The sequence below is a fragment of the Peromyscus leucopus genome, chromosome 8a (assembly GCF_004664715.2).
Source record: "Peromyscus leucopus breed LL Stock chromosome 8a, UCI_PerLeu_2.1, whole genome shotgun sequence".
NCBI lineage: Eukaryota > Metazoa > Chordata > Mammalia > Rodentia > Cricetidae > Peromyscus > Peromyscus leucopus.
The window spans coordinates 43800546-43872634 of record NC_051085.1 but is presented as its reverse complement, the minus strand read 5'-3'; the positions used below and the strand labels follow the sequence as shown (position 1 = coordinate 43872634).

The 72089-nt window shown below is 40.8% G+C and overlaps 1 protein-coding gene across 1 annotated transcript; it reads right to left on the bottom strand.

Annotated features, from left to right (window-relative positions):
• Window positions 1-30191: 30191 nt before the first annotated feature.
• Window positions 30192-40703, bottom strand: Myct1 (MYC target 1). The gene is made up of 2 exons (XM_028890220.2): window positions 40524-40703; window positions 30192-30758 (listed from the first exon to the last, which is right to left on the bottom strand). The coding sequence occupies exons 1-2, from the start codon at window positions 40678-40680 to the stop codon at window positions 30247-30249; spliced, it is 669 nt and encodes a 222-aa protein (XP_028746053.1). The 5' UTR covers window positions 40681-40703; the 3' UTR covers window positions 30192-30246.
• Window positions 40704-72089: the final 31386 nt, after the last annotated feature.

The following is a 72089-nucleotide window of genomic DNA, read 5'->3' as shown; positions in this document are numbered from 1 at the left end:
GCACTCAAGGCCGACTGATGCAGTGAGAGTTGTCTTGCTCGGCTTAATCACATTTTCTAATCCAGTTACAAGAAAAATTAAATGAATTAAATTTCAAAATGTCTGGAATTTTGTTTTCCAGTTGACAGTTCTGACTTAAGCCAGAGTTCCTGTGGCTTAATTCCAGGAAATCTTTTTTTTTTTTTTTTTTAACCAATTGTTACAAACTAGAGGTTAAAATGGTTCTCATATGGAATTTTTTATTCTGAGCTCATTGTCACCAAATCCTCAGCCAAACAATTTCATTTCAAAGCTGCACCAGCAAAATAAATAGATTAGGGATCACGGAGGAATCGATCCTGAGCGATAAGCAGAAAGATGACCTCAAGATTGCTCACCACTTGGTCTAAGAAGTATTCAGGAAGAGTAACTGTGATATATTTCTGCAATAATAAAGACAGTTTCTCCCATCATCACAATGAAACAAGATAATAAAGAGAATTTAATTTTCTTACCTATGGAGGAAAATAGACTAAATAGCCAGCAAGAAGTAGTTTTGGCTGTGAATTTAGACAGGGCATAAAAATCATTTCAAATAGAATCACAGCACCACCTGCAGTTCAAAGTCTTAACTCAATAGATTTTACAAAAATGTGTTTCTTTCCATTTTGTTTTCTTTTGTTTAAAGAAATGTGTGTGTGTGTGTGTGTGTGTGTGTGTGTGTGTGTAACCAGAGCTCCATTGAACAGCTAATGTAGAGACATTTTTTTTTATTTAACCAAAAGGAAAAAAATCACTATATTGAATTTGTCATGAATAGCCTATTATTATAAAACCTAAGGAAAGGGGGGAATAAATCGATTATTTAACTCTGTCTCTACTTTTAAATACCTCCTTTTCCCCATGGCCTTGTCAAAAGCTTTCCCTACTTAAGAATTCTCAGCAAAGCTGTATTTGTTCATAGAAAATCCTCATTCATCTGTACAGTGAAGGCAATATATTCCTTTTACCAACAAGCTGATGCCTACAGTAGGTTTTTTGCATCATTCCTGTGTTTAGCAATGACTATGGGATTGGAATCCAGGCCTTGCACCCTTGAGGGCACATCTTTCCAGTAAGAGCTGGCCCGATTCTGTAACGATTGTCACCAGCACTCTTGATGCTAGCATGTCAGGTAAACAAGTAGCTTGTGGAGATTCAGCATCTCCTCTCCTCCTTCTTACCAAAGGAACCAAAAGCAATGTTAAAGCACTCTATAAGCTAAAGGGAGGTCATGTGGAAGGGAATCTAAGGCTAAGGTAGAAATCCAAATTCACCCTCATTTTCTTTCTGCAAACCTGAGCACCGCTGTCACCAGGGGCAATGAGATCCTTCCTGTGGTCTAATGCCTGTGTCTGGGATACCTGTGGCTGTGAGGTTACCTGCACTCAACCCCAGTTCTAAGACCTTATCACCTTGTCACCAAAGGAAGCCAGAGGGGAGAAGCCTACATCTGGAGTCAAATAGACTCACCTCTTTGCCTTTTACGTCTCTCAAGTTGAGAGGGGCATTTCCATCCCTAAAAGATCAAAAACATAAAAGTACTCTGGACACATAAAAATTATACACAATTTAAATGTCCATGTTCCCATATTGTTGACTAGAACAGGGAAATGCTGGTCATGTGCATACATGCTGTGGCTTCTTCTGAACGACAACACCTGGAACCCTCAAATCCTAATGTCTCCTCTGAGCTTTCATTAAATAAAGCTTCTCGGGGCTGGATAGATCACTCCGTGGTAATAAAAAGCACTGGCTGCTCTTCCCTAGGGTCCAGGTTCAGTTCCCAGTACCTACGTGACAGTTCAAAGCCTTCTGTGACTCCAGCTCCAGGAAACCCAAGGCCCTCTACTGGCCTCTGCACACATTGCATGCATTTGGCACATAGACATATGCATAAAATAAAAAGAAATAAATATTTTTAAAAGTGCTTATCAACCTCTAGCTTAGGACTTCGTGTTTAAAAAAATATTTATAAACCATATCTTAATATCCTTCATTACTAAAGTTTAAATAATTAAGTTGTATTATAACTTGGATGTATGCATACATATATCTTTATATGTATAATATCTAATATATCATGTTAAAAGAAATATAAAATATGCACACAAAGTATACTTCATGTGAGAACATGTTCCTATACTTGTAATCCCCCTTTGTTTTTAATTGTATCATTGTGATGTGTTGACACACGTGTGTGTGTTAATGCTTCGGCATGTGTATGTACTGTGTAACCTTCAAGTCAGGGCCAGCCGATAGCATTCAGCATTTATTATTTCTCTATGGTGAAGACATTCAAAGCAACTGCTTTTTAACATTTTCTGCTTGTCATTTCCAGGAACGTGGATAAAACTGTAGGTTATTACGTGAAGTGAAACAAGCCAGGCGCACACAGGAAGACAGGAGCCACATGATCTCATGCACATGAGACACCTAAGAGCTGATGTCATGGAAGTTAATAAGGATTGTTACCCGAGAAATAGGGAAGGCTTGTGTGTGTGTGTGTGTGTGTGTGTGTGTGTGTGTGTGTGAGAGAGAGAGAGAGAGAGAGAGAGAGAGAGAGAGAGAGAGAGAGAGAGAGAGAGAAAGGTTGGCCACTGGATGCTAAGATACAATTGAGAAGGCCTGTATTTAGCTAGGTTTAGCTGAGGAGGGAGCCCCCACCCTGAATGTGGGCAGCACCATCCCTTGGTCGATGGCCCTGGGCTGAGGGAAAAAGGAAAATGAGCTGAGTAGCAGCATTCATCTCTCTGCTTACTGATTGCTGATGAAATGTGCTCAGCTGCCATACTTGCCAAATGTGTTAGGCTGCCATACTTCCCCGCCATGATGGATGCCGAGACAAAATAAACCTGAAGTTGATTATTGTTGAGTATTTGGTCACAGAGGTGAGAAAAGTAACTAATTCCATTAATTTGAAGCAGCTGGACCAATGGTGATTTCAGGGACATGATTGGGAACAACCTCTCCCTTGACTCTGAAATGTCATGATCCACCCTACTCACCGATGCTGGGAATCTTACAAAGATTACTCATTTTAGAATCCCCTTGCTTTAACATACTTGTCCATTCCTGTGCTAGGAATTCTGTGAACTGTTCCTATATTGTTAAAGTTGTTTATCATAAATATTTCTCAAAATAGATTTGCAAAAAGAGGAAACTGTAGAGAAATCACCACCTCATAAAGTTCAGAGATGTAGTCGTGTGGGTTAAAGAAAGAAAAGTTGAATTAAAAAAAAAACTTGATTATCTTCACAATGATGTCACTGGTCCTATATGTCCATGTACTCCCTGCCCACATCCTGAGTAGCCAGTCTTGAACTCAGTGGTCTCCCAGACTCACCAATGGAGAAAATGGGAAACAATAATTTCTAATGTTCAGCTTGAAACTTCTACAGTCTATTTGGTTAAGTGGATGATTGGACAAGAATATCTGCTGGGAATATTCTTATGGGCTCTGCACCACTGCACCCATTCTGCACAGAAGAAATGGATAGCACAACAACACCTCTATGCTCTAAATCTGGTGGGAAGTGTTGTTCAGGGTGAGTACTAGACATGTAATCTCCTAAATTCAGAGCTGAACAGTGGAGGGCAGCATGGCTTCACTTTGTCTGGATTCCATAAGACACAGCGAACACTTAGCAATGAGCAGCAAAGAGAAGACACCTCATGGAATGTCAGAGCTTGACATCTGAAATTGATGGCATCTGCACATCAGTAACTAGGCTCCCATTTTCTGTGAAAACAGAAAGTGTGAGCCAATGCTTTGGTACTGCAGGAGCTGTGAATATTTACCTTGCTACTTGGTAGGAGACAGGGGGAGCTTTCAAGGATTCTGTATTACACATAGTATCAAAACCAGCTTAGAGGATGCAGAAACCTGGTTACAGAGCTGTGTCCTGGAGGGAAGACCGGTGGAAGAATGGAGACTGCCCTTGCCACCGACAGCCATGTGGTCCGGTTCACTTTTGTCAACTCTACCCAATCTCCAGGATGGACATCACCGTCTTCCTTAGACAAATCTTCAAAACTTTCTGCCTAGAAGTGTGGGAAAAGGTCATCTAAGCTCCTAGCAAGATGTCAGATTGATGAGCAATTGATTTTTGAAATCTGTGGTTGAAAACATGAATACATTTGAAGCCAATTCAGGCCCTTGCTGTCACCCACATTCCTTCAGGAAAGGAGGCTGGGTTCACTGCTGACAGATGTCCAGAGGAAAGGTCAGTATGCTGGCAGAGCTCCACACCAGATTACTACTGGGGAATTTGCCAGCACAGAACAGCTCTAGGGAAGGAGACCCAAGGCAAACACAACGTGCACATTTCCCCAGCTCCTGGTTTTGGCCTTAAGGAAAGAAACTGAATATCTAGGAAGCAGGAGATGTAGCTGATTGACCAAACCATTCCTTCTTAATCCCATTCTAATATTCTGCATCTGAATCATTTCATGGCATTTCACAGTCTAGGAGACCAATATCCTCATTGTAATTCATAAAACCATAATTTTCAGCTAGAGAAAGATTTAAGATACAACTGTTCTGAGAAATTATAGCAACTCCATATCCAAAAGAGGCAGGTGATCTCACATGAGGAAAAACTGGGGTGTTCTGTTTCCCTCTATGGAATCTTCTAATTAAGAAGCAACTGACCAGAGAACATGCTGTAGAGACAGAAGTGATAGGGACAGTGGGGGACAGGGTATGGCCACTTTGCTGCTTGACCACTGGTGTAGTTTTCCTGTGCCCCTCCCAGAAGATGTGGTCTAGTAAGTAGAACTCTTGAAGTCTGGAACTGGTGGGTGGAAGGGGGATCCACCCCTTGAAGAATCACTGGTCTTCTTCCCTACAAAGTGACTTCTGTTTGGAAATCTTGCTAAGGACAAGGAGTTTTCTTCCACCTGGGAGCACCCTGGGTGTTCTAGTCAACTAGTCACACTTTTTATTGGTGGTCTCTTTTCGACTCTTATTTAGTAAGTAGGCAAATATAGCAGCCACATCCTGAGATAGGAATGGGATACAGGGACTCAGATACCTGGGGGATGGTGGTCTGCCTCTCTACGGGGTATAATACAGACAGCACCAGCAGTACAGTCTCAAAGCAACAGAAATCTGGAAAGGGAGGCCTAAAGCACACCACTTGGAGCTTAAACTGCAAATTGCAGGACAGACTCAACAGCAGGGACTGTGTTTTACCACTGCTATCCTGTCATAATTTTCTAGACTGTTAGAAATGGCTAAGGAAGCATTGCGTATGCCTGCTGGTAGAACATAATGAATGCTATACAACACTGCCTAGATTCTTCTACTGCTTTATAACTAAATGGAGTGTGGGGAGTGGTGGTGGCTTATTTTGACATTGTTTAACTCATTTGGGAAACAAGAATCAACTTCTTTAAGGCCATGTTTGCTCACTCACATAGTAGTAGTCCCTTATAATGATTGGCCAGTGTGGAATATGATTCATAACCAAGGTGCCTCAGCTTGGAACAACTCTGGAAAGTCAACCTAGGTCCAGAATTCCCCATGGCATGAGCCAAGGTCTTTAAACAACTACATGTGGTTAGGTGTCTCCTCTAGCCAATCTGGCTTTTTTTTCCTACCAGAAGGGGCTTGTGTGTTCATTACTGTCCTGGCTAGCTTTAGCTGTCAACTTGACACAATGTAGAATCATCTGAGCAGAGAGCTTTGATTGAGGAATTGTGTTGATTTTGGACTGTTGTGTTGGTGTGTGTGTGTGTGTGTGTGTGTGTGTGTGTGTGTGTTGTATAGTTAATTTATGTAGGAGAGCCTAGCCCACAGTAGGTGGCACCATCCCCAGGCAAATAGTTCCAAACCGTATAAATATGGCCACTGAGCAGGAGCTGACCCGTAAGCCATGTAGCAGGCAGCGTTCTCCATGCCTTGTTCTGTACTCCTCTGATAGGAAATAGTTCACTGGTCAGAGGTAATGCTTGTGTGGCTTAAAGCAAGTCTGTCTTCATGTTCTGTCTTCGTATTCTTCTTAGTGACCTGGAACTGTAAGACGATATACCCCTTCCTCCCTTATGCTGATTTTTGGCATGGCTTTGTCACAGCAACAGAATGAAACCAGAACAACCTTCCTCCCAGAAAACGGCCTGCATTAGACTTTCACCTTGGAGCCTCTCTGGCATCTTGACCTAAATTGTTACCAGTTCCTTAATCAGAACACCCACTGTGATGGTTAAGTCCACCGGAAACTTGACTACATTTGGAATTACCTAGGAAACATCTGTAGGTTGTGTCTGTGAGGGTGTCCCTGATAGACTGAACTGAGGAGACATACTCCGAGTGTGGCCAGCACTGTCCCCTGGACGGAGGCCCTTAACTAATGGAAGCAGAGAGGAAGGAAAAAGAGAGAACAAACCTCACAGCAGCATTCATCTCGCTCTGCTTCCTGGTGGTACACAGAATGTGACCAGGCATCTCACATTCCCGCTACCATGCTCTCTTCTCCTTGATGGACTGTACTATCAAACCATGAGCCAAAATACACCCAAATTCTTCCTTCAACTGCTTTTGTTGGGAATCTAGTCACAGCAGTGAGAAAAGGCACTAACATGCATTCTTACCACCTTTGGTCAGAAGTCTAATGCCTTAAAGAAACACAAAATTTGCTAAATTAGGTGAGGGGTGTTTACCCACCACCCCCACAGTTCCCCAGAGTTTTCTTGAGTGTGAGCAGCAGGAAATATTAGATAGAAGGATTTATTGTGGAGAATATTGCGGAGACAAACAGATAGAAAATAAAGGATAGCCTCGAGAGAGCCTGGAACCTATTCCAACGGGCCCCAACTGTGTCTGCCCCAGGGTTTTTATAGAGATGCCAAGGGGTGGAGCAAAAGACCTACTCCCCCAGCACAGCCAAGTCAGACCATCTCAGACACCTGCACTCAGGCCCGTGGTCCTAATCATCCTCTATGCGGACCTTCTGGGTAAAGCCATGAGGAACCCGAGAACAGGCTCCCACAATTAGGAATAGCAATGGGATCTTGGTTTCATTATACTTATTGGGAGGAAGGCGTGGAAAGGAGGGAAGATGTTGATTCAGCTCCTGTGTCCACATGAGCCGAGTGACTACAGAGGCCGGGAGACAGTGACAGTTAATCAGCACAGGTGAAGGGCACTGCTGTCTGTTGATTTGAGGGAAGCAGAGGTGGCAAAGAAAGTCCCCGTTATCCAAGTAAGATAACCAGATTTCCACTTCACCATCTGGCAGGGAGGCGACTCTTTGTCTGCTTTTGTACAAAGGCCAAATATGATGGACACAATCATTAGTATATGCAAAGGGTTATTATATTAGTGAGGCACTATTGCATTTTTAAAAAGGAGCAAGAACCGTGCTTATACGGATGGTTGAAAACACAAAGGTAAAATTTATCTAGGAATTATAGCACTCTGGGAGGGGGCATCAATTTAAGAAATCAAAATTATAAGCTATTTATTCTTGAGGTTAATTTGGAAAAATATGAGCAATATATACAAATGCTAAGACTACTTGAACATGTGTCCTATGTTTGACCCAGAAATTTCATTTCCAGAAATTTTGTCTGATTAATTTATGAGCCTAATTAATTATGAATCTAAATAATTGTGAACAAAATTTAATTTCCTATACAAAATGATGGCTTTGTGGCAGAATATGGAAATCACCTAAGCTTTAGAAGTTAGCTCAAATTAAGAAGGTCACCCGGCACTCCATTCAAGGAAGGAGGTACCCTAACTCCAGATCATCACCTCTCTTTCACTTCTCCAAGTTTAATCCCCCAGTCTCATCCCTAGCTCTGTAGCAGACAACCTACCAGGGCCTTCCCTTCCTCTCTGCTCCCATCTCTAGTGAATCTCGCAGATCTTTCCCTCCAAACTTCCTTCCCCCAACTCATTGCTTTATCAACAAAACTGAAAACCTCCTGTAAGGCAAAGGATAGCATCATTTGGACAAATTAGCAACCTACAGAATGGGAAAAGATTTGTACCAACTCCACATTTGATTGAGGGCTAATATACAGAATATATAAAGAACAAAAAAAATAGATATCAAGAAAACAAATAACCCAGTTAAAAACAGGAGTGTGTATCTAAACAGAGAATTCTCCAAAGAGGAAACTCAGATGACTGAGAAAAACTCAAAGAAATTTTCAACATCCTTAGCCGTCAGATAAATGCAAATCAAAACTACTTTGAGATTTCATCTTACACCTGTCAGAATAGCTAAAATCAATAAAACAAATGACAGCTCATGCTGGCAACAATGTGGAGTAAGGGCGAATGCTCATCCATTGCTGGTGGGAGTGCAAACTTGTACAGGCACTATGGAAATCAGTGTGGAGTTTCCTCAGAAAGATGGGAATCCATCTACCTCATGATCCAGCTAGACCACTCTTAGGCATATACATGAAGGATGCTTCATTATGCCACAGATATACTCACTCAACAATGTTCAGAAATCAGAAACAATGTAGCTGTCCCTCAACAGAAGAATAGGTAGCTAAAGAAAATATGGTATGCTCCAGGACAGCCAGAGCTGTTACACAGAGAAACCCTGTCTCAAAAAAAAAACAAAACAAAACAAACAAAAAACAATAACAAAAAAAAATGAGACATTTACACAATGGAGTATTACTCAGCTGTTAAAAAGAAATAAAACCACAGAATTCATAGATAAATGGATGGAACTTTAAAAACAAATCATCCTGAGTGAAGTAACCCAGACCAGAAAGACAAATACAGTATATATTCACTTATATATGGATATTAACCAAGTGAATGATAACCAGGCTACAATCTATAGAACCAAGGAGGTTAGGTATAGAGTAAGGGACTAGTGAGGGCAGATACATCTCCTTGAGAAAGAGAAATAGGATAGATAGTTATGGATAGATGGAGACAGCTGGAATGGGAGGATCATGTGTGACAGGGAGGGGAGAGGGGGGACAGGGGAGGGAATATGGGGAGAAAAAGCTAAAATTAAGGGCCATATGAGAGGTAGGTTGGAAACTTGATATGATAGAAACTTTCTAAAAATATACATAGATGGAGTCAAGCTAATGAAATGGCCAAATAGTGAGAGAAACAGAGCCCCATCTGTACATCCTTTGTCACCAAATGAAGCTTCCAGTGCCAGGATTGGGTTGCATCTAATTGAGTTGTTGGCCAAAAGGTCCCATAGGAATCCCCAAGCAACCCAGGCTATTGCCAAGACTGTAGGCTGATCTCTGCCAATCGACGGCAAAGCCTCATTGCTGAAGACCATGCCCACACAATGCTTTGAACGTGGAGAAATCGACCTGGAACCTACTTAGAGCTTTCACCCCTGTGTTCTGGTGTCTTTGATACAGGACCATACTTGGCAGGCTACCAAAAGAGAAATGCAAACACCAAGATGGCCACAAACTCTTTGATCTACAATGGTTTGCTGCCTGCAAGATATGCTAAGGTAACGGTGGCACAAAGCTTGTTGGTAGTAACCAACCGCTAAATGATTTCATTGAAGGCCTACTTCATGAGAAGGGACACTACCTGACACTGCTCTGGTGACCAAGAACCTAAGACTAGATAGCCCAGGCATCTATGGTGAAGCCAAAATCTACCATTCTTTAAAAGAAAAGCAAGAAAGAAAAAAGGAAAAAAGAAAAGTAAAAAGTAGCAATAAAATGACTCCTAATGACATTGTGCTATACTCATAGATCAGTGCCTTGCTCAGCTGTAGGGAGCCGCCATTCTAAGATGGTGCTGACTTCCTGGTAGCCTAGCTGTAAACAACTCCATATTTGGCTATGATGCACGAGTATGGTAATTGGCCTTATGTCCTCAGCCTATCCCGTGGCTCCCCGTGCTAGCATTCTGGCGGGACCCAATCACAGTACAGCACGTTTGCCTGATTCCTTATATAAGCAGCTGCAGTTTAGTCCTCGGGGCCCCTCACCTCCCGCTCTCCCTTAATCAAGAGGCGCTCCAATAAAGTGTGTTCTGAGACGGATCCTCGCATGGTGGTCGTTCTTCCTCGCTGGCCGAGGAGCTCGCCGCACTCAGCCATCATCAGAGAAGCTTCCTCCTGCAGCAGATGGGAACAAATCCAGAGACCCACAGCCAGGTAATAAGCAGAGAGGGACCTTAGAACACTCAGCCCTAAATGAGATGTCTCTACATCTCACACACCCCTCCCTTAGTGATCAGGGAACCCTACTGAAGAGAGGACAGTAAGGATCTAACAGCCAGAGGGGATGGAGGACACCAACAAAGCCCTCTATATCGACAGGATCAACATACATATGAACTCACAGCGACTGAAGCAGCATGCACAGGGCCTGCATGTAATAATAATAATACCTAAAGAAGGAGAGGCATAAAGTTGAGAGAAAGTGGGAATATGGGAGGAGTTGGAAGAGGAGTATGGGATAAAAAGTTTGTAAATACAGCACTTACATATGGAATTCTCATTAAATTAAATTCATATGAAATAAAAAGCATTTGCTTCTCTTACAAACAAGACTTGGGTTCTATTCCCAGCACTCACACAGGAGCTCACAACCCCCTATAACTCAGGCCCTGGGGGTTCTGGCTTCTGTGGATTAGGCATGGAAAACCATAATCAGGATCTATTATGTGAGAAAAAAATCTACTTTTAAGAAAGAAACAGCCAGGCGTTGGTGGCACACACCTTTAATCCCAGCACTCGGGAGGCAGAGCCAGGCAGATCTCTGTGAGTTCGAGGCCAGCCTGGGCTACCAAGTGAGCTCCAAGAAAGGCGCAAAGCTACACAGAGAAACCCTGTCTCGAAAAACCAAAAAAAAAAAAAAAAAAAAAGAAAGAAAGAAACAGCTTACTTGTTCTGTTCCCTACCTGATCCCTAGCCTCCACTACAGTATCTACCATGCATCATGTGGTCTGATTTGCAGTCTGCAAGTAGTTATTTTACTTACATTTAGCAAAGTAAGTTATGGTATATGTGTATAGAGAGTACTGATTATATATATACAAAACCTTGCATAAGCACACATGAATGTCATAATAGTAATTACCTGTGGGTGCTGGTCATTATTTCTCCTTACTATGTTGTCCTATGTTTTAAAGTATCTCTGTTTTAAAAATACTTAATTTTTAAAAATTTTATGCTGTGCCTATATGTATGCATGTGGACCACATGCATGCAATATCCACAGAAGCCAGAACCCCCAGGTCCTGAGTTATAGGGGGTTGTGAGCTCCTGTGTGAGTGCTGGGAATAGAACCCAAGTCTTGTTTGTAAGAGAAGCAAATGCTTTTTATTTCATATGAATTTAATTTAATGAGAATTCCATATGTAAGTGCTGTATTTACAAACTTTTTATCCCATACTCCTCTTCCAACTCCTCCCATATTCCCACTTTCTCTCACCTTTATGCCTCTCCTTCTTTAGGTATTATTATTATTACATCTCTACTTCTGCATGTATAAATATAATCTGTTGGGTCCATTTTGCATTGTTATATGTATATGTGTTTAGGTATGACCGCTTGGGATTGGATAACTAATCAGGGGCTCATCTCTAGAGTAGACTGATTCTCCTTCTCTTAGTAGTTTTGGTTGGCTGTTGCTCTTCATCTAGAGATGGGCCCCATGAGAAATCCCACATCTGTGTGGGCATGTCAACTGGTGGTGTCATTGTGTGGGTCTTTAGGTGACCATCTTATTAATATTTCAAGGGAGTAACTCCTCGTCAGGTATAGAAGATTAATGTGTAGCAGATTTACTAGTCCTCTCATTCTTAAAATCTCTGAGCCCTATGTGTAGGGGTTGTGTTACAGAATTATCAACTGGGCTGGGCACCACATGGTCACTTCTTGTCTACATTTTGACTAGTTGTGGCTTTCTGTAATGTCTTCTTCCTCTGCAAAAGAAAGCTCTTTTTAATGAGATGTGAGAGCTACACTCATCTGTGGGTATGAGGATACGTATTTAGAATGTAGTTGGGAATTACACTGATTTAGGAAAACAGAGGTAGTATGTTTTCCTCTAAGATCCATAATTCCACTAGCACTGAGGGGTTGACTAGGTTTTCAGTGCCAGACATGATTTACATTCTGTAGAGCAAGCCTTAAGCTCAATGAAACAGCTGTTGGTTACTACCAAGATATGAACACCACTATCGTACCTATAGGTTTATCTCTCTGTGATGGTTGTTGTTGTGGTTCATAGGTGTCACAGCTGGCTAGGACTGTTAATTTCTTCCCTTGCTTGACATTTTAAACATCTCCCTCTAGTCCTATGAAAGCTAATACCCAAGGAAGAAGATATCATGAACTTTGGACGTAAGACTTGAACACTTCAAGGTGGCACTGTTCCAAAGCCTCTTCCCTAAGGATAATTGCTTCATGATGCCTTCCCTTCACAGGACAATTTATCTGTTAATTGTGATTTGAAGTGGAAAAGGTAAGAATTTGAAAACTTCAGAATATACAGTGTTCACTTGAAAGCAGAGCCTTGCCTGTAGAATCTAAGTCTTTGGCTGAGAATAAGTAGGCACTTTAGACATCATAATTCAAAGTCAGAATTCCTCAGTCAGTTACTTACCAAGATGGCAGTCAGTGCTGGAGCTGGAGCTGTTTCTTCGTTTTCTGGAGAAGCTTCAAGTTAATGTGGCAGGCAATGTATTTACTTAGCATTTCACAGGAGTTTGAGGCTTTTTTGCTCTTATTCCACACGCATCCATTTCCAGTTCCCATATGCATTAATCATGGCAAGTAGGATGCAGCCAGGGTCTTCTTATAACTTCTCTTTCAGGTATATTTAAGTCCTACCACTTTATGTCAGGTAAATGGTAGCTTCTTAAGGTGATAAAAACATAGAAGGTATTGTTTCATGAAGCCAAAGCAGGGAAAATGTCCCTAAATTATTATTATTATTATTATTTTTTGGTTTTTCGAGACAGGGTTTCTCTGTGTAGCTTTGCGCCTTTCCTGGGACTCACTTGGTAGCCCAGGCTGGCCTCGAACTCACAGAGATCCGCCTGGCTCTGACTCCTGAGTGCTGGGATTAAAGGCGTGCGCCACCACCGCCCGGCGCTAAATTATTTTAATTGCAAATATTTCATCTTATTGTTAGAATCATCTAGAGGTTCTAGAGCATATAAATTATTCAACAAATAGTAAATAATTATATAACAGGATAAATAATTGTAATAAAACTATTAAACAAGGATGGTCACTAACTGAATAAACAACAACAACAAAAACCCTACATATATCCACAAAAGCTACATCTTAGCTGCAGAGCTGGTCCAAGGCTGGAGCCAGAGACTTGTCCATTTGTTCAGCTCCCCATCTTATGGAAGTAGGGTAAAGGTAAAGGTGAGTGGGTAGCTTATTTCAATAGAAAGTTCTAGGAAAGAGAAAATATATTTTTGTGTGGTGTTCTTAAAACTTCATTCTATTTATATCTTTGAAAATTAAGTCTGCATTTCTACAGTCATTCTACTTAAAATGTGTTTATGGCTAAAGGCAAAAGCACATCCACAAACTGTGTAGTGTGTGACTAAACTGTTACAAAATTTTATGTAGAAATGCTGGTTTTTCAAAGTATAAATAGCACTTAACCTTCACTTCCATTCAACTGAAAATGATTCCCTGGGGTGGAGAGTTGGCTCAGCAGTTAAGAGCACTGGCTGCTCTTCCAGAGGACCTGGGTTTGATTCCTAGCACCCACAGGGTTGCTCACAACTGATGTTTCTCTAGCTCCTCCTCTGGCCTCTGCAGGTATTGCATGCATGGGATGCATAGACAAGCATGAAGGCAAACACCCACACATACAAAATACATTAAGAAAGAGTAAAAGTTATTTCCTCTGGGAGGAGTTAATAACTTACAACAACTAAATTACAGTGTCCTGTATAGTAGAGCAACTTCAGAATGAACTATGCATTTACTTCAAAGTAACACATAAAAAAAAGCATGCATTATTTCATAGAAGCAGACCTATTTTATTCCTTTCTGCTTATTTCATTTTTTGGCTTTTTATTTTGTATCGTGGTTATTCTTATTATAAAAAGATCCCATTGTTAGCTTACCTAAGATTGTCTGAACCAAATGCAAGTAAAGAATTTTTAATTGTGTGTGTGTGTGTGTGTGTGTGTGTGTGTGTGTGTGTTGTGCATGCATGGATGAGGTTGAGAATATATGTGTGCAGTGTGAGGGTGCTTGCCCATGCAGGTCCTCATATGGAGGGCAGCAGGTAATGTCAGGTGGTCTTTTCTTGTTCAATTCTCCCTTCTATTTATGAGTCTGCATCTCTTACCCAACCTGAAGCTCATTCTTTCCGATAGACTGACTAGCCAGAGAGCATCCAAGATCTGACTGTCTCTACCCCAGTGCTGGTATTATAGGCACATGCTGCTGTGCCAGGCTGTTATGTGGGTTTGGGGGATCCAAGTTTAGGTCCTTGTGTTTGTACAGTGACCCACTGTGTACTTGACCCACTGAAATATCTTCCCAGCTCAGGAAAGAAAATTTTAAATAGAAAATGAGGATATTTTGGAACTTCACTTGAAGTACATAATCTCTTAGCCTGCTTTCATTACAAGGAAGGGAATAATTGTAACCGAGTTATAAGGACTCATAGAAAGTCTTTTTTTTTTTTTTTTTTTTAATTTTCACTACTTATTCTAATGGTCAAGAATTCTGGAAAGAAAGAAATTGGGACATGGGATTAGACACCATCCTCAGACCACAAACCAAGAGATTAGATTTAATTTTCACCAAAATAAAGAGTTACATACAAATAAATGAAACCACACAACATAGTTCAAATCTTTTTACACTATCTTTATAACATTGAAAATCTGTACAACATCTGTGAAGGAAGTTATGACTCCATTTGAACACACACTTAAATTTTCTGTCTATCTATAAACAATACACTTAAAGGGAAAATCACTTGGGAAATCCTTGACAAAAACTGGCAAAATATTAACATTTTCCTACTCTCAAGTATTTGTACAATTACTAATGCCTCTTAAGTGTCTTAAAAGAACTAAGAAACAGGAATAGACCCACCAAAAAATAATCAGCAAAAACAGTAAAAAGTCTTCCATCACACAGGCATAGACGACAGAGACAAAGTGGGATGACAAGAAGGCTGGGAACTCAAAAGGCCACAGTTTGAATTTCTTCTGACTGTATTGTATCATTTTCCATTTCATCGTTACCTTATGTTATGGCTTGAATGGGAATGTCCCCCACAGGATTACGTGGCTGCACACTTGGTTCCCCGTTGGTGACGCTACTTAGGGAGGCTTAAGAAGCACAGCCTTGCTGAAGGAAGTATGTCACTGTGCGGTAAACTTTGGGAGTTTAAGATCTTGCCCGACTCCCAAGTTTGCTCTCTCTGCTTCATGCTCATGGTTCAAGATGTGAACACTCATCATCCAGTTCCTGCAGCCATGCCTGCCTGGTGTCTGCTGCCTGCTGCTACACATACTTACTATAGCAGACGTGCATCGCTCTGGAACTGTAAGCCAAATAGCCCTTCATTTTATAATTCACCTTGGTCATGATGTTTTGTCATAGCAACAAAAGAATAGCTACATTCATCTAGTCCATTCTTTGCCAAGAATATGGTATATAAGTCTAGATGGAAATCACTGAAAATGGTATGGCTGGGCTGCAGCTATGGCTTGGTGGCCAAGTGCAGATGTCTAACATATGCAAATCTCTGGGTTCTATCCTCGGGACTTGTAAATACATATTCATAATTTAATATGATTAACCTGACTCTAGAACATGATACCAAAGAAATAATGAGGCACTCTTTTAAAACATCTTAATGCTAAAAAGTGCTCAGCATAGCCTTATCTTCACTAGTGAAAAGCCAGATGTATTTTGTGATACACTCAGATGTAATGGCTTGCACTCTCCAGCCAAGGAAAACTGTCTACTGCTAGTTTCTTTTTGATGTTTCTAAGAGTAAGTGGAAAGAAAAATTAAAAAAAATACCACTATCATTTTTATTACTTTTGAAAGTGTCCCAAGCTATAAAAAATGATAAAAAGTAAAATGCAAAATGTTAAAAGCAGTGACAGCTTCAAAGAGATATCATTCACTATCTATAAAGACAAGGTTAAAATTAATTTTTCCTGGCTGTATTTTCCCTTACTAAATTATGCTATCTTATGTATTAATTAAAAATTATGAACCTCCAACAAACAGTAGCCATACTTGCTAATCTTTGTGTGTTATTTGTTGGGTTTTAAGAACTTAATATATACTCTGAGACATTAGTGAGGATTGTTTGGTAAGAAACAGCTCTGTTATATAAGTGTGAATAACTCCATTTTAAGCAAAGAAGAAACCTCAGCTTAACTGGCATGCTCACTCAGCTGGTGAGTGCAAGAAACAATACATGGAAGGTAGAAAGTCTCCTGGTGACTCATGAATTTGGGAGCTTGTCAAGGAATTTCCAAAGATTCATTGGAAAGACAAAAAAAGTCAAAATATTAATGGAAAAGGATAAAAATATTTAATATGACTACTTCCACCTTTTGTGTTTCCATTTATAATTGTTGAAATGCACCAATTGTCAAAAGTAAGTTTTTTAAAAGCGTATAGCTATCTTTCCGTTGCATTTAGGCAAATACGTCCATGCATTTACACTATGTCTATAATTATCTCTAGTGTTTAAATAATGTTTCATTGTGTTGATTCAGCTGTCATTATCCTCTGTTATTTTTATTGAGCTAGGGTCTTAAAATGGTGAACCTTAGACAAAAACATGTACTGTACTGTCTCCAGAATTTAGGTATTTCTAGGAGAAATCAGTGGAGGTGTTTTTCTTTCAAGAAAACTTGTTCTTTAGTGCTTCAATATTCTAAATGACACAGAAGTAGTATTTCTCTGCTATATTTTATAGTAAGTGGAAATAGAATATTCTTTTTCAGACATGTAGAGTAGGTACTAAAACCACACTGTCTTAGTTTGAATCCCTGATCTGCCTTTACAGACACTGTTAAAGCTGAGAGCCGAATGTGTATAGATACAGTTCTGTAGAGAGTGAGAACATAGTTCGACTCTTTTCCTTAATACACAAATATCTACTAAATCTCAATTTATACACAAACGTTAAGCAATGCACTTTATTTTTTGAAGTGGAAAGAGAGTCCATGAAAAGACATTTTTAACATAGATCTCATAGATCTTAAGCACAGAGGTTAATAGAACAACAGGCATCCAAGGACAGAGTTAGAGACACCCAGACGTGGGTGTCAGCTTCTCAAGGTAGACTTGTACTTCATCGTCTATACAACAACTGAAGGCAGGATTCAGGTGATTTTTGAAGTTATCATCCTCGTGGAGTTATTAAGAAATTTAAATGAGATCATTGGTTAGTTCTTGAGCTACAGCTGAGAGCACAGGGATGTAGGAAGTTAGGATATCTTCACTGTCAACCATGGATAACAGTCTTTTTTGTCAGATTCCCTGAAAATATCCAGGAGAGAAGTGAGATCATATCCATTCAGAGTTTAAGCCTGGTTTGTTGTGATTTTAGCATTCTTTATTAAAAAAAAATTTTAATTAAATCAATTCTATCATTTCCCCCTTCTCTTTACACTCTCTAAGCTTTCCCAGGTCCCTTCCCTTCAAAAAACTCTCATGCCCCTCAACCCTTTCTCAAACTGATGGCCTCTTTTTCTTTGATTATTATTGTTGCACACACACACACACACACACACACACACACACACACACACACACACACGTACTGAGTCCTTTTGGTGTTGCTTCTGTGTATATGACTTTTAGGTATTAGATAACCAGTTGGAGGCTCGTCCTTGAGAAGGATTAATTCTCTCTCTCTCTCTCTCTCTCTCTCTCTCTCTCTCTCTCTCTCTCTCTCTCTCTCTCTCTCGGCAGTCACTAGGTGCCTGTAGTTCTTTACCTAGGGGTGGAACCCTGTGAAATTTCTTCCTTCTAAATTAGAATGTCTATTAGTATTGCCATTGCTCAGGTCTTTTTTAGGCAGCCATATTGTTAGGAAGTATCATGGATGTCGCTTCTCTGCCATTTCTAGGAGACCCAATCTCACAGCAGTTTTTCCTGTAATTCTTATATTTATGATCTAGCTGAGACTTTAGGAAACTTCTAGCCTCTCAGGAAATAAAACTTTTAATTGACTTAGAGCTAATAGTCTCATTCTATATGGTATCTCATTCATTTACAGAGGACTACATCTAGTGAGCAATTTGTCTTAGCATGTCCCGGGAAATTGCATTGCTCAAAGCCAGACAGTCTGTGGATGATTTATTCTACTCTCTCTTTTGCTGTGTTCAAGATGGCCATTGGTTATGCCTGCTTTAAAAATACTCACATAAAACTTACTAACATGTGACATGGTATATACCTGAACTCTCTAAAATTTCATTTGAAACACACTTTATATTATTTCCCATGAAGATCTGTATCTCTCCTGTGACTACACCTTATGCTTACTTTCAAGTGTAATGAAACTTCCCAATTAGTCTTACATCAACATGTCAGCTTTCCTAAGAGGAGATCAAATCTATTGTGGCTAACAGATGCTTAGAATGTTTGCTTTAATCTTTATGGTGACATCCAGAAAGTTCTTTGGTATGAGGAAACAGTACAAACTCAAAGCTGATTTTTACACACACTTGGGAAAAGTTCCTTTTTAAAAAAAGATATCCAGGGAAGATGTGTAACCTCATCATGTCACTTGACCTCTGTGAAGCAGGTTTTCTGAAAGCTGAGAAAACACAACCATGCCGACAAACACTCACTAATATACACACACTGAAGGATTCCACACTGCTCTCAGCTTACTTCCCTTAGGTTGTTGAGTCTACTGAAGAATTCTGGAAATCTCTTTTATGACCACTGGTGTGCTGCAGACCTCAATGCAAAGGTATTGTTTGCTTCAATGTGATTATTTTCAAGTACTCTTCATGATGATTACTACTGCCACAACCCCCACCCCCACCCCCTGCTGCAGATTCTCTGAGGAAATTCCTTAGCATTCTGTTATTACAGCATAGAAGGTCTCTTTATGATAAACTTCAGTTACTGAGAACTCACTGCTCTCTTAAATGAAAGTTTTGGCTTTGCCTTGTGACAGCTGTGACGTATCTGTTCTATCTCTCTCTAGAATAGCAAGAGCTATTTTGTGATCAGTGGTCTGTAAGCTTTAGGGTAGAAGACACTTTTGTGAGAACTATCTCATTGATTGCTCTATTTATTTGCTCCTGACCCTAACTTTACATCTTTTTCTTATTTGTGGTACCATGTGTGGAAGCATTTTATACATATAGTTTAGCAATGCAAAGAGGGAGGGAATCAGAGACAGAATGAAGAAATAAAAAGATAACAGCTATTATATTCCACTGATTTAATTTCTTTCAATGTAAACAATTAAGTGGATAAGACTTTTAAGGTTTTATAAGATTAAAAAATCTGAAAATGAACAGAAAAAATGGTAACTATTATTTTGTTAGTTTATTTGAGTCTTTGATGGCTGCAACATATAAATTGCCAAAGTGTGTGTGTGTGTGTGTGTGTGTGTGTGTGTGTGTGTGTGTACAAGCATGCACACTAAGAATTGAACCTAGGACTTTGTACATAGCTGCTCTAACACTGAATTATAGTCCTCAGCCTACTGTTTGCCTTGGAGCATGTGAGGCAAAAACTCCCAAGTATGTATTGATGGAATCTAAGTCATCATGTAACGCAGCTATCTACATATTGTATATTATGGCAAGAACCACCCTGTAGTCTCAGTACAGACAACTATCAACAGATAAATGGACAGCATGTAGCAGGCAGGCAGATGCACACACACACACACACACACACACACACACACACACACACACTCCACTATGGCTTTATTCAACCTTAAAGAAGAATGACGTTGTGTCATTTGTAGGGAAGTGAGTAGAACTGGAGAAGAAGTTATGGGAAAGTTATCCAGATACAGAAAAATAAGTATCACATGTTTCTCTCATATATAAAATATATAAAGCATTCTTATGTGTGTATGTATATGGCACACGTATACATACTAATGACATGAATGTATTATAGGCAATATTTCAGAAGAGGAAGAGACCAGCAGAAGGGAGGTAGTGGGAAATGAGTGTGAGTCAAGTACAATGACAGACGTGTATGAAGATGTAATAAAGAAACCTACACTTTTATACAATGGATAAATGCTAATAATAAAACATACTACTCTTTGGCTCTATTTAGTCATTTTATTTGCCACTGAACACCAGAATGCATGGGTCTGGCAAAAATGGTAATCTACATAAAATATGAGCTCAGCCTGCTCACTTGCAAGAGTTCGTTTTAAATTGCCTCTCATTAACAGAGAGAATCTTCCATGAAAATGCCAGTTTCTGTTAACTTCTACCAGTACACACATTGGTTCTTTCTGAGATGGATTCTGACTGTGTAGACCAGGCTGGCCTCATTCTTACCATCTTTCCTGCCTATGCCTCCTATGATCTGGAGTTGCAGGTGTGGGTGTGTACCACCGAATTGGGTCCAGATTTCGTAACGCAATGCATGCTCAATCAGCATTAATAATAAATTAATAATAATAATAATAAATGAAATAAATAAATAAAAATAATAATAAATAAATAAATTCATCTATTATAGTATTTACAGCTTCAAAATAGAGGCTTCTTGTCAAGTTCTTTCAACATGGTTAAGCTCCTACCATTAGCGTTTCATGCTATTACTCTGTTTGCCCTTGAATTATGGACTCCACTCCAGTAGTTTATAATCTCCCTGGTATGTTTTCTCCTGGTGTTCAACACAGCCTTGCTCTTTCATGTGCCACAGAGATATCAGAGATAAAATTTCCTTTTTAAATTTTCTTTCAGTAGCGTTCCCTCATGGGCATCACTTAATTTTATAAAGCATCCGTAGATCAGGGCTCTGGCATATGTTGCTTTATTTTTGAAAACAAATTTCCAGTAAATGCAGTTTTCAGTTTACACTTACGAAGTCAAAATGTCAAGATGACTCAAAAACAATACATTACATAGCAAGTGAACTTTACAGATTTGATTTGGCAAAGATAGCACAGATTCAATGAGACGGTGTGTCTACAATCTGCCCGAGTGAGTAATCGGTAGTCACTCAGGAAGATAACGTCAAAGGCCAGAGCCACAGCACTTATGTTAATACCTTAGGGTGGAATTAATCCAATAGAATGAAAAATTTTCTCAAAAGCATGTCAAAGCTTGTGGGAAATTAGCCCCAGAGTGTCTTGGGTAAAGAAAATTTGTGCACGAAGCAGTTGTTGAGAAAGCATACATGGAGAAAAGGTAAAGAACAAAGAAGCCACCACATATGGGTCCCCTCCCCCTTTCTACCCAAGAACGTTAGCCACATTTTCCCCTCTCTGGGTAGGAAGTGGAGTATCTAAACACATATACACACAAAAGTGAATTTGTTTCAAGCCATGAATTTGTCCTCATTTGTATCACATATGAACATTTTTTTCTACTTCGAAAAATCACTTTGGGGAGACTTTGGACAATAAATTCTGTTCTTTCCGAAGAGATGGATCTAAGGAAGGTGGAGATTTAGTCTGAAGTGTTGAAAGTCTAAAATCTTTGAAATGGTATAATCCAGATTTGGGAACCTGGTTACCAGGTGGTATCCTTTAAACCACCTGCAGATATCCCACAATCCCATCTCACTAGAGAACCCTGGTTGAGGTGTATGCCCTTAAAAGCTATCAAAGGGTTGTCCACACATGTCATTTTATGTCAGGAGAGAAGCAAAGTCAGAAGTCCTCACACCATTCTAGTGAAGGCCTGGTAGAGCCTGCTTCTAATCTTTGGGAACACACGTGCACTTTGTCCCAGCAGATTATAAGAATAAGACTGTCTGGAGACCAAGCTACTAATAAGCAGGAGCATTTGGAATGACGGACTGAGCTCTGGAAAATGTCTCACCCATAATGAACAGTGGGGACACTTGGGGACAATGTGTCTACTTGATTAGTCATCTGGAAAGGGACCTAAATTCTTGCAATGATTCAAGAAGCAAAGAAAAATGACGGAATCTTAAGAACAATGAGTTTTATGACATTTTAATTTGCCTGTTTCCGGTCCTTCTTATCAGCTCCATGATAGCTTTGGAAATCATCAGATGTGACATCACAGTGTCTGTTAAAACCAGCTGCTTACCAGCCAGCAGAGAAGTCAAAATGAGCTTAAGTAAGTGAGAGAGACCTGTGCTCCATAAATAGCCAATGTCTGACCTGACCTGTGAAAACCCCATTCCCGGGGTTCATCCTTCCCCAATCCCATTCGGAGTTCACTAAGTTCGAGGGTCCCTTCTACCAAAACGATTTTTGAAAATAACCAACAGTAGTTGTTTACTTTTATAGTTGCCCAATGCAAAAAATCAGTTTGAATAGGATGACCAAGCCAGTCATGAAGAAAATATGGTAAGAAAGTGGCGACAGTGTGCTCTAACATATTCTTGGGTGTCTCTAAACCCACACAGAAGTGAAGGCTTTGTGTGTGACCAGGGAGGAGCTGAGTAGGCCCACATCTTGCTTCTCTCTAACCTTGAGGTAATACAATAGCATATATCTGCATCTCGCCTAGGGTCTGGGTAGATGCTAGGATTCCTTGGCTTATGGCTACTCCAGTCTCTGAGGCTAGAATTTTCAATGTCTCTGTGTTTAGGCCTCACATTACCTACATATCAGTGGTAAATGGTAAGGACACCTCCTATAGTGTTTAGGGACCATAAAGATCTAAGAGTCTCTCTATTTCAAAAGTCTTTAACTACTGGGTGCTACGGTTCATGATTTTAAAACTTGAACTTGAAAGGCTGAGGTAGAAGGATCTATGTGAGTTCAAGGGCCCAGTCTACATAGGAGTTCCAGGGCAGCCAAAGTCACAGAGTAAATAAACAAAACAAAACAAAAACCCAAATCCTTCATTGACTAGAGTAGCAATTTAATGATAATTGAACTGCATTAGCACATTGTTCATCACAGCTTCTAAAAGCATTTCCCCAAACACAAACCACATTAATAGGTTTCAAATATAAAGGCCTGATATTGCAAAGATGATTATTCTGCTTGCCTGTCCATTCAAAATTCCTATGTGAATGTTTGTTGAAATTTCATTTAAAACTTTGTGTGTGTGTGTGTGTGTGTGTGTGTGTGTGTGTGTGTGTGTGTGTAGAACCTAGGGTCTCACACATGCTAGGTAGGCTCTCTACTGTTGGGCTATTTCCTCAATCCCTTTACATATTCCTTTACTTTCAACTTTTCTTAGCCATTTCAACTTAAGTAAGATGCAGGATATTGGCTTATGGGCTGGTAAGTTCTGATAGGACAGAAGTCCATCATTTGGTGTGCCTGCATATGTTTCATCAGATTAAGTTTTTTGGTTTTGTTTCTGCAAGACAGGGTTTCTCTATGTAGCCTTGGCTGTCCTGGAACTCACTCTGTTATAGTTCAAGACCAGGCTGGCCTTGAACTCACAGAGATCCACCTGCCTCTGCCTCCCAAGAAGTGCTGGGATTAAAGGTGTGCGCCACCACCATCTGGCTCAGATTTAATTTTTATAGGGAATGAGTATAACTGACTTAAGTTTGTGTCTGGTGTCTTCTGCTTTCACTTTTTATTTCTGTTATTGTTTTCTGTTTTCTACCATTTATGACACGACCCATAATTTATCTGTTTTCAAGCTTGTTTTCCCAAAAGTAGGTCACTTGCTAGCATAATTTCTTTTTAATGTGCTTCTTATGTATGTATTTCTCAGTTTACAAGCTTTAGAAATGAAGCAATGCATAAAACCTCTGTGTTTTTCGCGGTTTGACAGGTTTTTATAATCCAACCTAGCATTATTTATATAGAACTGGGAATTTGATAGAAACTTGTTGCTGTGCCTAATGGATAATTGAATTACCCCCGCTACAGGAAGGAGGGAGATGTTGTCAGACTTCATGATGTACAGGGATGAAGAATTTCAACATGACTGACACTTCATTGATTTTTTTCTTCTCTTTTGTGGGTTAGCTTAACTCTTTTTTCTTGTTATTACAGAAGAAATGGGCTTTTAAATATCATTTAAGGTTTCAGTCATTTGTAAGACACTGCTTCTCCTGCCTCCAGGTTCCCAAACATGCTGTGGAAACCACCACTGCTGCTACCTGTCCAAGAGCCTTTGTAACCGAAGCAGTGAGATGCATTTGGTGTGGAGATTGTTCCTGCCACAAATGGGCCGACGGTCAGTGGTGAGAACTCAGATCTGAGAAGTGGCAGGAGGGAGCAAAGCCATGTTCTGTGTTCTCCACACAGCCATTCTCCTCCATTGTCCAGAAAATCATGCTGGAAGCTTCTGGCTTTATCTTGTCCACTAGCATGTGACCATTTTTCTCTTGCATTATGTGAAGCAAAGGAAGAGATGACGTAACAGGCTGAGAGAAGCAGAAGAGAAGTGCGGGGGGGGGGGCAGGGGAAAACGTAAAAATGAGGTTGGCAGTTGAATCTGTAGCAAATTTCCAGTAACAGTATGAAACAGTTAAATTTTTAGAAGTATTTGTTCCAAACATCATAGTAAATCAATTGCAGCTTCGCACAGTGTACGTGAGTCCATGTAGGGTTCATATGGGCCCTTTCTCTTAATTTTCTTGATTGTTTTAAAACAATGTGAGGTGTTCTCAACAATGGCATACGGTGTCTCCAAGCCGTCTATTATCAATCATCAAAATTCTAATGTGCCTTATTTTTTGTGGATTGCTTTTTTGAAAGAGAGGGAGAGAGAGAAAGAAGAGAGTGAGAAAAAGAGAGATAGAGATAGATAGATAGATGATAGATAGATGATAGATAGATAGATAGATAGATAGATAGATAGATAGATAGATAGATAGATAGATAGATAGATAGATAGATAGAGAAGAAAGAGAGAGAGAAGAAAAGAAAAAAAAAAAAAAAAAAAGAGAAGATGGAGGGAGGGAGAGGGAGAGGGAAGGAATGGAAAGAATGTCAGAGTTTCATGTTATTCCAGGCTGACTTAAAACTTCCTATGTACCAGAAGGTGACTTTGAACTTCTGATCCTCCTGCCTCCATTTCCCTAGTGTTAGTAGTGCCGCTGTGGTACTGACTGGACCCCAGGCCTTAAAGTGTATCAGGCAAATGCTGTACTCACTGAGCTACACTTCCCACCCTTGCTGTGGATTTTTAGTAGGAGGGCTTTTCTTTGTTGTTTTGGGTTGTTTGTTCTTACTTTCAGGGTCATCCACATCTTGGGGGGTGGGGGTTGTTTTTATGCTTTTCTATTTAGGATACATTTTGCTAAATTCTGTTATTGAATTTTCTAACTTTTCTCTCACAGTGACTTTCCCACTGATCTTCTGAGTTATTTTTGCAAACAGCATTAGCTCTCCGTTCTGTGCTTCATCAAAACTGTCTCCACTTTTTTTCTTCGTCTTTGAAGGAACATCTGCCTGTGGCCACCATCGTGGAATGCCTGGACGCCCCCACGGTTTGCCTTCTGTTCATTAAGAGTGGACAACTCCAGCGCCTCCTGTTGCTCACTGTAGTCAGGAAATCAATTTAGGCTTCAGTCTCCCACTGCCAGTCTTAGCTAAGCACAGGCTTCCTTGAGTAGCTTGTGTTTTCAATGAAGACTCTAGAATCATGATGTCCCTAGCGTCCTGGGAATCCCAGCGCTCACAACTCTGTTTCTAAGGTTATTTTCAGTCATTGTAGAGGACAAGGTACAGGACCAGGTCATTTGTCTGTAGTGACCCACTTTCTTTAACCCTGCAGTCCTGGGTCTTCCTGGTTCCACCTTTTAGAACTTGATCAGTTGTTTCCTCAATGTATCTTAAAACAACCTGTATAGGCGAGAGCTTCCCATGGCTGCCTTCTAATCACTTCCCCAAATATGACAGATTCAACTGGCCCCTGTCTCTTACATAGTTTTGACTGTGGAATCAACTTTAAAAGTACCATCTACAATATTAAAAGCTCTTTAGTAAACAGTGTCTATACTGAAAGACTCGGAGATGGCATTCCTTTTATTACAGCTAAGCAGAGGTGCCCTGCTTTTCAAATCAAATCAGACAAATGGAGTATGTTCCCCTACATAATCTCAATTCAGGAACACACCTAAGGTATATGAATCCCTGGAAAAATGCTATGTGTATAGCACCACCTTGTATGGAAAACTGTTCTACAAAATTCATGGAAGCGTGTTAGTGATTGTTCTATGAGTTTTTAAACAGGAAGAGAAGAAATGTGCCTGTAGTTGCTCATTACTCTGTCAGTACCCATGAGAACTCTGAATGGAGAAATGCTAAATCACATGCCAGCTGCATTCTGTTCTATGGGTCCCTTGCCACGGAATTCCACAAAGGAAATGAATCCGCTTCTGCAGATGTGTTCTGATTTCCTTTTGGAACTGGGATCCTGCCACGGTGATGGATTTATAAAAGTCACTCTGTTCCCAGGGCACCTAGTCATCCTTGCTTAGAAGATAAAGGATCACAGTACAGGTGAAAGGAGAGACTTGGGGGCTGGGATCCTCACAGGTGTCCTGTCCTGAAAGCATGTCAGCCCTGGACAGCGCCGCCCTGACTCTTGAGTGAGGTTTAGAAACATTTGAAGAGAGTGTTCCCAGGAGAGGGCCGTGTCTGCCACGGGAGCCTCAATTGTCTGACTCAGGGAGGAGCTGTCCCGGGCACACCCGAGAATGCGCTTCTCATCTTCTGTCATTTTAACAAACTAGGAAGTTAATTTTTTTCAAGGTAAAGAGTCATAAAATGGTACATGTCACCTTCAGGAGTGGGGGTTTGGAGGAAGGACACTAGAGTCCCTTTACTCCATGCCTCTGCCTCTCCAGTATCTTTTCCGCCTCCACGGCACCCACGGTGGCAATTCTCCTGCTCCCTCCCTCCCAATCATTTCTTCCCTCAAAGGACAACTTGGTTAGTTGCTTACCAAGTTATAGAATGTTCTGGTTCAGTCATACATGGCTATTATATCTGGATTGGTCTGGCTAAAAATAAACTGGAGCTTCTCTTAAACAGAAAATTGTGTGCCTGATAGGCATGTTGAGGTCAACATAGGGATCTTATTCTACTTTAATTTTGAGACAGGATCTTCTATAGCTTAGCCTGGTCTAACACTTGCTATATAGCTGGTAATGATCTTGAACCTCTGATCCTCCCACCTCTACTTCCCAAGTACTAGGATACATACAACACACAGCTATTCAAGACTCTGGGTACATTTCATCAGTCTTCTCAAAGGGCAGCCCCCATGTACCTGGTCAGCGAAGCACAGGAGGGGCCCTCTTTTCTACATACATTTGCTAAAAGTGATGTGATATGCTGTTCTCTTTTAAATAAATACTGTAGCAGACAAAAAGTGGCTAGAATAGTTTAAATGCACACAGGCACCTTCTCAAGAAAAAAACAATAACTTCCATAGTAAATACTTGTTACTATTTTTTTTAAAATTATCTATTACCTGGCCTCTGCCAGATGTTTTTGTGGGGAAAAGAACTTGGTGCACTCATTTACAAACAGTGGCCTACCAGATGTTTTATTTTTTATTCACTAACAGGTATTGTGCTTTTAAAGTTTAGGTCTTGTTGTATAATCCAGGCTGGACTCAATGTCATGGTGCAATCTCCTTCCTCGGCTTTCTGAGTTCTGGAATTACAGGCATGTGTCATCATACCAAGGTGAATTAATAATTCTTAAGCCCCACATTATTTTTTCATTCTATCTCTTTAAGGCAAGCATGGTAGCACAAGTCTTTAATCCTAGCATACAGATCCCTGTGAGTTACTGGCTAGCTTGTTCTACATAGCAAGTTCCCGGGTCAGCCAACGCTAATAGTAAGACTCTGTCTCAAAAATTAGGCTTCTTCTGCTTTACATCTATTTTTACAAATGCCCTACTTCTTGGTGGAAGGGTTTTTTTTTTCTAGTCAAGAAATAACCAGTGAATTGAAATTGTTATCAGTTTTATTTCATAATTGACAAAACATTTCAAATAAAACAATTACAACTAAAGCACTTCCAGCTTTGGTTTTAGCTTCACATTTCATACAATGCACAATATTTATAAAATACTCCTCTTGGTCATTTTATAACAGGGGCTAAATTAGCAAGAGTTCTGCCAACGAGCTAAATGAAGCCGAGGACTTCTGCTCGCGTTTCCTTCCCTTGGGAGGTAGGAACAGTTTTCATTCCCAGTATGAATGACTGATAAAAAGCATGCCTTCTTTGCTCCTCATGTTAAACACGAGGATGACATCCAACCTAAAATTAGCCTTGTTACTAAGCTGATGCTTTTGCAAAATCTCACCGGGGCTATGTTACAGCTTCTGAATTTCCTTAGTAAAAAAAAGTCAGCTGCCAATGCATCTTAGCTTCTTGGTTTGCTTAATTTTTTTCCTTCCTTCTTCTCTTGTATACTTAATTACAAGATATTTTGGTAGGCTTTTTGAAGAATAATTTCTCTTGGGGAACAATGGTATTACAAATTACATGAAACTAATAATGAGAGTCTATAGGGGATCTTTTATGCAAGTAGTTATATTCTTTTTTTTTTTTTTTTTTTTTTTTTTAACTTTCTTATAGCTTTGCGTTTTACTTTTAGCTGGTCTACAGTGTGCTTAATCTATTAAGCTGCAAGCAAGTAGTTATATTCTTAAGCTATGATCAGACACTATTAGCTGGGACCAGTGGGTATTGCCACAAACCCCAACCTACAGAAGATTAAACAACAACACAAGCTAAATATCTGATGTATCAGGTTCTGGATAACCCCCGGTGACCTCCTGTCCTTGGAGCAAAAGGACCACTGAAAGTCTCTGGTGCCCACATTAAAGATGCCTTCATCTGTTGATGTGGACTCCTTGGGTGACCATCTGAAACAGTGACTATTTAGCCTGCATTAGTCACCTTAAAAAGACTTTAGAGAAGAGGGAGATGGAATTCACAGAGCATCACCCGGGGGATGGTACCTGAGGGCTGAGGTGACCGGGAGGAATTGCTTTCTGGAGAGGCAGCATGTTTCCACTGTGGACTATCTCTCTGTAGAATAATCCTTATTTGACCGCAGAGTTAACAGGGAAATCCCCCCTAAAGCAGTGTGGTTCTCAACCTTCCTAATGCTGTGACCCTTTAATACAGTTCCTCATATGTGGTGGCCCCCAACCATAAAATTATTTTTGCTGCTACTTCATAAACTCTAATTTTTGCTACTGTTATGAATTATAATGTAAATATCTGTGTTTTTGGATGGTCTTTGAAAGAGCTATTCAGCACCCAAAGGGGTCATCACCTACAGGTTGAAAAACACTGTCCTAGATAAAATGCTTTCCTTACCATTGGATCCAAATCCAAGAAAGAAAATACAACTTGATGTTAAATTAAAATTTGTTCTTAGGACAAATAGAGAAGCTGTTGCTTTGGTAATAACTACAACAGTCATGTTAAATCCTCATGTTAGTAAATTCAAGGGATTTACTTCAATGATATGGGTAATTATACCAGGAAGAACTTCAAAATGACTTTATCTGGCTGGGGAAAAAAAAAATTTAAGTGTCAAAACTGAACCGCCTTAAGACACCAATGGAGCTTAGCTTTTTTGCTTAATTCTCATACATAACTGAGTAGAATCACGGGATTTTACAACACTCACTATTCCATCATCTTGTACACACACATCATTAAAGCTCCAAGATTCTAGGATGCTACCGACTCACTCGTCACCCAGAAAGTAACATTAAAATTCCTTGATGTTAGTGGCTTTTGTCTGTCAGCAGTCACATGGGAAAGTGGTTGGGGATTGCAACCACAAACAACTGACAGCTAAAGTCTTCTTCACTGCAAACATACAAATACGGAGGATTTGTATGTTAGAATCTTTAATCGGTATCTTTAATTCAATGCCTCACACTGAATTCAAAATACATAAATATAGAACTTTTTGAGAAAATAATACTCTTGTGAGACATAAGTGAGAAAAACCATGTTCAAAAGCAACTGTGCCTTACTCGGTAATGCTCAGCTTTCATGAGCCTATCAACTTGGAAAAACAGTCATTAGTGCCATAACCCCAAAAATCTGTTTACCCTATATATCATTTCCTTTCTAGATGAGACAAAAATTAAAAAAAAAAAAAAAAAAAAAAAGAATTAAAAACAACGAAAGCCCAGACTCAGGAATCGGGAAATGCCTTGATGATGGACTCATAGGCAGGTGGGGGCGGTGTGGAAAGGCCCATCCGCAAGCTGTTGCTGGACCAGCGGAAGTCAGGTCGGCTCAGATTGTGCCCGGTGCTGATGGCGGATGGGGTGGTGGAGGCAGGCAGGGTCATCAGCTGACTCTCAGTTTCCACCGGAAGTGGTGGGCATTGCAGGAAGGGATGGAAAGTTGAAGCCCTGAAGCTTGATTTCCTGGGGAAGGAATTTGCCAGCTCCATGGAAGCTTGTCTCTGGAAGGTGAGACTGGCCAGGCTGAGGTTGCTTCGACGCTCACAGCCACTGTGGCGGTAGAATCCAGTTCGGTTGAGGCCCTGGTTGTAGGACCTGGGTCGCCTGGTGGGACTCCACTGCGAGATGGGAGCACTAGCTCTTCTTCTTCGAGACAGGAAAACGAACAGCGCCCAGAGAAATCCTCCGATTGCGAGCCCAATCGCCACAGAGACAGTGAAGGACATTATAAGGTCCTCTAAAACAAAGAATAGTCAATAAACCAACAGCTCTAATTTCAAAGACAATTCATTTAAAAACACAGGGCAGAGTATGAACTGTAATTCACGGAATGAGTTCTGAATTTTAACATACTTGGAATTAGGGAAATAGAGAATGATCAGGACTCTCCTTATTCAAACAGAAAGCTATAAAAAGCATTGGCTCATGTTCCTGTATCATCTTTAGAAACGAACGTCTCGTTGAAGTTCAACTTGAACTTACCAGTTTTTCTTACAGAACTGCAAATGTCCACAGCTCATTTCCTTTTGAATTATGATTGGAGCTAACGTGCCCCTTGGGAAAGAAGGTCATCGCAGCGTTCAGCATGCCTTCCTCTCTGTCTGCTTTGCTCAGTCACACTGATTTCTTCCACCTGCAGTCTTGATGGCAACTCACTTCCTGCGCTTGTCATAGGTAGAGTCATAACCATCTGGAGGACTGACTGATTTATGTCGTATTTCCTTAACACCCAGACTCTCAGAGCCCTGACTCCACAATGACATGACCCGTGTGGTTCCAGCTCCTACTTTTCTTATGTCTGTGTTATGATAATAAAACCCCATCTCCTGAATCTCCACACACGTTCCTCTGCACACCAGTGTCCTCCAATTCCACTGAGCTTGGATTTGCTCTGATTTCCTCGGCCGGCAAGTACATATATGTGCATATCTTCCTCTTCTCTCAATAGAGGTGCTACCTGGCTGCCCCTTAGCAACCAGAAATTGAAAGCAAAATCTTAACAAATTTACTGGAGTGACTGAGCCTACTCTACATGGAAAACCTCTAGATATTTGAGGACTCTTCCAGCTTAGTGCTCGGAATGTTCCTCATCCTGCATTCCATGTGCCAACCCCAAACTGCTGTTTGCTTTCTGTCGCAAAGCCTGTGTTCTTTCCAATCCTCTGAGCTTTCACATATAATTTTCCTTATAGAGGGACATAAATTTCTTCATCTGGGGAACTCATTTTTATAGAACTGTTCCGAGTACTGTCTTTCTTGTACAAAAACAAAATGAGTTAACCATTAAGTAGAAAGGTAAGGTGTAAATTAAATTGCTTATACAAGAATTCTGCAGGCAAAAAGATATAGACTGGAAACATGCTTATGAAGATATTAGTATTGGGGTCACGGGCACAGATTCTTTGTTTGTAATCCCGTTAGCAGATAGAATCTATTCCCTACTCTAAGGGCATCAGTGGAGCTCACTTGACCAATGGGAAGCAATAGAATTGAGGTTTTGTAAGTTCAGGTCTAAAGTTCAAGAGACTTTCCACTTCCACCCTGGTTGGTTTGGGGATTTCTCCATGGCAGACATAGGAATAAAGCCAAGCTAGCGCGGTAGCCAATGAAAGATACAGGGCTATTTGAGTACTATCCCTATGGCTCTGACTGGGAGCCTGCTATCCTGGACAAGACAATAGAATGATTTGCTCTAGGTCATTCAGATCTGGCAAACCCCATCTGACTACAGGGCAAACCAAAGACCAGCAGAAAAATCCATCTTGTTGGCCCCATGCTGAATTGTCAACCCTAAACCATGAGCTAATTCCCTGATTATTATTTTTACAAAACTCTGTTTTGAGGTGGTTATTGATTAGCAAATGCTCATTGATTACAAGGTTACACAATTGCAGATCCAGCACTATTGAATAAATATTGATGAGTTGCTGTGGGATGTTCTGTATGTCCTGTGGGAGCCTGTTCTTAGGTTCCTCATGGCTTTACCCAGCAGGTCCACATAGAGGATGATTAGGACCACAAGCCTGAGTGCAGGTGTCTGAGATGGTCTGCACTTGGCTGTGCTGGGGGATGGTCTGTATGTCAAGTTGCTCTGATTGGTCAATAAATAAAACCTGATTGGCCGTGGCTAGGCAGGAAGCATAGGCGGGACTAACAGAGAGGAGAAATAAAAAAACAGCAAGGCACGAGTCACTGCCTGCAGCAGCCGCCAGGACAAGGAAGATGTAAAGTACCGGGTAAGCCACGAGCCACGTGGCAAGATATAGATTTATAGAAATGGATTAATTTAAGATATAAGAACAGTTAGCAAGAAGCCTGCCACGACCATACAGTTTGTAAGCAATATAAGTCTCTGTGTTTACTTGGTTGGGTCTGAGCGGCTGTGGGACTGGTGGGTGAGAGAGATTTGTCCTGACTGTGGGCAAGACACGAAAACTCAAGCTACAAAGAGTTTGTTTAATCTCACTGATGTCATTTTTTTTAAAGGTAGGGGAAAAGCTAGGTTTTAAAACTGCCGAGCCTTTCTCCACCTTATTGGTGTAGCATGTAGAAAATCTAGAATGCAGAAATAAAACAAATAAATGCTAATACAATGTAAGTACAGTCATCACTACCTAACTGTAGGATTTATGTTATAGTGCCCCTCTACCTCCTATTGCCACAGGGATGTCCTGTGGCAAAGCTGTCTTTGTTGTTATTGCAAATATCTTCACATATAATCACATGAAAACTTTCCAAAACACTTCACATTGACCATAAACTAAGTTCTTTATGAGATGACTTTTGAAGTCTAAGACAATTTAGGACAAAGTTACTGAATCCAGTACTGATTTTTTGAAATCTTCCTCACAAAAATAAGGAGTTACAGCATTGAGGTTCCATCTTCTTAGAGATTTCATAGAATCAGATATTATTTTAAAAATCAAATGAACATAATTGAACCTAAAAATTTGTCTTACTTTGTGTGATTCAAACTTAACCTTATCAATGTCCCCAAATATAAAATTCTGATTATAAAGAGGTTTCAGAAATTGTACTCCTAACTACCACCACTACTGTGCATTTCAACTTGAAGGTCTTAAAGTTGACCACGGCTCTCAGAAAACATAATCACAGCCTCAATGCTGTGAACGTTTAGTAGAGGTCACCATCTAGTGGGCCACTGTTGAATTGTTACAACATCACAACATGATTTTCATAAGTGGTGATAAAATGGAATGCTGTTTAATACATTCAAAGCTCTATAGTTGCAGGACTCATGGGCTCACCCCGTCCCCAAATAGACCACCCTATCTCCACTCCCTAAAGTGTAGATGAGGATGGTTTCATCAATAGGAAGGATGTGATGAAAGGACTTTTGGGGGAATAGACTTTAGTGTACAGAAATGTGAATGGTTAAAATTAGCTGATTATGCAAAGAATAAGTAGTTTCTGCATTTGTCACATCATCTGGGAAATTCTGTTGGGTTCAACAAGGGAATGAGATTCAGCCCCCGCCCCACCAGCCCATCTCTGCTGCTGCTTTTCCAACACTACCACATGCAGTAGGAGTTCACAGCTTTTCCAGATGGGCTTCATGTTTTATGCTTCTTGCCTTTGCAGCATCATCCATGTATATCCAGCTGCCCTCTATTTTCAATCATGTAGTGGGTCCAATCACATCACACATGCTTTCCAACCACCTCCCCGCCAGAGTAAAAGCCAGCTCCTAAATATGATCTAAAATTCTCCTATCTGAAAGCTAGGAGAATCCAAAAGCCCCCGTGGTTGGGCTCACCACCTGATTCTGCTCTCTTGTTCTTTACCAAATATGCTTCTGATCAAGGGCTGTGCCTAGTTCTAATCTGTTCTTTCAAAAATATGTTTACAGGTATCTACATGGTTATTTTTCTCCATGTCTTTTGTTTTCTTCCTTTTTCCTTTAGGTATTACCTAACCTTCTTGTGGAGGCCTCCTCATTCCAAAATTACATCCTGACCCATTTCTTACACTCAGCTTACTCTCCCTCCCCATTACAGGAAGTGGGTTCAATTCATATTCCTGGAAAAATAAGTAAATGAGATGTCTATGTATTACAAGCCCTCAGACTTGAAACGTGTGAAGCTAACTTCTGTCTGTAATGGTAAAAAGGAATGAATGAAAGCAATAATGTTAGCACTGACACCTTGAATAGGGTGGTGGACAAATGCACACAGGCTTGGAAGATTCCGGTGTGGTTTTTATCCAACAGTACTTGATCACAATTCCCAGGACATGGAATCAACCCGAGTGCCCATAGCCAGATGAGTAAGTTGAGGAAATGGAGCGTGTGGAGTCCTGAGTGGTACAGTGATGGTTTAGTGAGTGGTGGGTCCCCTTCATGACAATGGTTTCAAAGGATTTTATCACTGAGCACGGTCAAAGGCATCTTAGGTTGTGTGTGTGTGTGTGTGTGTGTGTGTGTGTGTGTGTGTGTGTGCAGTGTGCAATGTCTGTGTGACAAAAATCCAAACAATGCAGTTCTCAAAACTAACCCAATGTTATTTAGTAGCCTATGAATATGCATGAGTAGTGTATAATAATAGAATATTATTTCTGAACCTAAAAAGGACAGAAAGGAAATTCTGTACTTTAAAACAATATAGATGAATCTGAAAAGGCATCATAGAAACTGAAATAAGTGAGACACAGAATGAGCGAGTCTTCACTGTAGAATTCTTCAAACATTTTTTTGTCCAGTAAATATTTTCATAGTAAAGTTGAGAAGACATGTCAACAGAGCATGAATGACTTCTGCCAGATAGGTGTGAAAATATAATTCAAGTGGCAAATTCTTGGAAAACACAAACCGTCATAACTAAGAAAAATGTCAGAAAATCTGCGTGGTCCTCTGATGAGCTGGAGGGATAGCTCAGTGTTCACTGTTCTTACAGAGGTCCTAAGTCTGGTTTCCAGCACCCATACATCCACACTGACTGGCGAGCTCACAACCACCTGTAACTCCAGCTTTGGGAGATCCAACACCTCTGGCCTCCAGGGGTACCTTTATTTATGTGGGCACCTTCCTACACAGACATACACATACACACACACACACACACAAACAAACACACATACACACACACACACACACATGCACACTAACATGCACACACAATTTTAAAGTAAAATTTTAATTTAAAACTTCCAGCTAAAAACACCATATGTAATGAATATGTAGTGAATATTTTAGATAATAAATAACCACCAACCCAATTTTATATACACTCTTTGAGATAGTTCAAAATTAATAAATACTTCTGACTTGTTTTTACAAGGCTTGCATAATGTTGATACTCAAATCTAACTTAGTTTTCACGAACAAAGACAGTTCTCATGATTTCAGTGCAGGAGTCTGGAGACCAGGGATGCACGAGGAAGTACACATAGACTTATGAGCTCAGGTTCAGTGATAACCTTAGCTCTGTGGAGCCCAGGGAGAGACGCAATCTCTTGACTCTTACTCAGAATCCAGATGCAGCTGTTTTAAGAACCTACATTTGTAAACACTTGTTCTTCAAAGTCTTTAAGTAACAGACATATGGAAATAATTACCAGGCTATTCATATGTAATGATGCATAATTGTTGAATAATTTTTTTATACATACAACCACAGAAATGAGCTGGAGAAATGGACAATGTTTGCTTGCTGTTTTGAGAGAATGTTATGGAGATCCATGAATTACTCCAACACCGTCCCAATACCCTGCGAACATCTTATCTCATTTGCTTGCTATACCCCTAAAAGTCACATTTTTTTTTTCTGCAGGCTAGGGCACATCATTTGCTGTAGGTTGAGGCATAACTTTTTTTATAGGCTGAGGAACCTTAGCTTAGGATCCCACCGCTTGAGAGCCCTAGCTCCCCCAACAAATCAGTTTGTAACCCTCAGCTACCTCAGAGCAGGGTAAGGCAATAACAAGGAGGCACGGAAGTGTGTGTTCTACTCCTAAACTGCCAAATGAATCACTAAACGCGAAGACTGGAACATCATTTTGGAAGCCAGCACTGTTCTGCAATAACTAGGTGTTTTATAACCAAGACGGTGTTTGTGGTTTGTTTCTTTTTCTGTTCCAGCTTGCTTCAAAACACTAGAAGCCTAAAGAACTCAAAAATGTAAGGTTTTTGCCATAAACAGTAGCAGGAAAGAGAAAGTATCATCTGCATGTTTTTTCATGAGCAGTGTAAAGAGAAGTTTGAGGGAAAGACAAGAGCTTTACAGTATGTGAGCCATGAGGGCTCTGGGAATGAGGCCATTCCTCCATCCCTTCCATCCTTTAGGGAATCCCAGTAGCTGGTACCCACCCCTAGATTCCTGGTTAATATATGTAGAGAGACTCAAAGGTCCCCATGAGAAGCACTGGGTGCCAGAAGGGCAGAACAAGAGTCAGGCTCCTGAAGTTCCAGGATCACAGGAGAATGTTAAAGTTGCTCTGGGCATTGAGACAGATAGGAGAGTAATGGAATGAGAGTCAGTAGACAGTCTCACAAAAAAAAAAAGAAAGAAAGAAAGAAAGAAAGAAAGAAAGAAAGAAAGAAAAAAAAAAAGAAAGAAAGAAAAGAAAAATTATGTTCTTAGTCAGAAGTGCACAGATCACAAGAACCTGGTTTTGCAATTAAGGACTCCAACAATGAAGACAGGGAGAGAAAAATATCCTCAGAGCAGATGAGGCACACTTGTCAGTAGATGTCAGCAGAGGACCTTGATCAAGGTCCTTCTTGTACCTGAAGTACCAGTCATCTTCAGCCCTTACAAGCTATCTCCAATCTTAGAGAGAAACCCAAAGAAGGTGAAGACAAGGAGCCATAGAGTCACCACAGTGCAAGAAGTACCTCAAACTTCTACATCGCTATTCAGAATCTTAAAGACAGCTGCCTCTACTCTGATTTCCAGTTCTGTCCCCCTAATTTCCATCTCAATGTTCTGATCTGCCATTTGCTTCTTTGCACACACAGCCTGGAGTTTTTACTTCACACATTTGCTGATAATAGTTCTCCTGAGTGCTCCAAAATTCTCAGACAACCTCTGACCCATATCATCTTGATCTGTTGCCTAATAAGGTCATCTAAGGCTCAATAGTGAATGAATAAACTGGAGTTTGAGTTACGACGCCAGAAATGAATGACCAGAATGTTATCCTTAGAATTATCTTCCTATTTGGAACTTCTTTGATTTCCTAGCAACAGGTAATATCCCATTTTTCCCCCTAAAAATGATTCAGGGACCATTTTATATTTTAAGTTCTATACCATATTCTCATTCTTGGTCATTTTGTGTAATATTGTGATAATATATGACAAAACAGAGGTTGTTGATACTATCTATTGATTTAATCATAGGCTTCCATTTGCATATGTAGGAATACCTAATCACCTCCCAGAATGCAATTCTTTTAAGAGAGAAATTGTATTTTGAGGGAGGATCGATTAGATGAATAAGTGCAAGCTCATACACCAACACACTATCTCAGTTTTTCACAGTGCTCGACAAATGGTTGGAAAAAACAACAGCAACACAGTGAGAAAACAGCAGAGAGAACCAGAAGTTGTGTGTGTGTGTGTGTGTGTGTGTGTGTGTGTGTGTGTGTGTTTAGTCCCAAGTATGACGAGAATGCCTTTGTTCTACAGCATTGTCATCCCAATAGTCTCTGAGGGTCTCTGGTTCCTGCTGCCTTTAGGAGATGGTTTGCAGAGAAGGGATGTGTATTATGTAGAGCAGAGGCAGAATGCAAGGTGGAGTCATCTGTGTTATCAGTCTCAGGCCACTCTTGCTGGAGGCTGGCATCAATGGCTGTAGCGCTTCCACAACTTTTAGTAGGTTTGGTTGAGTGATAGCTTTGAAAAAGTGCAAGCCTTCATTGTTTGTAGCAACTGAATATCATTACTTAATTTCTTTGCATTCCTTAAGCGAACCAGAAAGTTAAATTTTGAGGTTTTTGTGCACCTCAATATGTTAAGTTTGAGAAGTTTCTCTGGCCCTGTGTGTAAGTTGTCTATGACATTTTTTTATTCTCTTAATTCAAAGGGCTACACAAAAGAGTCCTTTTGGATGCAGATGCTATATTCCACCACACTGTGCATTATTTTTAAATTAATATTTTGAGAGGACCAGTGATCAAAATAGATATCAATTTAGACGCAAAACAGAAATGACAATAGAAAAAAACTGACATCTATATGTTAGGAAATATTTACATTTCATACACTAAATTTATAATTACATTTTATACTTCATACTTTTACTCCAGAAATAATAATGTAGTTTTACCTCTTTCACCCAAAGCATCAAACATATTTTTGGTTGACCATTTTTGCTTTTGCTTAAAGGTATTTAGCTACACAACAGTCTCTTGGTTTTCCCCAACCTCAGTTTATCTTCCACAATATCTATATACAAAGAGAAGGGAACATTAATTCCTGTCTTTGACATAGGAATCTTGAATTCCCTGTTAAGCACAGATTTCCTTATTAAGACATCTAAAAGCTAGGATAGAGGAATGAACTACATATGAGCATCTTATTGATGTAAGATTTATTTTAATGAAAATCATCTGTGCTCTAACCAATGAACAATGAATTATTTTTCCAAGATAAATGTGGAGATTAACTTGAACACTTTGAAAAGATAGAACTGGCTTTTCTGTGTTAACTTTTACACTTGGAATGATTTACTTTGGAATAATTTACAGTTGTTTTGTGATGATGAATTTACTTAGATGCACTCTAGCTGGTGTTCATCACAATATAAATGAGGACAGTAAATATCATTTTTCACAAATGTAGCATTAGGCCATCCAGAATTCAAAGGTTTCTTGGCTCTTGTTGTCTACCTAGGGTTTGTAGCAATAACTTATTTCTCACTAATTTTATTAGGCAATTTTATTACTATATCATTGATAAATCTCTTAAAGCTTAAAGCAAGCACATTAATTAATACAAATAACTAATTAGTTAATTCCCTTCATGTCAATGCCTGTGATAACAGATAAATAAGTCAGATTGTCAGGGCCAGGTTGGCATCACTACTCAGTATTTACCAAATACTTTCCAAAGCCCTACCTACCTCCAGTCATGGCAGGAAGCTAGATACAGTTTTCTGAGATGATTAAAAACTCACCCTACACGTAATAGGGTTATAGATCTCTCAATAAACTCCAGAACTCCTTTAACTGGATTTGTCTTAGATTATTCCCTTTACTTTTAAATTTCTCTGGACCACAGAGACATGTCAATGTCACTGTACATTCTAGCCTCTGTATCCTAAATCTGGCCCAGAGAGGGTGGTAGTTTTGACCTCAGCACCTTCCTGCTCTTAGTTAGCATCACTGAACACTAGATTTTGAGCAGAGGTCAGCCTCCACCAAAGCATGCTTTGGGGCAGTTTCTCCTCCTTTTGTGACAGGCTTCCATTGTAATAGTCTTAAGTTATTTATGCTTCATCTTTTCTAGATTCAAAATTTCATTTTTAATTCCACAGTTTATCTTTGTCACCATACTCAAAATTTATTCAAGCAGAGAGTTGTTTTTTAAATTGACTTAGAAAATTAAAAAGAATAACACAGATAAAAACACAGACTTCCAAACCCTCTGTAGAATACCTACCTTGGTTTTGTGAAATAAAACACAGAATCCATCACCTTCAGATGAATAAAATATAATTTTCCAACAAAACTTCATGTGTTATATTCCATTTGACAAGGGCTTCTACTTCATATTTCTTTTTCTAATTTTTCACTTTAAAAAACTTCATCATTCCTAATTAAGTTTTATTAATACCAACCAAACTTTATATGTCTGATCCTTCTTTAATATAGCTTATTCTAAAGTAGCTTATTCTGACAACATTTTTATGAGTAAATAAATCTATGAAAACCATGGCAAGCCAGGTGCCTCAGAGATTTCCAATGTTGTAATAAGTTATGCAGAGAATTTCCGGGCATCTTAATTTTTTAAATTAAAAGCAGTTAAAGAAAGGTAGCTTACCCCAAAAGTTTTCTGGCCATGGGCTCCCTAAACTCGTCGTGTTATTAGCCATAATGTCCACAAGAAAAAGAAGAAGCCAGTGTGTCCAAAACAAGCAGTTTGATTCTATCCCTTTGTGGTTCAGCAAGAGAAAAATAATTTTCACGCCACCCCACATATACTTGTGTTTACATAGAAGGAAGCAAGTGTATCGTGTTTCCTGCTTTTATACTCGAATTAGCAACTGTTTTTCTTATCTTGGAATTCCACATGGCTCCCAGACACAGAACTATTTCCCTCTCGTCATTTCCTACCCTGTTACTAAGTGCCCTCCTTTCAGCTCCATCCAGAGCTGTTTGGGAACAAGAGGCTTTTTCTTGAGACCCCATCCTTCATTTACATGTAGAGGAAGAAAGCATGATCCTCGATCCTCGACACAACACTTAAGATCATCCCTGTGTAATGCTGAGCAATAGATGGCTTTCTGATGTTGAAAGCCCATATTCAATTTTTTTTAAACTAATATCCTTTACTTATAAATCTCAGATATTAAAATTCCTAGGTAATCTTTTTCTATATCTGGTATGTTGATTTTGAAAATGTATTCCTTCCATTCATTCATGCATATTTAAATATGCTTATTTGTGATTTTGTTATCCTTTTCATTGGGATGCAAATGGTGAGAGATGGAGATCATTTCTATGGGGCCAGATAAGGAGAACAGGAATGCAAAACTTGAATTACAGCAGTGATTTCATGCCTGGCCAGGGCTGCAGTAATCCCATGGCTAGCGAAAATTATAGCCAATGTCCTTCCAACCTCATCATGAGGTCCTCTGCATCATAAGACATTGGAAGTGGGAGAAAGAGGTGCTAAATGTCACTTAAGCACACTAAAATGCATCCCTAGATTGAAAACTTGTAGCATGCACACATTCTTGAGAACTCTTGCATGAACCCTGGGATGTTGGGATATGGTCAGCTGAAGCAAATGTCACCCTTCTGAGGTCTGTGACACATTCCTGAGAAACCCGAGAAAAACTAAAGGGCAACATGACAACTCATTTTGCAGCCCCAATTCTCCAAAATTGGGGGGTGATTTCTGCTCATTTTTATCAATTTTCATAGATTTAACTACAAATTCACCAGATTAAAATATACACAACTGATGATCTCAAAGAGAATGAAATAATTATAGAAAATTTGAGAACACCCTCAGCTTTATGAGTTTTTCAAGATGTTTTTATGATATCTTTGTTTAATATCATTTACTTTTATGATGTCTTTATGATATTTTTGGCAATGTTTATTTCCACACTTTCCAGTAAATAATCATGCCATTGCTCAAGAAAGGAAAAAGGACCCACATTTCTAAAGTCCCCTTTAATTTGTAATATTGTTGACAAACTGTGTATAAATTGGAACTTGAAAGAATGAACTTGCTGTGTCTAAGATACACATGTATTGAAATACTCCCCACCTTTCTCAGCTGCATGTACTTTACATGTATGTTTTATGTGACCAAAGGCTGCTTAATGTCAAATAGATTATACTCAAGTATTCCTAACTTCACCTGATCTCTTCAGACTGATCTGGAGAGTGGAAGGGAGGACTCCCACTTTGTCTGTGGAGGAAGGGAGCTTATTCTGTCTTGGGGTTGGGATGGAGGCCGAGACTTCCTGGCATTGTTTGCTATTTTGCTATCCAGATTTTCTGCCAATATATTTTCACTTTTGCAGATGGTCAGAACCCAGAAGAAAACTTGCTTTCTGTCCATTGGTGACCTAGGGTAGGGATTCATTTCTCCTGTATGAAAAGCTCGTTGGTAGATTTAGCACTTATCTGTGCATATAACCCATGTGGTAAGGATTTGTATTTTTCCCTGGCACAGATCCACACAAGTGAGTGTTTGTGTCTGTGGGATTTTCAGGTCCCATGACTTATCCTGCCATAACAGGAAGTTGATTTTTTTTTCCTTACAAAAATGTCAGGTCTGCCTTTCTGCTTTTCTCTGTTTCACACCATGGGTCTTTTGACTTGAGTTCTCCAGCAGTCATGAAATTAATTAGGGTGAGCGCTCTCATCTTGGACATTCCGGGAATCACTTGGTATCGTCAGTCATTCAGACTTCTACCAGAAGTCAGTGCCATGCTCTGGCCCCTGACCTCTGGGACTATTTTATTCAAATCACTCACTTCCCACCTTATGGCTTTATGTTATATGTCTTAACAGTGTTCCATTGCTGTGAAGGGACACCATGACCATGGCAACTTTTGTAAAGGAAAACAACTACATTGTATATGTGCTTTTGTCTGTTCCAGTTGCTCTAACAAAATACCACATACTGGGGGAGAAGATTTTAAAACAGCAGACTTATTTTGCTTAGTCCAAAGTCTAGCTAGGATTTTTGAGTTCAAGGTTTGGACTGATTTGGTGTCTGTTGTGGACACTTCCTCTTAAAACTGGAGTCTTCTTACCCTCCTGGTTGCAGGTAAAAAATACTTGCCATTGGCTTCTCTCCTAAGAGCACTTTTCTCACTGTCCAGGCTTGCCTTGTCTCAGGCCTCTCCTCCTAACACCATCACCCCTGCTGTGTAGGGCAGTAATACCTTAGTGACAGGTAAAATGTTTAAATTGTGGAAGAGAACCCTTCCTCAGAGTCTTGCTTCCTGTGTGAGCTTGTCATGTGATGCCATCTGCCACAGGTATTCTCCAGAGCTCAGCAGAGGCCGGTGCTGTGGCTTTCAATCTCCAGAACTGTGAGCTAAATAAACCTCTTTTATTTATTTATAATGTACTCTGACTTAGATGCATTTGCAACACAAAACGGACCAGTTGAGGAAATGTATTAATCTTGATACTCAATTCTGTCTCTGCTGACTAAAATAACAATAACAACACAGTAGAACTTGAATTAATAATTATATAAGAATATATAATAATTTGAAGATACTTAACATGAAAATATTTCTGATATTCCTAGTCAGGTTAGTAAATATATCACCTAACACTTCAAAACAAAAGTTGAAAAGTTCTGCTCTTAGACGTCAATATTTTAAAACTTTGACATAACTTTGTAGAAAAAAAACATTGTCACATTTAAGAGAAGATGCAGGGTTGACTGTGAATGTCCTGTTTAGCTTTGGAAAGTCTTTCAAACCTAACATGAGTTTAATGACTCTCACACTGAACTGATCCGGATGAACTGTCTGATCTGAGAGTGTTCTTAGAACATGTAAGAGCCACTTCTAAAAATAAAAAAGTTGCCGGGCGGTGGTGGCGCACGCCTTTAATCCAGCACTCGGGAGGCAGAGCAGGAGGATCTCTGTGAGTTCGAGGCCAGCTGGGCTACCAAGTGAGTCCCAAGAAAGGCGCAAAGCTACACAGAGAAACCCTGTCTCGAAAAACCAAAAAAAAAAATAAAATAAAATAAATAAAAAATTAAAAAAAATAAAATAAAAATAAAAAAGTCTAAATCTGCTTTAAGAACTTCAAGTTTTAAAAAAACGTCATCTGAAGTCTCACATTGAATGGACGCACACTGTGGCTTCCCTCTTTAGACATCTGGAAGTTTGGCTTCTTTCTCCTTAAACTCACTCACTCTGGGAAGGGGTGGCAAAGTTTTAAAGAAGATCGAACCATCAAAATTAGACTGCTTATGTGAAATAAAGAACTGCCAGGTTAGAAGAGTTTACAGAGCCCATGGGTGGAAAATGAGTTCCAGCCTGCATTATATTTCACAGCAAATTGGTCTTTGTAAGCGCCTGGGTGGGCCTGTGGCAAGAACCAACAGACCGAAGCAAGGCATCGGCTTAAATATGACCTGTAGGAAGCCTGCGTGGATCGGCCTCAGAAGCCGGCAGCACAGAGTCAGGGCCCACAGGCCTCTACAGAGTCTTTAGGATTCTTTACACACAGGATCGTGTCGTCTGCAAAGACAGTTTTATGTCTCCCTTTCTGATTTAGATCCCCTTGATTTATTTGTCTGCTTCAGTCACTCTGACTAGAATTTCTGGTATTGTATTGGCCAGAAAGACACCCTTGCCTTGTTCCTGGTCTTAGAAGAAATCCAGCCTCCTCCCTCCCCGCAGTAAATTCTCATGCCCATGAGTAAGTTCCTTCTATGTATATTTTATTGAGAGTTTTTATAGTGAATGGCCATTCCATTTTGTTCATCCTTCTGTAATTATTGACGTGACCTTGTGGTTTTTATATTTGTTTCTGTTCAGATGATCTCTTTTTCATAGGGTGAAGCATTGTTGTATCTCCAGAGTAAGTCACCCCTGGTCACAGGTGTATAATCCATTCAGCACACCATGGGACTTGTAGCATTTTGTTGAGGATTTTTGTATTTATATTACTCAAAAGGAAACATTTACTTGTAACTTTCTTTTCTTGTGGGCATTTGGACTTTGGTAGGAGAGAGATGCTGCCCTCATGAAAAGCATTTGTTTCTTGTCTGTTTCACAGTTCTAGGGACTGAAGCTTGGGTCTTCCACATGCGAGGCAGGTGCTCAACTATATTGATCATAAAATGACTTTGGGAAAGCTTATTCCATTTTGGGGGAGAAATTAAGAAATATTGGTTGTGGTGATATTGTGTTCCCTTATATATTGTGCACCCTAATAAACTTATCTGGGATCAGAGAACAGAACAGTCACTAGATAAAGAGGCCAGAAAATGGTGGCACACACGCCTTTAATCCTAATATTCCAAAGGCAGAGATCTGTCTGGATCTCTGTGAGTTCAAAGACACACTGGAAACAGCCAGGCATGGTGACACACACCTTTAATCCCAGGAAGTGATGGCAGGAAGCAGAAAGGTATATACGACATGAAAACCAGGAACTAGAGTCTGTTAAGCTTGAGGCTTTTAAGCAGCAGTTCAGCTGAGATCCATCTGGATGAGGACTCAGAGGCTTCCAGTTTAAGGAAATAGGATCAGCTGAGGAATTGGCAAGGTGAGGTTAGCTGTGGCCTGTTCTGCTTCTCTGATCATCCAGCATTCACCCCAATAACTGGCACCGGGTTTGTTTTTATTAATAAGACCTTTTAAGATTCGTGCTACAATTGGTAGTGTTTTTGAAGGTGTAAATTCAATAAATTAACAGGATATAAAAATCAATCTGCAGGTCCAGGCAGTTGAGAGATACCCACAGGACAGCCTGGGGCCTCACAATCTACATTGGCTGAAGACATCGGCAGGCTGGCCAGGCTCTGCAAGGTGCCGTTATGATGAGTGGATAAAAAATATGTGATGGATAAATGGGAGAGAAAGAGAAGTGGACCAGTTCATGTGCTGTGGAGACAGGAGTAACTAAAGAGAAGGTGATGAGGAACAGGTTGATATGGGTGGCCTGCTTACCACCCTGGCCAGGATGATATCTGGGCCTGATTGCTGCCAAGGACCATGTCTGGGTGCATGGTCCTTCTGCAGTATGGGGGTGGTGTCTGTGTTGACATCCATGATGACCCATTTGCCACCAAAGGCCACAAGGATGTCTATGGTCTAGGCTGTAACCTGTGGCCATGTTGGTATCTGAGGGCCTTGCCACCACAGGGGCCTTACTGATCTGAGTGGCCTGAGCTGCCACTGGGGCCATGGTGTCATCTGGGCCTGGGTTTCTATCAAGGGCCATGTCTGGGTCCGTGGTCCTGTAGCAGCTTGGGTCTGAATTGTTTGCCATGGTCATGTTACCACCAAGGGCTGTGTGGATGGCCAGGGTCTGGTCACCCACCTGAGACCATGTTGGTATCCAAGAGCCAGGCTGCTACCAGGGCCATATTGATCTGGGTGACCTGCACTGTAACCAGGACAATGATGATGTCTAGCCCAATCTACTGCTGAGGGCCGTGTCTGGGTCTGTGATCCTGCTGTAGCTGGGGTCTGTATTGATGTCCATGGCCCATGTTACCACAGAGGGCCACAGGAACCACGTGGGTTAAAGTCCCCATGCTCTGCCAGCCTTACCCTTCACTGGCTCTGGATAACTGCTTCTGTCCCATGCTGGACACTGCAGTAGAAGAGCTGGACCTACCTCTCATGGGAGAGCTGGCCCTTGCACTCTAGAGAGATGGCCCCATCCTTCACCATAGGTATAGGAGAGCTGGCCCTGATGGCATGGGTGTAGGAAAGTTGGATCTGACTCTCACCTAAGGGAGGCTGTCCCAGCAGCCCAGACTGACCAGCTCAGCTTCCACCCAGGCCCACATCCTGGGTCTTGGGTTGGCCCACCCTAACATCTACCCCATCTGAGAGGAGGTTTGGTAAGGGTACAGTGATGATGGTGTGTCAGAGGCCAGAGACCTTGAACCCAACCAATTGACTGATTGCCATGAACATTTGCAGTTGGGGCTGATTGGACAAAAATGTATACTGCATGACACACTGCAGCTCCCAGTGCCACTGGGAGGATTGAAGAGGTATTGGGGAGTCAGGAAAGATGAAGGAGAGAGATGGGGTTTTTGTTTGTTTTGTTTTTAATTAATTGGGGGGGGTGCTGTAGGGGTGAGGGGTAGATATGGAAGGTCTAGGAGGTGAGCAGGATTGGGGTGCATGATGTGAAATTGCAAAGAATCAATAAAGAATTATGTTATAAAAAAAATCAACATGCAAAAAGCAGGGGTATTTCTATACACAAATAAGAAAAATCTTAAAAAGGACATTAAGAAAAATCCTCCCATTACCAATAAAAAATAAACTGCTAGTAATAAACTTAGCAAAACTTTGAATATTTATACATTTGAAATTTATAAAATATTGATAAAGAAAATTCAGGAAGGTACCGAAAAAAAAAAGATATCCCATGTTCATTAATTGAAAGAACATTACTAAAATGTCCACTTCTTGGATCATCTGCAAATTCCAAAGAATCCCCATCAATTTAGAACTCATTTAGTTGTTTGTTTGTTTGTTGTTTGTTTTTTAAGAAAAATTTTTATTTATTTTTTACATACCAAAGATCCCTCTCTTCTCTCCTTCCTGCCCCTCCAGCCTCCCCCTCCCAACCCACTCCCCATTCCTCCTATAAGAAGGTAAGGCCTCCCATGGGGAGGTATATTTAGTAGAGGCAGGTCCAAGCCCCTCCCCCTGCCTCAAGGCTGTGGGAAATGTCCCATCATAGGTAAAGGGGGGGGGGGCTCCAAAAAGCCCACTCATGCACCAGGGATGGATTCTGACCCTACTGCCAGGGGACCCCCCCCAAGCAGATCAGACTAAACAATTATCTCGATATGCAGAGGTCCTAGTCCAGTCCCATGCAGGCTCCACAGCTGTTGATCGAACTTCTTCTTCTTTCTCCTCCTCCTCCTTTCTCTTTCACAGGTAGTTGTTTCATTCTTTTCCAGAGAAGAAAGTCACTTGGTAAAAGTGGGAGGGTGATCTTTCACAAGGTGACTTCAGGGTAGAAAGAATGTGGCCTCTTCTGAAATTTACAGTCATATTTTAAACAAGCTTTTAATTTCTTAAGAGTTTAAATATAACCCATCCTTTTTAGAATTTTATGGCTGGGAATTTATTAAAACTTTGTGTTTTCCTTTGGAAAATGTCTTTCTCTGAGCAGCTTGGTCACAGGTAACCCAGCTGACCTCATGAAATCTGCATCTTAACACCTTCTGGCACAATGAGACAAGAGTGCTGAGCACAGGCTCCTGACACCCATGGGTGCAGCTTGTCCACTGGGAATTTCATGGAAGCCTTGTTTATGTCCTTCATCTCCAGGAGACAAGGAAAGATTGAGAGACTCTCCTGCAGAACAGTGTCTTTTCTACATTGTATTTTATCATCTGACAGGATACACGTCAACTCCAGGGATGTTTTTCTTTACGTTTAATATGGTACAAGTAATAAATAAAATTATATGTATTTAATGATCTCTGCAATTGAGATAATTAATTTATTATAAATGGAGCGGGAGAGAGGACTCGGTGGTTAAAATCATTTGTTGCTCTTGCAGAGAACCAGGGTTCAATTCCTAGCACCCATATGGCAGCTCACAACCATCTGTAACTCCAGTTCCAGGGGATCAACAGGCACCAATGTGATGTACATACACATGTGCAGATAAAACACTCATGCACGTAAAGTAAAACAAAGATATCTTTTTAAAAAGATAATTTATCCATTACCCCAGAGTCATCATTTTTTCATGTGTGTATGCTAAAAGTCTTAACATCTATCCCTTAGCAAGTTTCACACATATAGCACAGTATTGTTAATTTTTATGAATTCTTTTAGAATTTTACATGATGTATTTTGACCATATTCACCAATTCCTCCCAGATCCATTCCTACTTTCCTACCCCTTTCCATTTTGTTTTCTCTGTCTGTCTTTCTCTCTGTCTGTGTCTGTCTCTGTCTCTCTGTCTGTGTGTCTCTCGGTCTCTGTCTCTCTCTTTCTCTCTCACACACACATACACACAACCTCTACATTCTAGTCTGTGCTGCCCATATACTCCTGGGTATGGGGTCCTCCACTAGAACATGATATCTAATCTATCAGGAATCACACCCTTAGAGAAAACTGAATTTCCTACCCCTAAATGCTGTCAACTGTCCATAGCTCCTCAGTTAGATATGGGGGCTTATGAGCCTCTTCTCATTCCAAGTTCGAATGCTGACTGCCTTGATCTAATGGAGAGCTTGTGTGGCCAAGCACAGTTGCCATGAGATCATGCATGCAGCGGTCCTGTTATGTCCATTGCCATTCTTAGTGGCAGGATTGTAGATAGACAGCACCACAACCAGCTGTGTGTATGGTGTGTTACTTTGAATGGGGGCCAGGGCACGATAGATTAACACTGTGTCAATGGAGTGAAATCCCCAGCCAGCTGTTATCCATAGGAATTTTGAGAAGCAGGACCAAGCCTTTTTCTTCTTATTTCTCTGTGCTGGGTAGTGAATACACTTCTGTCCTGGGAGGGAACACTCTATTATAGTTTAGACTTTCTCCACCAGGGCTGTCAAGTCAAGTCTGTACTTACCTGGGGACAGATCAATGGCCGCCAATTCTCCGGTTAAACTTGTCTTCAGAAGCCTTGAGCTGTGGCAAGGGAGACACTCTTTCCTTCTCTCTCTCTCCTTTTAAAAGAATCCTTTCACTAAAGTGGAATCCTTTAAAGCATTACAGCTTTTTGTGTGTATTTTAGACTCAGTGAGCCTTTTTGTTGTTATTGTTGTTGTTTCTCACTTTCTCTTGTTAAGTTCCAATCCTTAAGACTGGGAATTCAGCATTTATTTGTTCCTAAACAACTTCTAGCATTTTGTTTCTCAACGATCGCAATTCCACAAGTTTTTCTTTAATCTAGCTTTCATGTGACTCTGTTTGTGATGAGCTCTTGCTTGTGTTTTATTTTTAATTTATTACTTGTATTATTATTATTTGCCTTTGGACTTGTCTTTTCTCAGAGAGTTTCAAAATGCATTTAACAGTTCTACTTTGAATCCTAGGGGAAATGGTTATTGACTTAGGGGAGGGAAGTGGAGAGAATGAATGTGTGTGATGGGAGAAGGCCCAGGTTCATTTCAGACGGATTTTATCCCCAGAGTGGAAAGCTGGAAGAAAGAGGCACCTAGCTGACTCAAGTGAGGTTCTAAAAAACATGGCAGGAGAGCTGCAGAAAATTCCCAGATATAAGAAATATTTAGGAGATAAATCGGAGCAGATGCCCTTGAGATTAGATGGGATTGAAAGGGTAGCATTGCCTGGAATTCCTGAGGGCAGCTGAGGGTGAAAGTCCCCTGAAACTGGGACAAACTGACTTTAAAGTGTCTTGTGGGTATCCAAATAGAGATTTCGGTTTAGCAGCTGAGTGGAATATCTAGATTTCTAGAGGGATGTAGTAGTCTGGGTAAACAACTCCCTTAGGTTTCTGGGGAAGAAAGTTGTTTTATTTTGTTGCTATTTGTCCATTGGAGTCCTTGAAGAGATGTGTGTTAAGAAATTCAATTAAGAAACATTGGCATTCACCAGTGAGGTGAGGGCAGATGAGGCTGAAAGATAGGAAAAGTTAGCAACCAAAGAAAAAAGCCCTGGAGGATGTCCTGTTCTTGGAAGATAAGAAGAAGGAATACTTTGCAAAAAGCAGAGCCCATGGGAGCAAGAGCAGTGTCTTTTAGAAGAGAGCCTTGATCAGCAGTAGCCTTCCATTTCTTGCTTTTACATTCTTTCCATCTCTTCTTCCTTGATGTTTTCTGAGCGTCTGATAGGTGATGTACATGTCCCATTTAAGGCTGAGCATTCAACAGTTTCTTGTTCTCTTCACAAGACTGTGCCGGTCAACATTCCATCATCAGTGGAGGAGGGCCTCAGAAGACCCCCTCCTCCAAGAGGAGCTAGAGACAATTAAAGTTGTTGGGAAAAAAGAAATCATACTACCCAATGTTGTAGCCACTGGTACACTGCCCTCACTCAAGCTAGTAACCCTTCCCCTCATACACTGAGGCAACCCTTATTAAATGACATGAGCCACATGAAAGACATGAAGGAATGGGGGCTTGGGAAGAAGAAGAGCCTTGATGGGAGACTAGTAGAGACAGAAAGAAAAAGTAAAACAATGGAAAAAAGATTTTTCTGGTAAATATTGGGTTCAGAGTATAAATCATTATTAAGTCTTATATTGGGATGGTTTTTATGATCTTGAGCAAATTAAAATACATTTTTGTGGAGGGGCCCCAAAACAGTTTGACCATACAGCAGCCATGACAGGCTTAGGGGGTCTAGACAGAGCTTGTGACAGGCTTACTGACAGGCAACACCCAGATCCAGGAAAAGTCTAAAACTGATACCACCCAGGGATGAGGAAGTACCTAACATCCCAAACATTTCAACTATTAGATAAGGTGGTCAGATGTCCTTGAGTCTAGCACACATCTATTTTTTGTTTTACAGATACCTCTAGACAATTGTCAGCCAATCAGGGTCCTGAATTCTGGAAATCCCCTCACCCTAACCTCTGCTATGATAAAAACCCCACTCCACCTAAGCTTGGGGCTCTCTGCTCTCACTGCTGCATGAGACAGACAGAGGGACCAAGCTCCAGAGCTTGAAATAAAGGCTCTTTGCTTTTACATGCAGGATTCGGTCTCCGTGGTGGTCATTTGGGGGTCCCCTGGATCTGGGCATAACAATTTTAACATTTATTTATTTACTTGAGTGCATGTGTGAGGGTACATAGATCACTGTGCATATAGAGAGGTCAGAAGCCCAATGGTCTAGGCTCCGACGCACATCTCACATCCCAATACACCAATTAACAAGGCAATCGACTGAATGGTGAAAAGCAAAAAAGGAATGTTATCAGTGAGGTCACACTGGGAAGAGCATGTAAGTCGGTCCTAAGTGACCCTAAGTCCATCTTCCAGGAGCTGACATGAACTGTAAAATCATGTAGAGGAAGAATTGGGGCAATGGTTGAGGCATGAATCAATTAGCAGTCCTGGTCAAGTGGTCCTACTGTCTGTCTCAGCTCAGGGGTCTCAAGGTGGTCCAATAAATTGTTAAACTGTTAGTCAGGCCACCACAGCAAAGGTGACCTGTCTATCCAGTTCCCACAAGGTGTAGCCTCTCCATGCTAGATAATCCCTGAGGAAAGTACTTGTTTTGCATGCTTTCCTTTGCTCGGGGGTAGATCCAATCCCTTGTCTTGTCTCACAAAGGTATTTATGGATCTGGATATGTTCTGTTGTTCCTGGAATCTAAGGTGACTTCAGAGAGAGATTAAGGACACCAACTTCTTTCTGAACCTAAGGCCCTGAAGGAGCGTGAGATAAGTCACAGAGAGACACTCCTTGACAATTACCCCACCTGTGCAGAGTTAAGCAGGAAGCTGAGCCAGGGTAAGGGAGACAGACACAAAATGAAGACACAGATGCAGCAGGCTTGCATTCTGTGTTTAGATACCTTGTGGCCTCAAGTGAGGAATCAATGCCTTTCAACAAAATCAGCTTCTAAGTGCCTGATGCAAGTTCATATACATTTCCTCAATACAAAATATTTTCAGTTGTGTGTTCTAGCAGACGTACTTTTTTAAAATTACAAATAAAACGCACTTTGAGAGTTAGAATGGAGTTGTTACATTAAAAGAAAGACATAACTCTAATTTTTTTCCCTGTTTTTCTCCCCTCGGTCTTTCCCCTTATCGCTCACGCTCACGGGTCATTAAAATTTTGAAAGCAGAAAGCTAGCTAGTGCTGGAGTCATTGTTTTTAAATCATACTCAAGACTCATTTCCTCTGATTCTGTTCACACCCTCAGTGGGTAATTTCAGCCCAGAACACAGTAGAGAGCATCCCAGAAGCTCCTTGCATAATCAGTAGAATAGTATTTTGCTGGGACTGGCTTTTTAAAAATCACACACAGTTTATATTTATGGTTAACAAACCCTACCTGTTATGAAACTGTGCAGGAGAGGCTGGAGACATGCCATGAAGGTAGTGGCAAAGGGGGCATGGTGGAAAGTTACTCACACCATGCAGGCTCGGAATCTACATGGAAAGTTCTATTAAAGGGGGAGAGAAGAGAGAATAGAGAGAAAGAGGGAGGGAGAGAGGAGAGGAGAGGGAAGGAGAGAGAGAGAGAAATGGAAAGGAAAGCAGAGGTGTGAACAGCCTCATGAAGAGAGAGAGAGAGAAGGCGAGAGGAAGAGGAAGGAGGGGGAGGGTTTTTTCCCTCTTAAAGGAAGTTTTACATAAGATGACATCAGGACACTGGGCGGGTCCTGAGACCACCAATGCAAAGAGGGCACAAAATTTGAACATTTTTCATCTGGGGACTAAAATATTCTGATGCATCCTGTAGTAAAAATACTCACTTGAAATGATCATTTTATTATTTAATCCAAACTGGCCTTTATCAAAATAATTCTAGATGTACCATATGTCAGCATCAAATATACTCTTAGAAAGTGATAACTTACTTCAATTTAATTTAAATGTATGTGTATATTTAAATTATGTGTATATTTATTTGTATGTGTGTATTATTTACTTATGTGTCTTTTGGATGGTGTGTTGGGGGTGTATATGTATATGTGAGCACAGGTACCTGTAGAATCCAGAAGGGGGTGCCAGATTCCCTGTACCTGGAGTTACAGGCTGTTGTGGGATATTTTGATTGCACTCTAACACTCCCAAGACTGCCCAATAAAGCTATACCTTGAACCAGGGGTCAGAGCCAGTGATTAGCTGACCTCAATTGGCCCTAGAGAAGCCAGCAATTTTGATAGAGAAGATGCACAGGAAGGAAAGGGTTTGTGCTCTCTTGGTTCTGGGACAAGGGAAAAGATACATCTCTTGTGGTGCCAAAAAGCAAGGCCAGCTAGTTGCTAATCAGCCTGTCTGAGCTAGCAGGTTTTCACCCCAGCCTTCGACTTCTGAGTCTTATTGATAAATAGAATGAGAGAGACTTAATTTAAACTTAGGACCTGAAGCCCTGCCAGGCCTCAGCCACTCGGGCACTGACTGAGGGGCGATGGGGCGGCAGACGATAATTAAAATATCAGCAGATTAAATATCAGCTGACAGAAAACAACAGGCAGTTGTGAGCTGCTTGCTGTGGGTGCTGGGAACTGAACTCCAGTCCACCAGAAGAGCAGTAAGTGTTTTTCACTGCTGACCCATCCCTCCAGAGCCCTCCTGTGACTTATTTAGTAAGCTATATGATTTCATGATTTAATGGGAACGTTAGACCACTATATTGTACTAAAATGTGTTGCATATTAATTGAGATTTGGGGATTCTGGAAGCACTAATATTGGTAAAATTATTAAGGCCACTCCACGTAGTTAAAAGGAAGCTTTATTTAGTGGGTAACTTACAAATGAAGGAATAGGTAGGCCATGGGGTCTGGGGAAGGTGTATCGCAGTCCAGTGGTGTTCTCTGGAGCTCTGCTCAGTCGACCTCCACTGTCCAGGGTCCAGGGTCCAGGGACAGAGAGAGAGCACTGGCCCATCCAGATCTCAGGTCTCCAGGCGCCTCCCTTGGCCCTGCCTTGTAGGCGTGACAGTTGCCGAAGCCTCAATGGGGGTTGGAACTTCCAGATCAAAGATGGAATGGCTACCCACTACACACTAATGAGTGAGGCCCAGCCACCTATGTTCAATTCATTAATCAAAAAGACAACACTGAAAAAGAGGAAAAGTTAATTCAGTGCAAGCACACGGGGAAAGGGGTAAATAAAGAGGTTAAAAAAAAAAAAAAAGAGTGTGTAGCCAATGACTACACCTCAGGTCCAGTCCATCTTTAGGGTACTGATATGAGGATTGGGTATGAATAGACAGTGAGAGGTATGTATAGTTATATGGTCCTAGTCGAGATAGAGTCCTGCCCACTGTGGATCAATCATTAGCTCCAATTTAATCTGCAAGGGAGTCAGAAAAATTGTCAGAACTTTGTGAAATCTTTTCCTCAAAGTCAAGTTCCTCCTCTGGCTCCAGTCTTTCCTTTTCCCCAGCGTGAGATTCCTGGAGAAATTGAATTCCTGAGGCTCTTTGTCTCAGTAGTCTGGTAGCCAAAGGTAAGGACACTAGTGTCTTCACAGATCTTGCTTCCAGAGAGGATGGCCATGACAACACAAAATCAAATAAATGATAGGTCAAGGAGTTGGATGGGTGGGAAGGTGAGGAGGGTCTGGGAGAAGCTGGGGGAGGGGAAGCTATGATCAGAACATATCATATAAAAAGAATTATTTTCAATAAAAATGAGCTTAAAAAGATAACACAGGAGCACACAATGTGTTATATCTTTACATAACGTTTAGTGTTTCTTTATCAAACAGATTTCATTATGTTTTTGTTTATTGAATGGTTTGAGAAGTGCATTTAACATTTTTTATGAGAAACAGCTTTCCTCTCTTGACTATAAGCTTTTCTGCACTTACTGTTTATATGTAAGAAGGGTCTCTGAGGGCTGTAGAGAGGGCTCAGCAGTAAAGAGCTCTTGAGGCTTTTACAAAAGGCCTGAGTTCTACCCGCCCCCCTCACCTCCTCATCCATGCTGGACAGCTTACTACCACATGTAAATCCTGCGCCAAAATGGGATCTGATGCCCTAGATGGCCCCTGACTGCACCTACATGCAAATGTGCAAACACACACACCCACAAAGAAAGAGGAGTGATTTCTCTAACATAGGTGAAGCTCCAAAATGGGCAAGAATAAAACCTCTCACCCTTGTACCGTAAACACAAAATGAGCGCATCCAAAGCAAACAGAGAGTAAGAAGCGAAGCTGCAAACTAAATAAGCTGCGAATTGGTGGTGTGAAAAGAAAACCTTTACATTACACCCTGAGGCTAATTAAGTCCAAATTAAAGACAAAGGTGCGGAGGCTTTAGCACTGAGTGGAGTTTTGTTGGCCAGTGCTGCTTCATAATCACCATATTTTGAGAACACAGTAGTAACCCATAGATTATGTCTTTGGGTTCATTTAAACTTTATATAGCAATAGTATAAGTGTGGCTCTCTAGTGTCCAAAAACTATATCACGTTAAGGGAAGAAGATGAAGTTTGGACTGAGGTATTTCTGCATTCTCTTCTTACCCTGCCTAGGGGCTCAGGGCTTACTATTACTTTTGGTGTCTGATTCTTTTTTCCTTTACCTACAAAATGGACTTGCTGACCTCATAATGAATTCGTATTAGAAATACGGAAAATGTTACCCACGTTGTATGATATATAGTAATCTTTGTTTTATTTGACAAATAAAAAGTTCTATCACTGAGCTAAATCCCCAACCCACCAGTGTCATTCCTAAAGCCATCCACATTGCTCTTTGAGTCACCTAACTGTGCTCTTAGGCCTGCTGGTTAGGCTAGCCTGGCTGGCCAGAGAACTCCCAGGACCTGGCTGTCTCCACCTCCCCAGTGCTGGAATTACATATACACACCACTGTGCTAGGCCTTCTACCTTTCTGTAGTCTGCTGGGGATTGGATTTAGGCCGTTGTGTTTGTGTGGTAAGTGCTTTCCTGACTGAGCAGTCTCCCAGGCCACAGGATCCCCAAAAATGTTATCTTACAGGACTTTCGCTCATTTCTGAACTATGACACTAAAAGTGTTTGTGACCATCGTAAGGACACAGTAAGGAAATGACTGAGCTGTCCCAGGAAGGCATCGCCACAGAGGAGTCTGTGCATCGGGGAGAGAACAAAGAGAATTTAACACGGCGTGAAGAGGAGAGACAGAGATTATAAAGGAGGGCCAAGAACACAAGGGCAGAAGAGGAAGAGCTAATCTCAGACACATTTCCTCCTGGAAAAGTACCAGCAAGCATGCGACAGCACAACGCCATGAGCGATAGGGGAGGAGAAATAATTTCTCACTGTAAGACTATGGGGACACGCCTTTGTTAGAAAAGCATTTTACCATGACAAATATGTCCAAAAGATTTGAAAGAGAAAAAGAGGATGGTCCAATTAAAGAACCCGAGTGTGTGCTGGGTGTCCTAGGGTTCAGCAAGTCTTCAAACTGCTGGCTGCTGTATCATGTTATTCAAAATGAGCTTAGTGCGCTAGATGATGGCCATCTGGATTTCATATGTATTCTTTGTCATAGCCCCTGCCAATCAGGAAGTGTGTTTGTTCTCTGAGATGTTGCATCACAAAGAGATGGCCCAGTCAAGACAGAGAGCCCCATTGGCAGGGGAGCGCATCTGTGAAATAGCATAGACTGGAAACAGAGACACATGTGACTATGTCCTCCCACGACACCACGAATGACGGAGGAATCAGTTTGATGGTGCTTCAGAGATGGGCACCTCTCTGGCCTTATGTGCGTTTCCCACAGGGAAAACACGGGCTGCTGTCTGAAAGGAACTTAGTCACTGGGAGAGACCAGAGGCTTGATGAGGAGAGCAAGTCAGCCCTTCACTATGGGATGGCAACTGGGTAAAGTCCAGAAGCCTTGAGATAAGTTGTGTAAAGCAAACCATGAGGATGAGAGTGTGGGTAGAAAATGCTGATATGATTCTGAGGCCACAGATTGAGGACCCAATGTCCGTTTGATCCTAGGAAGTAAAGTCAGGACCTTCCAACAGCAGTTACAAAGTCTATTATTATTGGTTGGGGAAGATGGCAGTGAGTGAACTGTTTGTTGTACAGGCACAAGGACCCAAGTTCAGATCCCAGATTCCCACCTGTGTGGCAGCATGTGTGTGAACCCCCAGTGGTGGGGAGATGGAGACAGACAGGTCCCAGGGGCTCACTGGCTAGATAGTCTGGCAGAAACAGAGAACTCTGGGCTCAAGGATATATCCATCTCATAAAAACAAGGCAGAGAGCAACAGAAAAATGCCTACTGTCCACTTTTGACCCCCACGTGCACTTGCATGGATGGATGCACACTAAAAGTCAACTGCATTTTATGTTCTATCCTCGGACTTTCCAGTGAGTGCAACAAAGGAATGGCCCGATCTCACCAGAAGATGGCAACATGCTGCTTCCTACTTCTTCTGGAGCTACTAAAGCTAAGAGCCAACTCTGTACTCAGAGCACAGCTCCTGCATTCCGACTTTGGACAGCGCCTCACTTCATCCACATGCACTAGGCACACTCTGCATGCTCTGCCACCGGGTGATGTAGTCGCTGTCAGACATTGGCTGTACCAAGGCTACACTGTTAGGAAATGTTAGGAAAATCTCAAATCCGAAGGCTGTAGAAAGCCATCCTGTGATCTTCTTGCCCTCCATCCTTCCTTAATTTCAGCAATGCTCAAGACTCAACAATAGCAAGATTCAGAACTGTAGAGTGGAACTATCCAAACAAAATCAGTGATTTTAATATATACATGTTAATATTTAATATTTTAATACATATTATCAACCCTTTGAGAATTTCATATGGTGTATTTTGATCATATTCACCTCGACTTCGCTTCCAAATTCCTCCCAGACCAGCTCCCACACTCGTTTACCCCAGAGACTCTTGAGGAATGAGGGATAAGAGACTTAGGTAGAAATAAGGAGGGGAGAGAAACAGATAGAAACACAGGATAGCCTTGGGTGGGCCTGGATCCTTATCCACTGGCCCAGAACTTTATTCCAAAGGGTGTTTTTATAACCATGCCAAGGGGAGGGGCAAAGGACCTCTTCCTTGCTAGATACAGGCAAGTGTAGACCCTTCCAAACATCTGGTACCTAGGCCCATGGTCCAGTCAACCTCTTCTGCAGTCCTGCTGAGTACAGCCACTAGGAAACCTAGATGGGCTCCAACACCACCTTCTCTCTGCTTACCCCTCCCCAATTCAAGTCTTCTTTATTTTAAAGACTAAACTAGCTCACAGCAGGCTCCTGGCCCCCTGGCTCTTACAATCATGCTGTCCCCTTTTTCACACTGTCTCATGAGCTTTGAGTATAGGGACTGTGTTGTTATCAATATAGCAATTGGTGGCCAGCACCTCATGGTCAGTTGATCCCTGCATTTTGACCAGTTGTAGCTTTCGGTAACAGTCTCCCTCTGCTGCATAAAAGAAGCTTCTTTGGTGAGGGTTGAGAGCTCCATGTATCTATGGATGTGTTCAGAGTGCAGTGAGAGATTATACTGTTGTAGGAAGATGGTAGCAGTATGTTCTCCTCTAGGATCTGTGGCCTCCCCAATCATGGGTAGTTGGCCAGCCTTACAGTGCCAAGCATGAATTCTCTCCTATTGAGTGTGATTCAAGTCCAATTAGGTAGCTATTGGTTACTCCCAAGATATAAGTGCCACTATTGTTGCATCTTTCAGACGATCTTGCTAGTCAGTGTTGTGGTCTGTGGCCTTTATAGATAGATAGGACTATTGATTTTTTTTCCTCTTGGCATTTTGCATGGCTCCTTCCAATACTATGAAAAATAGTACTCAGGGAGGAGGCTCTCCAGATAGACTTCCCCAAGCCCATTGTGTAGTGTCTTCAGTAATAAGGGCTTGTCTTCTTTTTCTGGAAGGTACCAAAGGCAACCTATGTTGGTCCCCTAACCAACAACAACAAAAAAGTTTTATTCTGAAACTTTAGTCTTAAACAGATTCATGCTATTTTATTAATATTGGACAATTTTTAGCTTTTCTTAAATATGACATATACCTATTCTATATGACTGATGATTTCATATAAACAACCTTATACGTCAAGGAGTCAGAAAGAGAATTAAACACAAAGTTAGCGAAAAGGAAAAAATACAAACAACATTAGAAGACTAAACATATCTGTTATACCAAGAAATACATATACCTTTCTCCACAGAACCCAAGTGTGGTCTTCCAGTTACTGAAGATGGCTGTTACAGTTACACATTCCAGAAAGAGCAAAGTCACTGTATGATGAACCAGTGTACCCTGCTGTTCAAATTTGGGAAGAGACCCATTTAACCCCTGGCTACTATGACCTGCTCTTTGAGTAAAGAACAAAATAGCACTTGAACCCTTCTACATCGTGTCTACTTAGAGCCAACAATCCAGTTAGTCTCGGAAAAGCCAGACTATTTCCTTTTCCTTGGGACATGTTGGTTCCCGTAAGAGGCTGGCAGGCAGCAGGGGACCGGACAGCCCGGTCTGTGTCAGTTCTGCTGTGATCATTCTCAATAGGACCTGCCCTCTCCCTCCCAAGAGACTGTCAGTGTGATCACCGGCCTCTGTCTGGCGACTAGACCTGTATCCACATCAGGAATGTTAAAGGATCTGTCCACCAGGTTTAGCTCCAGGGACACTGCTATCCAGTATCCCACCAAAGATCCTTTAGCGTAATATATAGTACTATCTCAAACTTGATATCCACACAATTAAAAAATGTATTTAGTAGATAGCAAATCTAGAAATAAACAAATTGGAACTTAACAACAACAATAACAATAACAAAATATACTTACCACCAGACAATTTTAATACTCCTTTAAAATGATTCTTTCAGGGAAAAAGAGATTAGTATGGCAATTGGGGAAAGCTGGAAAACTGTAATTTCTACCTGAAAACTAAACCAAAAGGAAGCCTTTGGGAGTTATCTCTGGACCAGCCAGTTTTCTTACAGAAGATTAGTGAGTTCTAGATGCAGGAGAAACAACAGAATTTAAAAAACAAAGTTGCCGTGTGTACTGAAGCAATTAAGTAAGGGTTGTCATGGGGCAAACTCACCAAGAGGGAAGCTAAAAGAGAATGTTACAGAAAAGGCATCAGGCTATGGTTACCTAAACCACCAGTCAATTATAGCGTAGCAAGGAGAACAACTAGAAATCATGGGCTTTCTGCCATTAGCTGGGGTTATATACCCTACAGCTCTCCTGGAAACCTAGCAAGGATTCTGCCTGAACTTACTGGAAACTCTCAGGCTATGAGATATGAACTATGACACTATGAGGAAGCAAAGCCAGTATCCAGGAAGTCAGTGTGAAGGTTAATTTTATGTGACAACTTTACTGGCCAAAAGGGTACTCAGATGGAATGCCAGTTCTGGAAGTGTCTATAGATATACTTCTAGATACATCTTATTTCTAGATAGTAAACTCAGTAAAGTGTATTTCCTTTCCCAATGCAGGCATCACCCAATCCATTCACCAAGTAGGAGAAAAGAGAAATTTGCCTCTTTGATCCTTGTTTGCCAGTGTGTGCTGGGATATCCCTCTTCTCTCTTAGATGGGGTTTTGTGTGGTCAGCTTCCCTAGTTCTAAGGTCTGCATAAGTGGACTATGATTATAGCAACAGCTATCTTCTGAATCTTTAGCTTATTAGCTTTTAAAATCACATGAGCCAATACTTCACAATAAATCTCTTCAAGTAGATAGGTGATAGGTAGATGATGACCATTAGATTGATGATAGATAGATAGATAGATAGATAGATAGATAGATAGATAGATAGATAGATAGATGATAGCTAGGCAGAGATTGGATGTGAGGAATTTTACTAAGGAAGAAACTTTTGCAGATCTCTTGAAATGGGTATGCCTCTATGTGTGTTCATTCATGAACAAGGCCATGAAGAAGGCCAGGCAGCAAAGCGGAATGGGATGGAGGATCAGAGCTGCCCCCTCCCACCCCACCTCATCTACATAACACTAGAATGAGTGACATTCCTGGCTTGCCTAGGACTGAAGTGACTGAGCTAGGAGGGCAGGGAGAAGTAAACGTGATGTGATGGCACCTCCTAATGCATCTGAATTCGCTCCATGGAAACGTGAAGGTCTCTCTTGCAAATGTTGATGCCCAAGAATAAAGCTCTCCATCTGGCAATTGAGTTGCCTGCAAGTGGAGACTCCCATTGAGATGCACGCTTATTCAGCAACAGCTCATCCTTCTCCATATATCTTCCAGTTACATACTTACACGTCTAGAAAAATATTTTCTAAAAATCAGATTTAGATACAACAGGAAGAAAACTCTCCTGTCCTTTCGCAAACATGCAGGAGATCCAAGAATCGTCAGCTACATGAGAAGAATGGCCACAGAAAAGGAGAAGGAGAAACAATAAGCAAAAACTGTTACCAGAGGAAACTGAGCTATTTCAGGTGCCCAGATTAACACCCTGAGGGCTGTTTAGGAAGTTGTTAAAGTGTAAATAAGACAGATGCTGCAGCATGATCTAATAAAAAAACATTCAAAGATAAAAAATTACGATTTTTGTAAGAAATCATAAAGAACAAAAAGCAGGGTAAATGAATAACAGATTTTGAAAATGAGAGTAGAAATAAGAGAGAAAACTACCCCCCAAATCCAACATCTAGTAAACAGTCTCCCAAAAAAAGAACAGAGATGAGATCACCACGACTACAAAGTGGAAGAGGATAGCTCAGAGAGGACACACACACCCAACCCATTCAAAACAGAAAACTCCCAGCTGGGGCAGAAGGAGTCTCGTCATCCTCCTGACATTTCAGATGATTGAAGAAATGATTTTAACTGCTGTTGAAATGAAAAAGGAACATCTACAAAGAAATGAGGTCCAGATTTATCTTTCACATCATGTCTTAAGTACATATGTTCTGATTTGTTTGATAGCACCCCCAACACACACACACACACACACACACACACACACACACACACACACACACACACACACTCCTGTGCTGGAGGCTAGGTTCTCTGAAAAGTGACGATGGAAGATGCTGGGACCTTGAGGAGGTGGGGTGAAACGTGTGGTTCTAAAGCCTTTGAAAGTTCTATCCTTGGAAGTTGTTAAGGAAGGAATTGTGAGGGAAGGCAGTTATCAGCGCATCCTCGGCTCACAAAACACTCACCAGATTCCTTTTTTAAAAAATGGGATCATAGAAGTTGCCTTTACTATTCAACATCAGATCCTTGACAGATCCAAGTCAACACCAGCACGAAGCATTAAAACCCTAGAAGTGTAACTAAACTTTTTTTTTCCTCTATGAACTTCACAGCCTCACATACTTCATCATAGCAACGACCTTAGTTATAACATTAAAGACCATACAAAAGACTGCAAGGCACCTATAACGCCAGTAGAATAATGACTTTTATGGAAGAAAAACTCAAGGTGTATTTAGCAGAAACAATCCACATGGGCAAAGTGGGGACACACAGCCTTTGTTTTCAGATCTAACCACATTGACTAGTGGATATATTTTGAGAAGAAAAATCAGGTACCACTAAAGAAGGGTTTGAGAAATTGGCCACAGTGAAAACTATCTTGCTCAGGACCTTCTCAAAAGAAGCTAAGGCTGTGGTCAAGATTCCCAGGAAGTAGGAACACCTAGTGTTTCAGAAGTGACTGGTTTCAGAAGTGACTGGATTTTGTTTTGATCCTGGATGACTTGATGTCAGTGGTACTCTTCATCCAGGTCTACTTGTTGCCTGGCATGATGCATGTGCTGTAGCTCTCTCGCTTTCTATATGTGTTTAAGATGTTGTCTATCAACATATTTAAACCCAATGTCTCAAATGTCTAGGAGAGACAATATAGCTAAGGCCTGGTAAGTCTCTGCTGATTCTCTCAGTACGAGTAAGGACTAGTCTGGTAGAAAGAGGAGACGGAACCTGGCCCTGATCCTCAGATTCTCTTGGGATAGTAAACAGTATGCAGTCCCAAATACCTGGGAACACACAGGTATAAGCACCTCCATCTGAGACTTAGGAGTGCTTCTTACCATTTTACTATCCATTCATGCCAGATGAGATACAGAGGATAAAAGTACATTACAACACTTTAATCACGTTGTGAAGCCAACCACTCTCCATTTCCAGATGAATGTCTCTGCTTGTGCAAATACAAACAGCCCCTTGGACTTAGTATGCAGATACTGGTCTGGACATCTTCCCTGTACCCTTGGCAAGGCAATTAGAAGCAATTTTCATTTCTATAAAACATCACAAAGAACATTACAAAGGGACTGTAAATTTTCCTGCTACCCTAACGAAGTCTAACCAGACAATCATTTTGCTATTCTGCAGGATGCTACACTGATCCACTGCATTGATAACATTATTCTAATTGGACTTGGGGAGCAGGAAGCAGAAAGCTCATCAAATCCCTTTGTAATATGCATTTATTTATTTATCCCCATGTAAGATGCATGTTCTGTAGGTTTAACCTACCTCCCTGGTTAAATGTCCAGGGGTGCTATATTATAAGACAAGTCAGGACATCTCTTTTAGTAAAGGGTACCTGTGACTGTACTTTACCAATCCCAATCCCGGAGTAGAAAGGGTAATGTAGAGATAATCCCATTCTTATGCCCCAATATAATGCTTTATATGGCTAGTTAAAGAAAAGCTTGCACCCAGCATGAAGAAGAATTTCTCCTGGACCCACTCAGGTGAAAGTGAATGGTGTTGTCTTATGGCATAGTTTGGGGGGTTCTTGGGAAAATCATAGTGATGGTGGATCATTCCATTCAGGGTTGGGGATGGTTTGCAGAAGTACTTACAGGATTGTTTACTCTGGACAGAGATCATTGCAGATGTGTTAGCTGAAGGGTAACTTAAAAAATGCAATTATTTATCTGGGTGGTGGTGGCACATGCCTTTAATCCCAGCACTTGGGAGGCAGAGCCAGGCAGATCTCTGTGAGTTCGAGGTCAGCCTGGTCTACAAAGTGACATCCAGGATGGGCACCAAAACTACACAAAGAAACCCTGTCTCAAAAAAAAATGCAATTATTCATTTGAATTTTAGTATTTGTAGAAGAGAACCACATAGACAGTTATTAGAATAGGAAGAGTGTGCATGCATACATCTCCCTCATTAGGAGTCTACCTGAGAGCACACCATGGCAGGGAAGATTCTCAGTGATCAAGTGGGTAATACTACCTTCCCTGCGGGATCTCAATTCCCTTCACCTACATTGGCTGCTTAAAGGACCTTCCGTGAAAAGATCTCGGTGACAGAGATGGAGGCTGTGCATGAACCTCCCTTATTAAGCTGACCTTTCTGCTGTAGCTGCCAAGTATGTGGTGTGCAAGCAGCAGCAGCTAACATTAACCTCGAAAACACCCTTCCCCAGAGGATCAGTGAGACACCCAGTGACAGTGTGATTTCCTTGGACCACTTCCATCATAGGCTCTATCTATCTGTATACAGAAAAGTGAAGACAAAAACTATGTAGCACTTTGCCTTCTTTGTTCATAGACTTCTTCAGTGCCTCCATTATGGATGGTTAAAAAATGCTTATCCATTTCACAGAACTCCACATATCACCTCTGGGTAGACAAGTTGCACTTTTTTTTTTCCCATTGTGCTGGAGTAGACCCCAAGGACTTGTACATGCTAGGCAAGTGCTCTGCTAGGGATCAAAATCCTCAGCCTCAAGAGGACACAGTTTATAGTCAAGGATATGTGAAAACCATTTCGCCTTCTTAAAAACCACTGACCTGACACATATTCATCACCTAGATGGATGGATTCATCATCCACTGCTTGAAGGAAGAATGAAAGGCAATGGTGAAATCCCACCACTCTGCGAGCATGGAGACAGCATCCGTCAAGACTAAGTTATTACCTCACAGAAGGCAGTGTGTGCCCAAATTGAATTGACCGTGGTCGCTCCTCATGTGTGTGAGACAAGAGGCAAAGAAGAGGGGTTCTTCTTTGCTGAGTGTCACAAGGGTCCCAATTCCAGGGAAAATTGGGTTGTTGTTATCCAACAGGTCATAAAGAATTGGAGTGTCAATTTACTGGGGTGTCTTTATCTGCTAACGCTTAGCATTCTTGAATTAACTACTGCAGCCACATGTCAAAGACAAAGCTAAGCCAAGAGGCTGTCCATTTGGATTGTCCACCAGGTAAGAAATCTATCCAGTGAAGGTGCCAGTAGAGAACAGCAGCTCAGGTTTACAGTTGTGGGCATTATTTCTGTACTTAAAGTTTACTCCATTTATGATCTAAACACCTTTCATTTCATTTAATTTTTTTGTGTATGGCATATGTCTTTGTGTAAGGTATGTATGTAGGTGTGACTTGTGCATGTGGTGTTCACAGGACAATATTGGGTCTCCATTCTTGTCTTCTACTTGGTTTGAGACAGGGTCTCTTTGGTTGTTCATGGCTGTTTCTTCTAGGCTAACCGACCTATGACTTTCTGAAGATTTTTTTTTCCGTTTCTATCTTCCATCTTGTCCCTATTGAATTCACACCCTCATGATTGGGTGATGAGTGCTTTATTCACTGAGCCATTTCCCCATCTTCTAGACGCCTTTCATAAAGAGCATACATCTGACTACACTGTAGTTTTCAAAGAGTGTGACTGAACTGATAATGTAGCACAGTTGTTGGTGGGATATCAAAGCCTTTGTCCATATTGTTAGGAAACCTAGACAAGTGGCATGGAAATATAAGATCTACAGCCCCAACATTTTATTAAAGAGAAGAAACAATGAGGAATGGTTAACTCCAACAAAAGCAAGGATTTGTGCCGAGAATGAGGAGAAGTCATTGTATAAGCCATGGACCCAACGTGAGCACCACTTGCTGAGGTTACTTCACATCTGGGCCTTTGTCAGACTAGACCTGTCATAAACTCAGCAAGTATAAGCATACAGGAGGAATAGATGGGAGCCTGTCGCTCGAATTGACTGCTCATCTTCTATAATGAGAGCTCAATAGATAATGCCTGATATAACAAAATCAGGAATTTGGGGAGGGAGACATGGCTCAGCTGTTGAAATTACTGGATTCTCTTCCAGAGGATCTGGGTTTGGTCCCAGCACCTACATGGCAGCTCACCACTGTCTGTATGTAACTCCAGTTCTAGGACACCCAGTGCCCTTTTCTGGCTTCACATGTGCATGCATATGGCACACAAACATACAGACAAGCAAAAGCATGTAGGATAAATGTTTTTAAGCCTCAAGAACGAACAACGTGGGCTGGTTGTTTATGGATAGAGGTAAGTAAAAATTAAACATTGCTAATTTTTCTGATATAATTCCCCCAGAGAAGGAAAATTAGGAGAAGGAAGAATGACTACTTATTCTTACTCAATACTAGACTTCTACAATCATTTGCTTTTTAAAGATTGCGGTAAAGATTTTGGTAATTCTTTGAAAATATACAATTCAAAATAAAAATAACTTAGGCATGCTGGAGGAGACCAAAAACAATAGCTATAGATAATTTTTTTCTGCTCTCTTATAGGTAAAGAGAAATAATTTTTAGGATTAAACTTCTCCAAGAATAAGTATTACTGTATTGTTGCCTAAAATGGTTTTGTTTGTTGTCTATTTAGCTTTTTGTCACTATTCTGCATATTCAGGTTTACTTTTGTGTTCTTTAAAGAACAGGTAGAACATTAAACAGAAAATGAAGTGGTTATTTTTGCTTTTAAACTATAAGGTGATGAAGGCGATGGGCCGTACGTTGAAGAGGATAAAACAGGATGTCTGAGGAGACAGCCCTGTAGTGTTCACCATGTAATCACAATGGCCTCAATTTGACCCTCATCATCTACTTAAAAGCTAAGCATAGTGGTGTGTGTCTATTATCCTTCAACTAGGGAGGCAGAGGCAGAAGAACACCTGAAGCCATTGGCCAATCAGTGTAGCTGAATCTGTGAGCTCCAGCTTCAGTGAAAGACTGTCTCAAAAATATGGTAGAAAAAAATAAAGGATGACAGCCAACATTGACTTCTGGCTTCTCCATGCACGTATGCGTATGCACACACACACATCAACATGCATGTACACCAACATGCATACACACATGCACACACAGGTGCACAACACACAAACACATATACAGGTACACACATATCAACATGTACTTACACAAACATGCATGCACACATGCATACACACAGGTGCATACACACACACATCAGCATATACAAACATCCACACAAAGAGAATAAAACATTATGGTTGTGGATCATATAGAGCTAGAAAAATTTAACTAGGCTAATTGTAATTATGTGATTTCTTTGTGAATGCTTGATACTTAATTTTTTTAAATAAATCAAAGCACAGTATAGCTCTATACACCTTGTTTATATGTTGCTAGTTTTAGTAGGTTGGCTTGCACATAACAAATAAGTGAAATCATTTCTAATAGCACTATAATCATCCATCCATAAGTCTCTTGAAGGGTACAAGTGAGGCACTGATGTATTGGTAAAGTGGAGGGTCAGTATTCATCTTCAGTGACAAACAGTATGTAAATAGTAATAGTACATAAACAAGTCTTTTTTTTTCTGTATACAGGGACCATGATGTTCAAAATATAAGGAGTCTGCATTTGTACTCACATCGCACAGTTCATTTCCTTTCTCTACTTTATTTTGGTTTGTTTGTTGGGGGAGGAGGGAAGAGAGACATTTCAACACTGTGGATATGACACATCTTTCCAAAACTTCCTCTGATATTGCTGTTTCATCAACTCTACAGGCAAAGTCAATAGACTCTCTCATCTGCTGCTCTCTTAAGAGAAATTAAAAAATGGCTAAAATTGCCAGACTACAATTCACATGACCAGCCTTCACCCCCTGATATTGGCCACAGATATATAGTTTTCTTCCTAGCCTGTTTCCAAATATAACTGTGTCTGAACTGCCTGCAGAGGTCACCTAGAGTGCAAGTTTTCAAACTCATCCCATCTCAGAAGACTTAGAATGTGGGATGCTGTGTAGGAAGGGACAAATTATCAAGATCCTTGGATATTTCAGAAGTGCCATGTAGAAAATGTTGCTGTTGCTTAAACATCTCAGATTTGGTATAAAAAGACTCTCGAATCATACAATTTAAATCATAATCTGTATCATAAGTATCCATAAACTTATCTAAATCATCTTTAGCATAGTGTTTTATGTGGATTCCCTCATTCTTGCATTTATATTATTTATTTATATTTTAGTAACTCTTTGGGAGAAAGCATTCCAAAAGCATATTACATGAGTAGTTTGTAAAGTGCTGTGTCTTTGTGTTCCCTTCCTTCAAAACAGATTGCCTTAAAAATTATTCTCATACATGCAAATCTTGAGCAAAAAGTTGGACGTAAGGATTCTTTCTTAAAGTGTGTGTGTGTGTGTGTGTGTGTGTGTGTGTGTGTGTGTGTGTACACATCGTGCATGCTCCTGAGTATATGAGAGTGTGTCTGTGGGTACCCAAATGAATGAAGGTCAGAGGACAAATTGCTAGAATTAGTTCTTTCTAGCCTGTGGGTCCCAAAGATTGAAGTTAATTCATCCGATTTGGTCCCAGGCATGTTTACCTGCTGGCCCAGACGTAAGCATTCTCAAGGACAATAACAGACAGAATAGGACAGGACAGCAAATGCTGGGGGGTGGGGAGCATTAACTGAGAAAACCAGAGGAACTAGTAAATAGATAAGAGAGTCAAAAAGAACAATTGCCATGGCCGTGAAGAAATGATAGAGGTGGGAAGTGGGACAGTACAGGGCAGGGGAGGAGTGCCTGGAAGGATTGGTTTCCTGGGATTCTCTTAAGGAAGATAAGATACACCAAATGAAGACCAGACTTTCTGCCAGCTGAGCAGTTTGGAGGAGATAGGAGAAACAGAAACAGGGAGGGGTAGAGCTGGGATCTAGAGGAAATACAGAAACGCACATAAATAAAGGCCTACTTTTCCCTTAACACAGCCTCCTTTTGTTTGTCCCCCAGACTGGATGCTGCAGGTTTAACAAGGATGCCCCCTCTTACCTCTGCATTGGTCTGTTCCTCAGTGGTTGTATACAGCCTTTACCTGTGAAATTCTGTCCACTACTATCTCCTGCCCTTCCTTAGACTGCCACAGCTTAGTTCAGAGCACAGTGTCTCCCACTAGGAACTCAATGATATCCTTGCAAGACTTTCGTGTCCTTCTGTTTTGGACTGAATGATGCCTCCTTCCCAACTCATATGGGAAGCCTTAACCCCAAGGTGCCTGTATTTGGTGACAGGGCCTTTAACGGGACAATTAAGGACACGTGAGCTTCTAAAGCTATGTTAGTTACTTTTCTGATAAGACATCTAGAAGGAAGAGTCCATTTGAGTTTATAATTACAGTTGAGAGGATCCATAATGTTTGGGGAGGCCTGGTAACAGGCGGCTAGAGCAGGAAGCTGAGAGATCACACCGTCACTGACAAACAGGAAGCAGACAATGAACTGGATATGAGGAAAGGTTTATAAACTCCCAAAGCCCATCCCAGTGACCTACTGTTCCACAACTGCCCCAAGCATCACCGCCCACCAGGGACCATGTGTCCAAATACGTGAAAGTATGGGGAATAATTTTCATATGACTCACCACAGGCCCTAATCAGAGGGCACCAGTGTTAAGTCAAAGACCCTCACTAGCCCTGCTGATACAGTCAAGAGAAGCATTGTAAACACGAGATGTGAACACAGCTTACAGTTACAAACTCTTCACTCTGAAGATTATTTTTAATTATGTGTCTATGTGTGTCTGTGGGTGCTTTTGTGCGTGTGAATGCAGTACCAGAGGAGGCCAGAAGGGGGTGTCAAATACCCTGGAGCTGGAGCTAAAACAGGCGGTTGTGAGTCACCTAATGTGGGTGCTGGGAACCAAACTTGGATCCTCTGCAAAAGCATTATGGGCTCCTGGGCACTGAGCTATTTCCTCAGCCTCTAGACTCTTTCTTATAAGTAGGGTGAGTACACACTAGATTAATAATTAAAAGTATATAATTGACAATACATAGACAAGTACTTGTCACTAGTTATAATGAAGCATTATATGCTACACATTCATAGACTCTACTCCTGTATGACTAGATGTGTCAGAGTTCTTTACAGAAGCATCTCTGCCCATGTCATAACCTCTTGCACAGAGGAAATTTTTAGCTTTCCTAAAAGTCAAGCGATACTTCTTCATTAATAAGTGATCATCTTTTTGTTCACTGTTCTCATAATTTATAGCTGAAAACATCTGGATGATAAAGATAGTTAATGCACACTTCTAATCACTGGAGTAGAAGAATATTTATATACATATGAATATTTTACATACATACATATGTGCACATGATTGTATATGAAAGTGTTCTTTGGTACATTTGTCTGCTTTGGAGGATGGTAGATACAGTCATAATTTTCTTAAAATTTCCTGGTAAGGTCAACGAACAGAGAACATTGGTTAATTGTCTCTCCAATGTTTATCATCTTCTCTTATCTTCCTCACAACCCTCAGACTTTGATTCTAAAACTGTCCAGTCTACTCTTCCTGTGTCACTCTACCATTTGTGTGTCTTTGTGTGTTCCTTTCTACTCTGAGATCTGCCCTGGATGAAGGACTGCCATGGACACAGTGGTACCCCAGCATCCTCAGACTAGCTTGGTCTGGACAAGAAGAGTCCTGGTAGAAGAGGAGAAAATGAGAATATCCAAGCATTAACTCCACCAGCCCCTGCCCTGGGCTGCTTTGAATGCTCCCACCAATATGTTCCATGCTACACACTGAGTTCTAGTGACCACCCTCTCTCTCTGTTTTCCTCTGCGTCTACAGTGGTAATGGCTCTTCCTTTTTTTTGTTGTGGTTTTTTTGTTTGTTTGTTTGTTTTTTGAGACAGGGTTTTTCTGTGTTGTTTTGGCACGTGTCCTGGATCTCGCTCTGTAGACCAGGCTGGCTTGAACTCACAGAGATCTTCCTGGTTCTGCCTCCCAAGTGCTGAGATTAAAGGCATGTGCCACCACTGCCCATCGGTAATGGCTCTTCTATTGTCTATTCTAAGATCCTGTGTTGTGTCAAATGTTTTAACTATGCCTAATTCACACTTTGTGATCTGGCACTTTGGAGAAGACAAAAGAAAACACACCCCACTCAAATGGTCCTTAGGGATAAAGGATGTGGTTCCAGGATGCAGATATGGGTCAATGGATGCAGGATTTGGGTTCAGGATACTGGATGGGGTGGAGGGATTATAGAATATTGGTCCAAGATGCAGGATGGGTTCCAGGATGGAGGATGAGGGTCAAGGATGCAGGATGGGATACATCACTTCTGTTTCTTTTAGTAGCAGATGCAATTATCTATACCTTGCATATATAGACCATTTAAATTTTGGAGGACATGTAAGTTGAATGCCAGATACGAACCTCATTTAGATAAAAGCAAATTAGAACATGTTATTCCTCATGGCTTCCGTGATTAATGAAAGGGGATTGCTGAACACATAAAGTAAGACTTTTACCTGGAGCTTTCATACATTTTTTTTTCTCAA

What these genes read in the sequence shown, in the direction of transcription:
- Myct1 (XM_028890220.2), bottom strand. Translation starts at nt 40,680, where the DNA reads ATGTGGGGTGGCGTGAAAATTATTTTTCTCTTGCTGAACCACAAAGGG. An exon ending in ATGGCCAGAAAACTTTTGGG is followed by an intron (nt 30,759 to 40,523) that starts GTAAGCTACCTT and finishes TCTTTGTTTTAG; the next exon opens with AGGACCTTATAATGTCCTTC.